Source organism: Ranitomeya variabilis, chromosome 1 (genome assembly GCF_051348905.1).
Source record: "Ranitomeya variabilis isolate aRanVar5 chromosome 1, aRanVar5.hap1, whole genome shotgun sequence".
Lineage (NCBI taxonomy): Eukaryota > Metazoa > Chordata > Amphibia > Anura > Dendrobatidae > Ranitomeya > Ranitomeya variabilis.
In genome coordinates, this window is record NC_135232.1 from 603,384,338 (window position 1) to 603,456,426 (window position 72,089).

The 72,089-nt window shown below is 48.6% G+C and overlaps 2 protein-coding genes across 3 annotated transcripts; one reads left to right on the forward strand and one right to left on the reverse strand.

Annotated features, from left to right (window-relative positions):
- Window positions 1–27,529: 27,529 nt before the first annotated feature.
- PEX19 (peroxisomal biogenesis factor 19) lies at window positions 27,530–34,396 on the reverse strand. Of its 2 annotated transcripts, none has more exons than XM_077259372.1 (8): window positions 34,254–34,396; window positions 33,846–33,940; window positions 31,344–31,509; window positions 30,729–30,814; window positions 30,485–30,646; window positions 30,215–30,379; window positions 28,721–28,765; window positions 27,530–28,027 (listed from the first exon to the last, which is right to left on the reverse strand). In XM_077259372.1, the coding sequence occupies exons 1-8, from the start codon at window positions 34,363–34,365 to the stop codon at window positions 27,953–27,955; spliced, it is 906 nt and encodes a 301-aa protein (XP_077115487.1). In that variant the 5' UTR covers window positions 34,366–34,396; the 3' UTR covers window positions 27,530–27,952. The 2 variants fall into 2 exon arrangements, with proteins under 2 accessions (XP_077115487.1, XP_077115478.1); XM_077259363.1 differs by having other exon boundaries at window positions 31,344–31,512.
- Window positions 34,397–46,553: 12,157 nt separating this feature from the next.
- VPS72 (vacuolar protein sorting 72 homolog) lies at window positions 46,554–49,439 on the forward strand. The gene is made up of 6 exons (XM_077259384.1): window positions 46,554–46,739; window positions 47,882–48,034; window positions 48,201–48,309; window positions 48,384–48,560; window positions 48,684–48,828; window positions 48,953–49,439. Exons 1-6 carry the CDS (start codon window positions 46,623–46,625, stop codon window positions 49,326–49,328), a joined length of 1,077 nt encoding a protein of 358 aa, XP_077115499.1. The 5' UTR covers window positions 46,554–46,622; the 3' UTR covers window positions 49,329–49,439.
- The last annotated feature ends 22,650 nt before the right edge of the window (window positions 49,440–72,089 follow it).

Genomic DNA, 72,089 nt, shown 5'->3' on the forward strand with positions numbered 1-72,089 from the left:
ATATAAAAACAAAGACAAGAGCAGTAAAACAAACAAACTAGGTAATCTCAGATTGTGAGGGACTCACAAGGTTACTATTCACTATACACACAAATTGCAGGCATGGTGTGCTTGTTAAGCAGTAAGGTCCATATATATCTCATATCTACCCATAAAGTATAAACCGTTGCACAAAGCCAAATAAGGGTGAAAGAAAAAATGGCTGCCGTAACGACCAGGGAACTATAGCTGCAATTACAGCGCCTAACATAAGTCTCTGAACAGATAACTATGAAGGCTAACTATCCCTCCACAGAAATAGAACCATGCTCACTATGGGGTGCTAATATAAGACAACACTATCATGCTTACATTTGACGAGTGAAGAGTCCCGGTCCCTCCAACCCCGACGCGCGTTTCGTGAACACTTCTTCAGGGGGCGTAGATGTTAATTTTAGTGTAGAATTTTCTGCTATAAATTAGCTGTAGATTGTCTGCTGCAACTACTTAGTGCATGTGAATGGACCTTAAAGGGAACCTGTCACCCAATTTTTCACCTATAAGCTGTGGCCACCGGCATCATGGGCTTATCAACAGCATTCTGTAATGCTGTAGATAAGCCCCCGATGTATCCTGAAAGATGAGAAAAAGAGGTTAGATTATACTCACCCAGGGGCGGTCCCGGTTCTGTTCTGGTCCGATGGGTGTCCGGTCCGGGGCCTCCCATCTTCTTACGATGACGTCCTTTTCTTGTCTTCACGCTGCGGCTCCGGCGCAGGCGTACTTTTCTTGCCCTGTTGAGGGCAGAGCAAAGTACTGCAGTGCGCAGGCGCTTGGAAAGGTCAGAGAGGCCCGGCGCCTGCGCACTGCAGTACAGTCTCCATCTACTGGCCCAAAGTAAAGAGTGGTTTGCTGATGGCATTTTTTCCACTACACTATCCCTGTTCAAGCAACTTTATACAAATCATGTAGTCCACAGCGGCCTTGTTGTTCCTGTAGTGTACGCCTTACTGACGGGCAAGAGCCGTTCAACGTACCAGAGATTGCTACAAGAGCTGAGGAACATGCAACCTGGACTGCAGCCACACAATCTGATGTTGGATTTTTAACTAGCTGCAATCCAGGCATTTGAGAATGATTTCCTCAACCTCAAGAAGACCGGTTGCTTCTTCCACCTATCACAGTCAGTTTGGCGTAAAGTTCAAAATGAAGGACTCAAGGTGCAATATCAAGGTGACCACGAATTTGCTCGTTGGATACGCATGATACCTGCCCTTGCCTTTCTACCAACACAGAATGTTGTGCCTTCATTTGAAGAGTTAGTGGAAAATCCTGAATTTCCACAAGAAACCATACCCATTGCCAACTATTTTGAAGATACCTATATTGGTCAAATGACTCGCAGAGGATGTCAGGCACCTTTGTTTCCAGTTGAACTTTGGAATATGCATGAACGAACATTAAATAATCAACAGCGAACAAATAATAATGTTGAAGGATAGCACCGTAGCTTTCAAGAAACATGTGGTACTCTATTCCCAAATATATACCGGTTCATTAACTGTCTGAAACATCAGCAAGAGCTCCAGAGTTTAGAAATTATTCAGATAATAGCAGGAAATCCCACCACTGCAAGAAACAAAAAATACGCTACAATTTCAGCAAGGGTTAAACGTTTTGTGCAAGTGTAGCGCCCCCACCGCCGCAGGGCCGAGGGGTACCCGGTACCGGGCCTCTGAGTCTCTGCTCTGGGGTTGTCACGGCGGCTAGGCCCCGGTCCGTGACCCTGCCGTGGGGTGCTCAGTGAATGGTAGATGTGGATGACGGTAGTGGGGGGGTGACACTGTAGTAGTCGTGATGTTGTAGTAGTGAGGCTGTGGTGGTGCGGTGCAGTAAATAACGAGAACACCAGGTTGCAGTCTCTTTACCTCTTTACTGAAGATCTCTGGGTCCTCAGTCCAGAATACGGTTCACCAGGCTGCGCAAGTCCGGCCGGTCCAATGGCACCTCCAGAGTTCTCTTCACAGGTGGAAATCGGTGCCTTCCTTCTAGCGCTATGTGTTGCGGTCCTTCCCTGCTGTGCTTACGGAAAGTCCCCACAACCGTTGTGTCTGTTTCTTAAGTTCCCTCACAACTCGAATAAATGATGTTCTTCTAATCCTCCGTCCCTCCCTGATATTCTGGTTGGAACGGCACCCGTTTGACGGGTAGGCTCGGAGCTCTTCCGGGACCCTAGAGTCGCCCCTCTCCACAGGTTGCCCCCCAAGACTTCATAGGTGATATGTGTTAGACAGCCCGCCTTAAACTGACTGTCCTGCCGCTGTTTAGAGTATTGCTTGAAGCTGATTGTTATAATACTCCCTCGGCGTTCCGGACACCGGTATTGCGCCTCAGTAGGGTGTTGCTCCGGTTTTACAGCATGACCCCTACTGGTATTCTCCTATTGCTTGTTCTCGTTTCTCACTCAGCACAATCTATCTCGCTTCTAGTCCTTTCTTGGGCCCCGCCGCTTCCCGGAGCTGGCGCGGACCCGTTACGTTCTTTCAAGTTGCCAAGCCTCTGTCAGGATCCCACCCCTGACAGAGACCCTACTGTCTCTTCCTCCACAACACCCTCTGCCACCAGGTGTTGCTTCGTCCAATCCAGTCAGCTTTCTGATCTAACTTCCTGCCTGACCCCCAGTTTACCCACTATGGTGGGGAGTGGCCTAATGAATAGAACCCTTAGCTCCCCCCGGAGGCCCAGCTGTGAAATGTATTGGTGTCTGTGATACCTGATCAGATGAACTCCTTCAGTGCCATCGGACGCACCGTAGCTCCCCATAGTAGCGGAGCCACAGTACTGCAACGACCAGGACTCTGGGGCGCTGCACTCCCCCCTGGTTAAACACAGTACTCCGGGACTGGGAAGAAAACAACAATACAAGTTAGCAAAAAGACATACAATTTTGTTGAGTGCAATAACAATAAGCATATTTGAACAGAGCTTCCCTTTATGGGAGGTGAGGACACTTGAACGTTACAAACATGGTAAAATATCATAGCAACATGCTATAATTAACTTTTCTTACCCAACCGGGTATTCTACTAAGTGCAAAAATTGTTGAACAATAATTTAACTTTGCCTTTAAGGACATACACTCTTAATCCACTAAAGACCTTCCTATAATCACATTATAAGGTATTTTAACTTTTTCGTTCTCCTTCTTTAAATCTGCAGGACCGCCTGTCCTATCGGCACCAGACCTACTGCCTCTCCTTTCTGTTACAGGACCGCCCCGTTCAGCCAGGGCCTACTGCCTTTTCAACTACTATACACAGTATAGAGCATAACATTACTTTCAGTTTAAGAGCACTAAGTCATCTCTACATGACTCCTATGAGGACTCAGGGTTTACCTTCTATCCTATCTATCAGCATTATCAAAAACATTTTCTATCGAACATTAAGCCTTCTCATTATCTTTCTTCCTTTCATGCATGCTGGACACCACGTCTATCTCTACGGGTCCACTGCATCCTTCTTCTTTCTTTCACCTTTTACTCCTCAGAGCACATCATCAGTATTTCTTCACATTTAACTAATTAAACACATATAACTTTCTCGTACAAACATTATCATCACTTTTCTCTCATCAACATTATTGCTACTTGTCTTAAGCAATATTACTATCGAAACGCGACAAATGAACATCCCCTTTAAGAGGGGACCAAGTCTCTGTGAGGTAGCGTGTCTTCTCAAGCTACCAGTCCATACTCAGCAAAGGTTCCAGTGCGGTATCTTCGCAAAGAGTCCTTCTTTAAGTAAAACCAGTAGGGAGCGCCTTTAATAAGGTGCAAACTATGTACAAGAAGTTCGGATCATGCACTGTTCATGATTTCAGCAGTTTTTAAATAACATAGAAAAATAGAAAGTAACCAAAAACAATAGGGATCCCGGGTCAACAAAGGGATCCCTTTAAGAGTTAACCCTGGTCGGGTTTAAAGCAGCAAAAAGCAGGGAAACAAACAGTTAACTATGTACAGTTTCAGGTTTCCGAGGTTTAGTTGGACGGCTTCCAGGGCTGCACCTGGCACTTAACCCTTCTTGGCCTGGGAAAAGTGAGGTCCAGGGTCACACCCAGTTCTGGACAAACGCCGTTAATCCGTCTTTCATGTACGGTTAGGTCATGCACAGCGATGGAGGTCTGCGCAGCTTGAGTAGGGGCATTTGCTGCAGCAGAGGTAGCGGCTGCTGCAAGATCAGTCACTGGAATGGAGTCAGCAGTTGTGGCACTAGCAGTCGCTGGGGTGGTGTCGGTCATCAGGGCAGGGTCGTCCTTCATACCTGCTTCAGATGCGGTCCCTCCGGTGCCGGTCTGCTCTGCCTCCGCTGGGGTCTGGAATGCTGGCTGCAGGGCCTCGTGCTGTGATGTTGTCATCTCTGCTCGCAGCATCTCGCTTTCCGGCAGGGCCTTGCTTTCTGGCTTCGGAGCGCTGGAACTTCTTTCTTGCTCCGGACCAGACGAGGCTGCCGACAGATGTCTGGTGAGGCTCCCGATGATGGTCTTCTTCCACCCGGCCTCAGTGCTCAGCTGCGTCTGCGGGAGTTGGTGGATCAACTCGTCCGCTCCGGTCTGCAGGAGGTCAGCGTCAACTATGGAGGTCTGGCTGCGGTGCCTCTCCGGGTAGCTGGGGGAGTCCTCGGCTCCGACCCCACGCTCCGGCTCCGGGCGGCTGGCCATGGCGTCCTCCATGTCGCTGAATTCTTCTTCCTGGTCCTTTTCCCGCTCCCTCCTTCGTGGGCGGTTTCGTTTTCTCTGTCTCTGCCCACCATTGAGGATCAGGAGGCGGATCTCGGCTGCTGACGGACACGTCCTCAAGGGGCTGAGATATTTAGACTGGGCGGCCATTGTCTTTCGTGCTCTTCAGCTTGTTCACGCCCACTTCCACGCCCTCCTTATTCTCCTGCGCTCTCCTCAGCGCTGTAATGGCGGCGGTTTTGGCGCGAACTTTTGGCGGTAAATGGCGCAGCACAGTCTTTGCAATAAATCACAGTCCAAGCACAATAAATCACAGTTCCAAGGCACACATGACCCGATTCCTCAGGCTTAAGTAGATCCTGTTCGTGACGCCAAGTTGTAGCGCCCCCACCGCCGCAGGGCCGAGGGGTACCCGGTACCGGGCCTCTGAGTCTCTGCTCTGGGGTTGTCACGGCGGCTAGGCCCCGGTCCGTGACCCTGCCGTGGGATGCTCAGTGAATGGTAGATGTGGATGACGGTAGTGGGGGGGTGACACTGTAGTAGTCGTGATGTTGTAGTAGTGAGGCTGTGGTGGTGCGGTGCAGTAAATAACGAGGACACCAGGTTGCAGTCTCTTTACCTCTTTAGTGAAGATCTCTGGGTCCTCAGTCCAGAATACGGTTCACCAGGCTGCGCAAGTCCGGCCGGTCCAATGGCACCTCCAGAGTTCTCTTCACAGGTGGAAATCGGTGCCTTCCTTCTAGCGCTATGTGTTGCGGTCCTTCCCTGCTGTGCTTACGGAAAGTCCCCACAACCGTTGTGTCTGTTTCTTAAGTTCCCTCACAACTCGATTAAATGATGTTCTTCTAATCCTCCGTCCCTCCCTGATATTCTGGTTGGAACGGCACCCGTTTGACGGGTAGGCTCGGAGCTCTTCCGGGACCCTAGAGTCGCCCCTCTCCACAGGGTGCCCCCCAAGACTTCATAGGTGATATGTGTTAGACAGCCCGCCTTAAACTGACTGTCCTGCCGCTGTTTAGAGTATTGCTTGAAGCTGATTGTTATAATACTCCCTCGGCGTTCCGGACACCGGTATTGCGCCTCAGTAGGGTGTTGCTCCGGTCTTACAGCATGACCCCTACTGGTATTCTCCTATTGCTTGATCTCGTTTCTCACTCAGCACAATCTATCTCGCTTCTAGTCCTTTCTTGGGCCCCGCCGCTTCCCGGAGCTGGCGCGGACCCGTTACGTTCTTTCAAGTTGCCAAGCCTCTGTCAGGATCCCACCCCTGACAGAGACCCTACTGTCTCTTCCTCCACAACACCCTCTGCCACCAGGTGTTGCTTCATCCAATCCAGTCAGCTTTCTGATCTAACTTCCTGCCTGACCCCCAGTTTACCCACTATGGTGGGGAGTGGCCTAATGAATAGAACCCTTAGCTCCCCCCGGAGGCCCAGCTGTGAAATGTATTGGTGTCTGTGATACCTGATCAGATGAACTCCTTCAGTGCCATCGGACGCACCGTAGCTCCCCATAGTAGCGGAGCCACAGTACTGCAACGACCAGGACTCTGGGGCGCTGCACAAGATTTCAGCAATAGAATCTTGATAGATTATCTGAGAGGCATCGCCTACAGCTTTGAATTTTAGTTGATGGTCATATATTTAGCTGTAAAATAATTCAAACATTAACACCTGCAATTTTTCTTTTCTTTCCTCTTTTTCTCTAACCCTTCCCCCTCTATACCATTTATGTTTCTTGTTTAACAGTTTTAAGTTATACAGTTAAAGCGTAACTCTTAAAAAAAAACAAGTTTTGCTATGTTATAGTACCTGTGGCACTAATCTTCTTTTCCAATGGAGAACCCCTTCCAGCAACTTAACTTCTGTGTGAAAAGTCCCATCCAAGTTTCAGCAGCAGCTCCATGTGTTGTGCAGGATTTCAGTGGCTAATAAGGAGGTCATTTCGCCTTAGTAGCAGAACTTGTGGATGGACTCTAGGGGGGAATGGCTACATGGGACGTGCAACTGTCAGGCCTCTTTCAGACTAGCGGTTTTGCTGGCGATTATCGCAGCAGTTTAAAACCGCGGCGGTAGTCGCCAGCAAAACCACTACATAGCACTCGATTTGCCCAATGCAAGTCAATGGGCTCAAATCGAGGGAAAACTGTGTAGCAAAAGCCGAATGGTTTTCCCATTTTAAAAAATGTTCTATCTTCCTGGCGATTACTGCCGTGGTTTTAAGCCGCCACGGTAATCGCCAGGAAAACAGCAAGTCTGAAAGAGGCATCAATGTGCTCCCTATGATGTATACAGGGCTGCTTGTTCACAGCCCCCTGCAAAGCTCCCCAACGCCCCATGTGCTCGGTCCTTTACTGGCTTTACACAGGGGGGAAGCCCTCCTCTTGTCCAGGACCTAGCACATGAGGGGAAGGGGAACTTTCCAGAGGGCTGTGATCGAACAGCCCTGAATGTATCACAGGAAGCCTGAATCCGCCCACAATTTCTGCTAGCAAGGGGGCCCGACTTCCTTAGTAACCACTGAAATCCTGCAGCACATACAGCCTGCTGCTGTAACTCGGATGCGACTTTTCACACAAAACTAAATAAAATTTACAAAATATTTTATTTAAAAAAATAAACTAAAGCTACTGGAAGGGGTTTTCCATTGGAAAAGATCAGTGACCCAGGTACTGTAACATATCAAAAGTTTTTGAGCTTTTTCTAGAGTTACGCTTTAAATATATTGTTCTGCAATGTTGGTTGGTTTGACCAATTGTTAATATTTTTCTGTCTGTTTGTAAAGTTACTTATCTAGAAAACGCAAAGTTTTGGGTTAAAAAAAAACCTGTAACTTGATCACATTTATACATCTTAGACCCAAAATATGATTAGTGAGAAATGAACCTGCCAGATTCAGCACCCCCAAACTATCATCTCCATTGAACTCAATGGGTATGGAGACTCAGAGGAGTGGAGGATCTGTCCACCACATCCTCATCACTAACCAGATAGTAAAAAGAAAATATATATATTGCTACTTACCCCTTTGCTGAGGTGCCGGCAGACACGGAGGGTCCTCTTCAGTCCTCTTCCATGCACTTCCACATTGTGAGAATAGGTCATCCTACCCGAGGGAATCCCTTTCAGGATTCCTAGCTAGGGATTCCCTTGGTCAAGAAGGCTCTCCACACAGGTCGGGACCTCAGCAAAAGGGAGAGAAGTAATTTTTATTTTCTGATGAGCAAACTCCGAATATTGCCTGTTTGGGGTTGGTGTGGTTGAACCCGAGGAGGCAATGTTCGATACAAACCCTGAACTTTCCAGATCGAGTTTGCTCATCACTAGATACAGTATGATATGTAATGGATGACAAAAAGAAGCCATTAAGTGTAACACCACTAGTACATGACAGTAAAATGATGGTCACTTGTCTTAGATCAGGGGTGTCAAACTCATATTCACCAAGGGCCACACCAATTTAATGGTTGTCCCCAAAGGGCCATTTGTTGCTGAAAGACCAAATGCACACAACAGAGTCCCGTCCAGAACATTCATTTCTCTGCACAGGCATATAAGGCATGGCACGGTGAATCAGCTCTTTGCCAGGCACTGTCACATCTTCCCTGGATCTCACTGAAATAATGGAGAGCTATAGCTGCAGCTTCCAGTCACTTGTCATTGTCGTTGGTGCTGAAAGTTGCTGATAAACAGCTGGTTCAATGCAGAATACAACTGGACCCCATTCTTGGCCTAATCTGAGGAATGGGTATCTATAGAAAAACGGATCCTGAAGTGAGAATACTATGCTGCTCCATTCTTTTGTATACTAGCAGAGTGTTCTGTGAGTGCTAATCCCAAAACCCCCCATCTGAAGACCTGATAAAGAGGTTCTGTAGAAGCTGGTTAACCACCACTTTAGTTCAGCAAAGCCAATATCTCAGTTCTGCAGAGATGGTTGGTGGAATTAACCCTGTAGTCAGTCAACAATCCCCCTGCTTCCATACATAGCCTGCATTAAAGGGGTATTCTCATGCCGAACATCAAAATCAAAATAAGGCAGCATGCTTCAGCAATCATGTTGCAGTAAGCATGCTGCCGATCTTCCCCTCCTGGTACTTACCTAAAGGTCTTCTGCTCATCTTTGCCTAATCTTCTCCTGGCTGTGTGGTCTGGCGATGGCCATGCTGGATCCGGAGGCCACCATGAGTCTTGGTGACGGGAGATAGAAGAAAAAGCCGGTCCTTGGAGCGCAGAATAAAGGACTCTGACACCAGGTTGAGTTGAGCCACAACGCGTTTCAACGGAATACACCGTCTTCTTCAGGTAGACCACCTGAAGAAGGTGTATGCCGTTGAAACGCGTTGTGGCTCTACTCTACCTGGTGTCAGAGTCCTTTTTTTCTGCGCTCCTAGGACCGGCGTTTTCTTCTATAACCTGTTATTATATCCTCTATTGGGGGTGCCCGGCTGGAGCTGCGGGGACTCGGCTGTCTACCTTCCCCTTCCTGGGACTACTGCCAGCGCTCTACTTACAAACCGCCAACTATTGATCTATATATGCAATTCCTTGGTGACAGGAGAGGCATTGACTGATGAATGGGGCAGGAGAGACTTCATGTCAGTGAGTGGCCTGGAGACATTCGGCCTCACTGATGCGGCATTCATCATGCTTCATGGATCAGTGATCCAGGGAAGATGAAAAGACTGCCAGAAGCAGGAGAAGACATCATGGGGAACTGCTAGACTGCACTCTGTGACCCAAGGAGCTGCAGCTGTGACAGGTAAGTATGTCCATTTTTTTTTGTTCTAGGGTGATACTACTCCTTTAAGGCCAGCCAGAAGAGGCACTGAGTGAGCTGCTGAAAAGGCAGCCACAGGAATCCCCAGCAATTGGGGTCCTGTATATTTTACCTCCAAGTATGTTCAGCCCTAGATGTTCTGATCCCTGCATGTTGACCCCAAAAGTTGAGGGTGAAACATCTGGGGTCAAAATCTTAGGTGCGAAACATCAGATGGCGACACATCCAGGGACAAAATGCTGTAGGAGAAACATTTGGGGGTTAAACATCCGGGGGCAAACTGCTGGGAGCAAACTAATGGGGGCGAAACATTATTGACGGACGGGAATTCATGAATCACAAGGATACAAACATCCGGGGCAAACTGCCGGGGGCAAACTGCTGGGGGGCGAAACTGATGACGGACAGGAATTCATGAACCACAAGGGTACAAACATCCTGGGGCGAACTGCCGGGGGCGAACTGCTGGGGGCGAAAAAGTGATGACGGATGGGAATTCATGAACCACAAGGGTACAAACATCCGGGGGTGAACTGCCGGGGGCAAATTTCTGGGGGCGAAGCATTGATGATGGAAAGGAATTCATGAACCACAAGGGTACAAACATCCGGGGGCGAACGGCTGGGGCGAAATATTGATGATGGACGGGAATTCATGAACCACATGGGTACAAACATCTGGGGGCGAACTGCTGGGGGCGAAACATCTGGGGGCCAAATGCTGGGGAAACATTAATGACTGACAGGAATTCATGAGCAACAAGGGTGCAAACATCTGGGGCGAACTGCCAGGGGCGAAACATCCAGGGGTGAACCGCCGGGTGCAAAACATCCAGGGGCCAAATGCTGGGGACGAAATGTGCGGGGGCAAAATGTACCCAGTGGCGAACTGCTGGGGGCGAAATGTGCGGGGGAGAAACATCCTGGGGGCCAAATGCTGGGGACAAAATGTGCGGGGGCGAAATGTACCCAGGGACAAACTGCTGGGGGCGAACTGCTGGGGGCGAACTGCTGGGGGTGAACTGCTGGGGGCAAAATGTGCGGGGGTGATATGTGCGGGGGCAAAACATCCTGGGGGCTAAAGGCTGGGGACGAAATGTGCGGGGGCGAAATGTACCCAGGGGCGAACTGCTGGGGGCGAACTGCTGGGGGCGAACTGCTGGGGGCAAACTGCTGGGGGCAAACTGCTGGGGGCAAACTGCTGGGGGCAAACTGCTGGGGGCGAAACATCCTAGAACCATATAAATACAATCCCCTATAGGTATTATGTGGGTTATATAGATACAATAATGATCGCTAACCTGAATATAGATTAAACATCCGTCCCTATGACAACTCCGAGAAAAAACATTTTTTTATTTGATATTCCTTTCTCCTGGCCTAAAACATGATAAGCATGATATGCCTCACATAGCGGGAGGCTGTGTATACTGCTACACACCTCATCTGGCGGGGGGGCTACTGTGTGTATACCACCATATAACACCCCTAGTGAGGGGCTACTGTGTGTATACTTCCACATAACACACCTGGTGGGGGGCTACTCTGTGTATACCACCATATACCACTCCTGACTGGTGGACTGGTGGCCACTATACACCTCATCTGGCGGGGGGGCTACTGTGTGCACACTGCAGGGTCGGACTGGGACTAAAATTCAGCCCTGGCATTTGAAGTTACACAGGCCCACTTGTCACATGGTGACTGTATCATATCTTTGTACACTTGTAGGCAGGGCCGGTTTTAGGCAAAGTGGGGCCCTAGGCAAAGTTTAAAATGGGGCCCCAAATGCTAACATATTGCACATCACACAAAAGCATTTCGGTTGTATTTACATGCGCTGAGTTCAGGCTGCTAAATGAGTTTGATCGACAATACTGAAGTTGTTCAACGCTTGTTTCCCGGTCTCTTTCCACCGTCTGAGAAAGATTGATGGGACAGAACCATCACTAATAGATCACTAACAGATCACCATACAGTATCATGTTATCAGCAGCACATCTACAGTTTACACCGGCGATGTGCTGCTGAGAACAAGGATTTTTGTTCAGGCAAAAACAATCTGAATATGCAGCATTTACTTGTTTAGTAAAATACACCCCATAGTCCTCCATATATTATAATGTGCACCACAGTCCTCCATATAGTATAATACACTCCCTATAGTCCTCCATGTGTTCGAATACACTGCTCAGTCCTCCACATAGTATAATACACTCCTCATAGTCCTCCATATAGCATAATACACTCCTCATAGTGCTCCATATAGTATAATGCACCGCCATAGTCATCCATGTAGTACAATTCACTTTACATAGTATAATGCACCCCATGGTTCTTCATATAGTATAACGTATTCTCCATAGTCCTCGATACAGTATAATGCAGCCCACATACAGTATAATGCAGCCACCACCCTACAGAGTATAATGCAGCCACCCCAGAGTATAATGTATCCCCCCATAGAATATAATGCAGCCCCCCTCATAGTTTAATGCAGCCCCCCTCATAGAGTATGATGCAATAACCCCTCATAGAATATAAATATAATACAGCCCCCCATAGAATATAATGTAGCCCCCAATAGAATAGAACACAGCCCACCTCCCCATAGAATATAATGCAGCCCCATCAAAGAGTATGATGCAATCATCCCTCATAAAATCTAATACAGCCCCCCATAGAATATAATACAGCCCACCTCCCCATAATATATAATGTAGCCCCCCATAGAATATAATGCAGCCCCCCATAGTATATAAGACAGCCTGCCCCATAGAATATAATATAATATACCCCCCACAGTATTTAACACAGCCTCCCCCATAGAATATAATATACCCCGCAATCCTCCTACTATATGACCGCGACGTCATCACAGGTCCTGCGCGAGAAGGACCTGCCATGACGTCACGGTCACGTGACCAGACCGCAACGTCATCACAGGTCCTGCGTGCCTACGCGAGAAGGACCTGCCATGACGTCACGGTCACGTGACCAGACCGCGACGTCATCACAGGTCCTTCGTGCCTACGCGAGAAGGACCTGCCATGACGTCATGGTCACGTGACCTCGACGTCATCACAGGTCCTGCGCTCATACCAACCCTGGGACCGGAAGCTGGACTACAAGGGGCCCTCAGAAGGTGAGTATATGTTTTTTATTTTTTAACCTGTGACATACGTGGCTGGGCAATATACTACGTAGCTGGGCAATATACTACGTGACTGGACAATATACTACATGGCTCTGTGCTGCATACTACATCACTGTGCAATATACTACGTGGCTCTGTGCTGTATACTACGTAACTGGGCAGTATACTACGTCACTGGGCAATATACTACGTCACTGGGCAATATACTACGTCACTGGGCAGTATACTATGTCACTGGGCAATATACTACATGGCTGGTCAATATACTACGTCACTGCATATTCTAGAATGCCCGATGCGTTAGAATCGGGCCACCATCTAGTACTATATAATTGTCTAAGGGGTACTTCCGTCTGTCTGTCCCAGATATTCATTGGTCGCGGCCTCTGTCTGTCATGGAATCCAAGTCGCTGATTGGTCTCGCCAGCTGCCTGTCATGGCTGCCGCGACCAATCAGCGACGGCCACAGTCCAATTAGTCCCGCCCTACTCCCCTGCAGTCAGTGCCCGGCGCCCGCTCCATACTCCCCGCAGTCACCGCTCACACAGGGTTAATGCCAGCGGTAACGGACCGTGTTATGCCGCGGGTAACTCACTCTGTTACCGCCGCTATTAACCCTGTGTGACCAAGTTTTTACTATTGATGCTGCCTATGCAGTGTCAATAGTAAAAACATCTAATGTTAAAAATAATAATAAAAAAAAAAAAAAAAATCATTATATACTCACCTTCTGTCGCCTTTCCCGCTCCTCGCGACGCTCCGGTGACCGCTCCATGCAAGCGGCAGGTTCCGGTGGCAAGGATGGTATGCGACAAGGATCTGCCATGACGTCACGGTCATGTGACCGCGACGTCATCACAGGTCCTGCGCGCCTGCGCGAGACGGACCTGCCATGACGTCATGGTCACGTGACCTCGACGTCATCACAGGTCCTGCGCTCATACCAACCCTGGGACCGGAAGCTGGACTACAAGGGGCCCTCGGAAGGTGAGTATATGTTTTTTATTTTTTAACCTGTGACATACGTGGCTGGGCAATATATTACGTAGCTGGGCAATATACTACGTGACTGGGCAATATACTACATGGCTCTGTGCTGTATACTACGTCACTGTGCAATACACTACGTGGCTCTGTGCTGTATACTACGTAACTGGGCAGTATACTACGTCACTGGGCAATATACTACATCACTGGGCAATATACTACGTAACTGGGCAATATACTACGTCACTGGGCAGTATACTACGTCACTGGGCAATATACTACGTGGCTGGGCAATATACTACGTCACTGGGCAATATACTACGTAACTGGGCAATATACTACGTAACTGGGCAATATACTCTGTGACTGGGCAATATACTACGTGACTGGGCAATATACTACGTGACTGGGCAATATACTGCGTAACTGGGAAATATACTACGTGGCTGGGCAATATACTACGTGGACATGCATATTCTAGAATACCCGATGCGTTAGAATCGGGCCACCATCTAGTAGTATATAACACAGCCACATAGTATATAACATGGCCTCCCCCATAGAATATAATATACCCCCATAGTATATATCAAAGCCCGCATAGTATACAGCACAGCCCGGGTAGTAGTATACCGCACAGCCCGGGTAGTAGTATACCGCACAGCCCACACAGTAGTATACAGCACAGCCCACACAGTAGTATACAGCACAGCCCACACAGTAGTATACACAGCACAGCCCACACAGTATATACAGCACAGTCCACACTGTATAGTGTCCAGTCCACACTGTCTACTACTGTATATACAGCACAGCCCACACAGTAATATATACAGCACAGCCCACACAGTAGTATATACTGCACAGCCCACTCAGTAGTATACAGCACAGCCCAAACAGTAGTATATACAGCACAGCCCACATAGTAGTATATACAGCACAGCCCACACAGTAGTATATACAGCACAGCCCACACAGTAGTATACAGCACAGCCCACATAGTAGTATATACAGCACAGCCCACACAGTAGTATACAGCATAGCCCACACTGTAGTATATACAGCACAGCCCACACTGTAGTATATACAGCACAGCCCACACAGCAGTATATACAGCACAGCCCACACAGTAGTATATACAGCACAGCCCACACAGTAGTATATACAGCACAGCCCACACAGTAGTATATACAGCACATCCCACACAGTAGTATATACAGCACAGCCCACACAACTGTAACTGAGGCAATGACAGACTAGCACAGCCCACATCTCATCTCTCCTCCCCCACAGTCCAGTAAAAAAAAAAAAACAATAAAAACCACTCCTCACCTCTCCTCTTGCCCGCGCTGCTCCCTGCTCCTGTCTCGGCGGCTGCAGTCTGCCCAGGACACAGCAGATGCGCGATGATATGACGTCATCACGCACGCGCAGTGTCAGAGGCAGAGTGGGGAATGATGGGAGAGGGAGCGTCAGCTGACGCTCTCTCCTCCATCATTGCATTGAACTGTCATAGAGGTACAGTTGAATGCGGCGGCAGCGGCACTAGCGGGGGGGAGGGGGGAAAAGTGCAGCGGCCCACTATTGGCACCGGCCCTTCTGGCATTTGCCAGAAGTGCCCGATGGCCAGTCCGACCCTGATGGAGCATCATGTGTGGAGCATCTTATGGGGCATAATGTATGGAGCATCTTATAGGGCATAATCTATGGAGCATCTTATGGGGCATAATGTGTGGAGCATCTTATGGGGCATAATGTGGGGAGCATCTAATGGGGCATAATGTGGGGAGCATCTTATGGGGCATAATGTATGGCGGATCTTATGGGGCATAATCTATGGAACATCTTATGGGGCATAATGTATGGAGCATCTTATGGGGCCCATCATGAACTGTATGGAGCATTATATGGGGCTCCTGAGATTCAATATGGATATTCAAAAACACAACCTACTGATGTCTCAATTAATTTTACTTTTATTGGTATCTATTTTTATTTTTGAAATTTACCAGTAGCTGCTACATTTCCCACCCTGGGCTTATACTCAAGTCATTAAGTTTTCCCAGGTATTTGTGGCAAAATTAGGGAGGTCGGCTTATACTCAGGTCGGCTTATACTCGAGTATATAAGGTATTTGGATGTCGCCTTGCTACAATCATCAGGAGAGCTTTAACCCCTTCCCGACCTTTGACGCCACGTAGGCGTCATGAAAGTCGGTGCCAATCCGACCTGTGACGCCTATGTGGCGTCATGGAAAGATCGCGTCCCTGCAGATCGGGTGAAAGGGTTAACTCCATTTTCACCCGATCTGCAGAGACAGGGGGAGTGGTACTTCAGCCCAGGGGGGGTGGCTTCACCCCCCCGTGGCTACGATCGCTCTGATTGGCTGTTGAAAGTGAAACAGCCAATCAGAGCGATTTGTAATATTTCACCTATAAAAATGGTGAAATATTACAATCCAGCCATGGCCGATGCTGCAATAGCATCTGCCATGGCTGGAGACCCCGATCTGCCCCCCCCCCACCGCCACCGATCGCCCCCCCAGTCGTCCTTTCTGCCCCGATCTCCTGTCCGCTCCCCTCCTCCCTCCCGTCCGCTCCCCCGGTCCTCTTGTCCGCTCCCCGGGTCCTCCGATGCCCTCCCCCCGTGTTCCGATCCCACCCCCCCATACTTACCTAGCTTCGATGTCCCTCCCGGTGTCCGGCCGTCTTCTCCATTTGTGCCGCCATCTTGGAAAATGGCGGGTGCATGCGCAGTGCGCCCGCCGAATCTGCCAGCTGGCAGATTCATTACAAGTACTGTACATTTTGATCGCTGTGGTAGGTTCTCTCGCAGCGATCAAAATAAAAAAATAATAAATAAACCCCCCCCTTTATCACCCCCATAGGTAGGGACAATAATAAAATAAAGAAAATATTTTTTTTTCTTTTTCTACTAGGGTTAGGGTTAGAACTAGGGTTAGAACTAGGGGTAGGGTTAGGGGTAGGGGTAGGGTTAGGGTTACGGGTAGGGTTAGGGTTATGGCATGTGCACACAGTGCGGATTTGGCTGCGGATCCGCAGCGGATTGGCCGCGGATCCGCAGCGGATTGGCCGCGGATCCGCAGCGGATTGGCCGCGGATCCGCAGCGGATCCGCAGCGGATTGGCCGCGGATCCGCAGCGGATTGGCAGCGGATCCGCAGCGGATTGGCCGCGGATCCGCAGGGGATTGGCCGCGGATCCGCAGCGGATTGGTCGCGGATCCGCAGCGGATTGGCCGCGGATCCGCAGCGGATTGGCCGCGGATCCGCAGCGGATTGGCCGCGGATCCGCAGCGGATTGGCCGCTGTGAATTCGAAGCAGTTTTCCATCAGGTTTACAGTACCATGTACACCTATGGAAAACCAAATCCGCTGTGCCCATGGTGCGGAAAATTCCGTGCAGAAACGCTGCGTTGTATTTTCCGCAGCATGTCAATTCTTTGTGCTGATTCCGCAGCGTTTTACACCTGTTCCTCAATAGGAATCTGCAGGTGAAATCCGCACAAAAAAACACTGGAAATCTGCTGTAAATCCGCAGGTAAAACGCAGTGCCTTTAACCTGCAGATTTTTCAAAAATCGTGCGGAAAAATCTCACACGAATCCGCAACGTGGGCACATAGCCTTAGGGTTAGGGTTGGAATTAGAGTTAGGGTTGGAATTAGGGCTAGGGTTTGAAATAGGGTTAAGATTAGGCTTGTGGTTAGGGTTACGGATAGGGTTAGGGGTGTGTTGGGGTTACAGTTGTGGTTAGGGTTGGGATTAGGGTTACGGTTGGGATTAGGGTTAGGATTAGGGTTAGGGTTGGAATTAGGGTTACGGGTGTGTTGCGGTTAGGGTTGTGGTTAGGGGTGTGTTGGGGTTAGGGTTGTGATTAGGGTTATGGCTACAGTTGGGATTAGGATTAGGGGTGTGTTGGGGTTAGTGTTGAAGTTAGAATTGAGGGGTTTCCACTGTTTAGGCACATCAGGGGTCTCCAAACGCAACATGGCGCCACCATTGATTCCAGCCAATCTTGCGTTCAAAAAGTCAAATGGTGCTCCCTCCCTTCCAAGCCCCGACGTGCGCCCAAACAGTGGTTTACCCCCACATTTGGGGTACCAGCGTACTCAGGACAAACTGGGCAACAACTGTTGGGGTCCAATTTCTCCTGTTACCCTTGCAAAAATAAAAAATTACTTGCTAAAACATAATTTTTGAGGAAAGAACAATTATTTTTTATTTTCACGGCTCTGCGTTATAAACTTCTGTGAAGCACTTGGGGGTTGAAAGTGCTCACCACACATCTAGATAAGTTCCTTCGGGGGTCTAGTTTCCAAAATGGGGTCACTTGTGGGGTGTTTCTACTGTTTAGGCACATCAGGGGCTCTGCAAATGCAATGTGACGCCCGCAGACCATTCCATCAAAGTCTGCATTTCAAATGTCACTACTTCCCTTCTGAGCCCTGACGTGTGCCCAAACAGTGGTTTACCCCCACATATGGGGTATCAGCGTACTCACAACAAACTGGGCAACAAATATTGGGGTCCAAATTCTCCTGTTACCCTTGTGAAAATAAAAAATTGCTTGCTAAAACATCTTTTTTGAGGAAAGAAAAATGATTTTTTATTTTCACGGCTCTGCGTTGTAAACTTCTGTGTAGCACTTGGGGGTTGAACGTGCTCACCACACATCTAGATAAGCTCCTTGGGGGGTCTAGTTTCCAAAATGGGGTCACTTGTGGGGGGTTTCTACTGTTTAGGCATATCAGGGGCTCTGCAAACGTAACATGATGCCCGCAGACCATTCCATCAAAGTCTGCATTCCAAAACGTCACTACTTCCCTTCCGAGCCCCGGCATGTGCCCAAACAGTGGTTTACCCCCACATATGGGGTATCAGCGTACTCAGGAGAAACTGGACAACAACTTTTGGGGTCCAATTTCTCCTGTTACTCTTGCAAAAATAAAAAATTCTGGGCTAAAAAAATATTTTTGAGGAAAGGAAACACATTTATTATTTTCACGGCTCTGCGTTATAAACTTCTGTGAAGCACTTGGGGTTTCAAAGTGCTCACCACACATCTAGATAAGTTCCCTTGGGGGTCTAGTTTCCAAAATGGAGTCACTTGTGGGGAGTTCCTACTGTTTAGGCACATCAGGGGCCCTGCAAACGCAACCTGATGCCCGCAGAGCATTCCATCAAAGTCTGCATTTCAAAACGTCACTACTTCCCTTCCGAACCCCGACGTGTGCCAAAACAGTGGTTAACCCCCACATATGGGGTATCAGCGTACTCAGGAGAAACTGGACAACAACTTTTGGGGTCCAATTTCTCCTGTTACTCTTGCAAAAATAAAAAATTCTGGGCTAAAAAAATATTTTTGAGGAAAGGAAACACATTTATTATTTTCACGGCTCTGCGTTATAAACTTCTGTGAAGCACTTGGGGGTTCAAAGTGCTCACCAGACATCTAGATAAGTTCCCTTGGGGGTCTAGTTTCCAAAATGGAGTCACTTGTGGGGAGTTCCTACTGTTTAGGCACATCAAGGGCTCTGCAAACGCAACCTGACGCCCGCAGAGCATTCCATCAAAGTCTGCATTTCAAAACGTCACTACTTCCCTTCCGAACCCCGACGTGTGCCAAAACAGTGGTTTACCCCCACATATGGGGTATCAGCGTACTCAGGAGAAACTGGACAACAACTTTTGGGGTCCAATTTCTCCTGTTACCCTTGGGAAAATAAAAAATTGTGGGCTAAAAAATCATTTTTGAGAAAAGAAAAATTATTTTTTTATTTTCATGGCTCTGCGTTATAAACTTCTGTGAAGCACTTGGGGGTTCAAAGTGCTCACCACACATCTAGATTAGTTCCTTGGGAGGTCTAGTTTCCAAAATGGGGTCACTTGTGTGGGAGCTCCAATGTTTAGGCACACAGGGGCTCTCCAAACGCGACATGGTGTCCGCTAATGATTGGAGCTAATTTTCCATTCAAAAAGCCAAATGGCGTGCCTTCCCTTCCGAGCCCTGCCGTGCGCCCATACAGTGGTTTACCCCCACATATGGGGTATCATCGTACTCAGGACAAACTGGACAACAACATTTGGGGTCCAATTTCTCCTATTACCCTTGGGAAAATAAAAAATTCTGGGCTAAAAATCATTTTTGAGGAAAGAAAAATTATTATTATGAGGTATCGGCGTACTCAGGAGAAATTGCCCAACAAATTTTAGGATCCATTTTATCCTGTTGCCCATGTGAAAATGAAAGAATTGAGGCTAAAAGGAATTTTGTGTGAAAAAAAAGTACTTTTTCATTTTTGTGGATCAATTTGTGAAGCACCTGGGGGTTTAAAGTGCTCACTATGCCTCTAGATGAGTTCCTTGGGGGGTCTAGTTTCCAAAATGGGGTCACTTGTGGAGGAGCTCCAATGTTTAGGCACACAGGGGCTTTCCAAACGCGACATGGTGTCCGCTAACGATGGAGATAATTTTTCATTCAAAAAGTCAAATGGCGCTCCTTCCCTTCCGAGCCTTACCATGTGCCCAAACAGTGGTTTACCCCCACATGTGAGGTATTGGTGTACTCAGGAGAAATTGCCCAACAAAGTTTAGGATCCATTTTATCCTGTTGCCCATGTGAAAATGAAAAAATTGAGGCTAAAATAATTTTTTTGTGAAAAAAAAGTACTTTTTCATTTTTACGGATCAATTTGTGAAGCACCTGGGGGTTTAAAGTGCTCACTATGCTTCTAGATAAGTTCCTTGGGGGGTCTAGTTTCCAAAATGGGGTCACTTGTGGGGGAGCTCCAATGTTTAGGCACATGGGGGCTCTCCAAACGCGACATGGTGTCCGCTAAAGATTGGAGCCAATTTTTCATTCAAAAAGTCAAATGGCGCTCCTTTCCTTCCGAGCCCTGCCTTGCGCCCAAACAGTGGTTTACCCCCACATATGAGGTATCAGCGTACTCAGGCCAAATTGGACAACAACGTCCGTGGTCCAGTTTCTCCTTTTACCCTTGGGAAAATAAAAAAATTGTTGCTAAAAATCATTTTTGTGACTAAAAAGTTAAATGTTCATTTTTTACTTCCATGTTGCTTCTGCTGCTGTGAAACACCTGAAGGGTTAATAAACTTCTTGAATGTGGTTTTGAGCACCTTGAGGGGTGCAGTTTTTAGAATGGTGTCACTTTTGGGTATTTTCAGCCATATAGACCCCTCAAAATGACTTCAAATGTGAAGTGGTCCCTAAAAAAAATGGTTTTGCAAATTTTGTTGTAAAAATGAGAAATCACTGGTCAAATTTTAACCCTTATAACTTCCTAGCAAAAAAAAAAATTGTTTCCAAAATTGTGCTGATGTAAAGTAGACATGTGGGAAACGTTATTTATTAACTATTTTGTGTCACATAACTCTCTGGTTTAACAGAATAAAATTTCAAAATGTGAAAATTTGCTAAATTTTCAAAATTTTCGCCAAATTTCCGTTTTTTTTTCACAAATAAACTCAGAAATTATCGACCTAAATTTACCACTAACATGAAGCCCAATATGTCACGAAAAAACAATCTCAGAATCGCTAGGATCCGTTGAAGCGTTCCTGAGTTATTACCTCATAAAGGGACACTGGTCAGAATTGCAAAAAACGGCAAGGTCATTAAGGCCAAAATAGGCTGGGTCATGAAGGGGTTAAACTAGAACAATGTGGGAAGGGAAGCAAAAGGCCAGAAAAAGTCATACACCTGACAAATACTATTGAGAATTCTGCTATTAGAAGTGGAAGGGAAGAACAAAGACAAAAAATCCAAATAATACAAATATTAGAGAAAGAGAAACCAATCACAAACTAAAATGTTTCTATACGAATGCACAAAGCACAGGCAACAAACAGGCAACAAACAAGGAGAATTGGAACTACTAGCACTGGAGAAGAAATATGATGTCATTGGAATCACTGAAACTTGGTGGGACGATACACATGATTGGAATACAAGGCTAGAAGGATACAACTTATTTGCAAGAAACAGACTTAATAAATGAGGAGGAGGTGTCGCATTGTATGTTAGAAAAGCGTATATCTGCACAGAGATTGAAGCTTCAGAGACTGGGAGTTCTGTGGAAACTGTGCGGGTAAGAATACAAGGACAGAACAATGGAAAGGACAGGCTTGTAGGCATTTACTAGCATTAACAAAGCATACAGTCTAGATCACGTGAAGTCATTATTGACCTCTACTCCTCTTTGGTCAGACCTCATCTGGAATACTGTGTTCAGTTTTGGAGACCATATTTTAAAAAAGACATCAACAAATTGGAGCAAGTTCAGAGAAGAGCGACCAGAATGGTGACCGGTGTGCAAACCAAGTCCTATGAGGAACGTTTACAGGATTTGGGAATGTTTAGCTTGCAAAAAAGAAGACTGAGAGGAGACGTAATAGCTGTCTACAAATATCTCAAGAGCTGTCATATTGTAGAAGGATCATCTTTATTCTCATTTGCAAAAGGAAAGACTAGAAGCAATGGGATGAAACTGAATGGGAGGAGAAACAGATTAGATATTAGAAAACATTTTTCAACAGTTAGGGTGATCAGTGAGTGGAACAGGCTGCCATGAGAGGCGGCGAGTTCTCCTTCCATGGAAGTTTTCAAACAGAGGCTTGACAGACATCTGTCTGGGATGATTTTGTGAATCCTGCTTTGAGCAGGGGGTTGGACCAGGTGACCCAGGAGGTCCCTTCCAATTCTACCATTCTATGAAATTAAAATCTGAACCCGGTGTCTGCTCCCTGCTCTTGGGCAACCACCTTTATCACAGTCACGTTTTCAAAAGCCCCTTTTAGCTTAAGATCCCGCATTTGAGCATTCACAGAAACCCCCAGTTCAGGAATTTCGGCCTCACTGGTCACCACCATCTTGTCCTCGTCACCAGCCAGGACACACAAGGGGAACTCATCCACCTATGACTGTGCTGGGGTTTCATCAGGGTTGAGCTGGCTCCTGTCTGCAACACTTGGTATCCCTACCTTTCTCCACTAGTCCCAGAGCAGGCTGAAGTCCTGCCTGATTATCGCAGGGTGTAGCAACTCTTTGACTACCCTCACCTCATGGGACTCAGTTCCCCGGCTCGTTCTTATCGACACTCTGGAGACAGTCCTTGGCATCACCGTGGATGCAGCGTACACTCACGTGTTTTCCTGGAATCAACTGGTGGGGGAGTGTGGCCCTTACCAGTCATGCCATGACTAAGACTTCGGTCGAAATACATCAGAATAACGCTGCTATAGTTTGCAATTTTGCGTGATATGCTGTGAAATACCAATATGTTTCATATTTTGAGTGGTGTACCATAACCAAGAATATTTTTCAATTAAGAAATAAATGGAGATTGGTTTTAACTTCATTACTGCCCGATTCATCAAGTTTTTTTTTCTGTGTACCCTTTGCTCTACCTTTCCGTGCAGGAAAAGATGAGGATTAGCCGATATCCAGGTGAGCTGACTACATATGTTTTTTGGAGTTCTGGCAAGCCCTCCAGATTACCCAACTCAGGACATCTGTGTACCACCCACAGATGGACAGCCTCATGGAAAGGTTCATCAAGACCTTGAAGTGTATGCTGATGGTCGTGGAGAAGAATGGCCGGGACTGGGATTGCCTGTTACCGGACTGTCATGTCGGACGCTATTCACACTAGGGCGTCCGACAGACAGCAGTAATTCCACATTCGTCCACTATACATTCTGTGGCGCCGGCTAGACTTTATCCAGGTTGTCCGGGGTTAATCTAGCTGGTAATCGGGTTGGAGGCTGGGTCACGCCCATGGCCTTTAAATAGTCATTCTGGACTTTGGGCGTCGACGATTATAGCTTGTGTCTTGTGCCTGGTGATCTCGGTCTGGAGTGGTGGTCTAGGAGAAGAAATATCGTATCTGGTGGTGTATTATCCTTTGTCATATTTCTCCTTCCTATATTTGTATTAGTTTTGCCCTGTGCACATTTTAGTGTTTTCCTGTGTGTCTGCGGCGTGGTGCGTTTTTAGTTTTCCCTGTCTGTCTGTGCTTTCTGTAGGGGTTGGTGTGTGGTCTAATCACTGGGTGGCGGGTGGAAGTTTCAGCATAGGACTGAAACAGGATTCAGGGTCAGGCCTGGCGGCCCAGACAAGCACACCATCAGTGTAAATTCTGGGAGAGGGACAGACAGGGTTTTCCGTAGTCTGAGGGATATCGCAGGGGCCCGGGTAATCAGCTGTAGTCTACCCAGTACCCGCATGACACGTACCTATCATTCTCCATTAGAGAAGTCCCACAGACCTCTACAGGGTTCTCACCGTTCAAACTGTTATACAGACGGCACCCTCAGGGACTTCTGGACATTGTAAAGGACCTGGAAATCAGAGGTAACACCCCACCGAAGCGTTATCGAATATGTGGCCCAGATGCAGAACAAGATCGCAAGTGTGATGCCGATTGTGAGGAAGAACCTCCTTCAAGAACAAGAAGCCCAGGCAAGGATCTACAATCGGTCGGCAAGACAGAATTTAATTTTGGAGACTGGTTGTTGGTGTTGATCCTCACGGATGAAAGTAAGTTCCTGGACAAGTGGCAAGGGCCATACGAGGTGGTCGAATAATTGAGTGACATCAACTACAAGGTCCATCAACCAGGGAGAAGAAAGCCATACCAGGTGTACATTAACCTGCTGAAACCATGGTGAGACAGGGATCCGGTGGAAGCAACGTGCCTAGGGGCCACTCCTGATGCCAGGGTTGAGGATGTCACAGTGGCAGAGACACTGTCGCCGGCCCAGAAACAACAGTGCCGTGAGCTGTTTTAGCAGAACCTGTTTTCAGAGTTGCCAGGTTGTGGAGTATGAAATGCTGACAGAACAGCATGTGAGGGTGAACCAAAAGCCGTATTAGATTCCCAAAGCCTGCCGTAAAGCGATCTCCAAAGAGGTGAGGATGTTAAGCTTGGGCATCATTGAGGACTCAAAGAGTGACTGGTCCAGCCCTACTTTCCTTGTGCCAAAGCCAGACGGAGTGGTGGTTCTGTAATGACTACTGGAGGCTGATCGAGGCGTCCAAGTTCTACGTGTATCCAAAGGGTCGATGAGCTCATTGAGAGGCTAGGGTCAGCCAGATATATCACCACCCTGGACAGAATGAAAGAGTACTGGCAAATTCTCCTGTCTCCAAGTGGCAAGGAGATGATGGCCTTCTCTACACCTGATGGATGCTTCCAGTACACCAGGATGTCGTTCAGTCTGCAGGGATCCCCAGCTACCTTCCATAGAGCCATGGACCAGATTTTAGCCGCTCACAAAAAGTACGCCGCAGCATATATGGATGATATTCTGATATTCAGCCCGCACTGAGGAAGTACCTCCAGAAGGTCCAGGTGGTCCTGGATGCACTGAGGAAGGCAGGGTTTACCATAAACACTAAAAAGTGCACCACGGGGAAAGAACAGGCAAAATACTTAGGCTACATCGTTGGGAGGGGCAAAATAAAGCCACAAGTAGTCAAGCTGGAGGCAATCCAAAAGTGTCCACAACCGGTATTAAGAAAAGCAGGTTAAAGTGTTTCCAAGAATTGTGGGATACTTTTGGCGATTTATCCTGAATTTCACCATGATAGCCGCCCCCTGACTGGTCTTCTCAAGGGCATAAAGTCATTGATGTATACCACTATACACCACACGTGGCGGGGGACTGTGTATATACCACAAAGCACTCCATGGCTCAGCACCACCTTACATCTCCTCTCTGGTCTCAGTCTACCACCCTACCCGTGCCCTCAGTTCTGCTAATGACCTCAGGTTAGCATCCTCAATAATCAGAATCCCATTCCCGTCTCCAAGACTTTACACGTGCTGTGCCAATTCTTTGGAATGCCCTACCCAGGTTAATACGATTAATCCCCAATCCCCACAGTTTTAAGCGTGCCCTAAAAACTCATTTGTTCAGATTGGCCTACCGCCTCAATGCATTAACCTAACGATCCCTGTGTGGCCCATTAAAAAAAAAACAAACAAAAAAACACATAATCAGGTTCCTCGCATCGTGTTCTCATACACTTTATGCAGTTAATAGCCTCTGTGTCTGTACTGCTACATACTTAGGCTGTTAACTGGTTCATGCAGCTTTACATGAACACCCGAGCCTTACACTATGGCTGGTCCAAATAACTAAAGCAATTGTTACCATCCACCTCTCGTGTCTCCCCTTTTCCTCATAGTTTGTAAGCTTGCGAGCAGGGCCCTCATTCCTCCTGGTATCTGTTTTGAACTGTGATTTCTGTTATGCTGTAATGTCTATTGTCTGTACAAGTCCCCTCTATAATTTGTAAAGTGCTGCGCTATATAAATAAAATTATTATTATTATATACCGCTATATATGTCACCTGGCTGGGGGCTTCTCTTTGTATACTGCTATATACCTAACCTAGCGGAGGCTATTCTATGTATACCACTATATACCTCACCTGATGAGGGTCTACTGTGTGTATACTGCTATCTACCTCACCTGGCAGGGGGGTACTGTGTGTATACCTCTATATACCTCACCTGGCAGAGGGCTACCATGTGTATACCCCTATATAGCAGACCTGGCAGAACTCCCCTTGAAAAAGCAGTGCATTGGACACGCGAAACGCGCGTTGGGGTCATCTTACACCGCGCCCAGGGTCCTCCAACTTCTGCCCTTGGTAAGTGCTTGTCCCTCTACGTGTTCCGATTTGGATCAAGTTTCTTGATATTTAACCTGAGAGGTTCTTGCCTGCCACTGATATATCTTATTGCACGGGCACTGTACATAATACATACAGTATTTCTATGCACAATCGGGCAGTTGCAATTGTTGGTCCCCGGTCCTTCTGCTTTCCTCCTGCATATGTATCATTTTATATATTCTTTGGTGGTGATCTGTGTTTACATTTGGGCTATTTGAACTTTCAATAAAATATGCTTTTTACCTATTATACCAATGCTCCCGTTTCTCCTTTTCTATATATATTTTGGAGTGGGTACCTATTTTGTCTTCTTTGGATGGGTTACTGATAGCACTTTTTGATGACATTAATATGTCACTGAGGTTTTTGTGTTTACTTAGAATCTACTATGTGTACACCACTATATACCTAACCTGGTGGGGGGCTATTCTATGTATACCGCTATATATCTCACCTGGCGGGGGGGCTACTGTGTGTACATCACTATATACCTAACCTAGTGGGAGGCTACCCTGTGTATTTCACTATACATACCACACTTGGCGTGTGCTACTATGTGTATAACGCTATATACCACACCTGGTGGGGGGCTACTCTGTGTATACCGCTATATACTTCACCTGGTGGGGGGCTATTCCGTATATACCGCTATATATACCACACCTGGTGGGGGGGAACTATTCTGTGTATACCGCTATATACCACATCTGGTGGAGGACTTTTCCGTGTCAGACGCTATATACCACACCTGGCGGGGTGCTACTCTGTGTATACCGCTATATACCACACCTGGTGGAGGGCTATTCCATGTATACCGCTATATACCTCACCTGGTGGGGGGGGAAACTATTCTGTGTATACCGCTATATACCACACCTGGTGGAGGGCTATTCCTTGTAAGCCGCTATATACCACACCTGGCGGGGTGCTACTCTGTTTATGCCGCTATATAACTCACATAGCGGGGGGCTACCCTTTGTATACTGCTATATACCTCACCTGGTGGGGGGGTTAGTTTGTGTATACCGCTATACACCTAACTAGGGAGAGCAGTAAAACATCAGACCAGCACTAGGGGCAGCACTGGCTATGACTTAGAGGAGTTCCCCTTTAATAGATGCTGGTTGAGAGGGGGCGGGGGCTTTGGCAGTAGGCGTAGCCGCAGACCGTTTCATATTTTTATTTCACAGTCCAGGTCATCTATCTTCCTTTAAAGGGACAGTGCTTTCAAAACTGTAGCCAATCAGGGCCGGTCCTGATGCCCCGTCTGAGGGTCACTGCCCCAGGGGTCCAGAAGAGGCGCACTATTTCAGTGTGGGTGACGGGGTCGTGCCATAGACAGGGGTGCCACATGTTAGTGTGCAGAGTAGTCACAGGATTTAAAGTGGCAGCACCCTCGTTATTGCATGAAGCTCAGTCCTTCTGTGGGGGCACGCGCTCATCCTCCGCTCTGGGGGGCATTAGTAATTACAGTAAGGCAACGTCAGATTGTATCCAGTCTGTAGGGGACCTCGCTGGTGCACAATGGAGGGCGCCCTGTACACAGCCAGAAGGCGGCCTCCCGCTGCATGCTACGCCGTCCCCACCGTCACATGATCCCGCACTGCTCTCCACTGCCAGGATTCAGGTTCATTGGGTCCAGATCCATATTCAAACCAGGTGGCTGCAAGAAATAAGAAACGTTGTCATGGCTGCTACTCCACTCACAGCCAAAGCAACACACAGGTGTCTGCATAAAATTGCCAGGGAGCAATTTGGGAGTTTAGCAATTAGTTCCTGAGTGGCGGTAGCTTCCAGAACGGACTGCACCTTTGGATGTTACTGGAGTATATGAATAGGGAATGCTGATCTGGAGTATAAGATTGGGACTGCAGCTTTGGCTGTGACTAGAGCGCAGGTTAGTATCGGTAGCAGAAGTACTGTCCGGCAGCTGTAATGGTATGCAGCTCCCCTGCGGGGTCACACCTGTGCACTGGTGGGTGATGGGCACGCTGGGGTCCCACCCCCTCTCTCCCCGGGGATGGAAGTGTGAGCAGAGTCAGTAAACAAGCTGCAAGACCAAGCCAAAAGGCCAAAGCTGGTCACAGCAGAGCAGATGTCTCATCACAGCGTGCCAGGACCCCAAATAGAAAGTGGAACAACTCCCATCATCTATTTATACCCTGATGTACAGGGGCGGCCAGGAGAGGGAAAGAACCCAAAATGTCCTCAAAACTGCACTGTGGAGGATGGGGGAGGGGACAACTGCACCCAGAATGCACTGCGGCTGAGATGTAATGCTTCATACAACTTTGAGCGCATGTCTACAAAAATCCTGAATGCAGCTTTAGATGTGTTTGGAGAAGCGCTCACTCACCGAGTCTCCGGCCAGCTCCTTAGGTGGGTGTCCGAGCTCCTGCAACTAAACAATGGGAAGGGAGTGGTTAGTGCTGCCCCCAGATGAGAGCGAAGCCCCCAACTGTCCTTGGACTAGAGTGGCACCCCTGGCTGCCCATAGAGAAGAGCGGCGCCCTCCCATCGGCTATCACCAGTCAAGACCGGTGTCCCCCCACCGGCTGCCACCAGTCAAGAGCTGCGCCCCCCCCTGCAACCAGTCAAGAGCTGCGCCCCCCCCCGCTGCAACCAGTCAAGAGCGGTGCCCCCCCTGGCTGCGACCAGTCAAGAGCGCCGCCCCCCCCCCCCCTGCTATCACCAGTCAAGACCGGTGTCCCCCCACCGGCTGCCACCAGTCAAGAGCTGCGCCCCCCCCCTGCAACCAGTCAAGAGCGGCACTTCCCCCCGGATGCAACCAGTCAAGAGAGGTGCCTTTCCCCCGACTGCAGCCAGTCAAGAGCAGCGGCCCCCTCCCAGCTACTCCTGCACTAAAGACCCTGATACTCCCCTGACAAGAGCTGCGCCCTGGAACCAAAGCGGCGTCCCCTGATAAGAGCAGTGCCCACAGAAACTTCTGTGCTGCCGCCTGCAAGTGCAGTACCCCCTGCTGCTCCAGACAAGAGAGACACTTTCAACTGCTCCCAACAAGAGAGGCGCCCCCTAGTGCTCCTTCACTGCCCCCCCCCCAGAGCAGCGCCCCCTAGTGCTCCTTCACTGCCCCCCAGAGCAGCGCCCCCTAGTGCTCCTTCACTGCCCCCCAGAGAAGCGCCCCCTAGTGCTCCTTCACTGACCCCCCCAGAGCAGCGCCCCCTAGTGCTCCTTCACTGACCCCCCCAGAGCAGCGCCCCCTAGTGCTCCTTCACTGACCCCCCCAGAGCAGCGCCCCCTAGTGCTCCTTCACTGACCCCCCCAGAGCAGCGCCCCCTAGTGCTCTTTCACTGACCCCCCCCAGGAGCAGCGCCCCCTAGTGCTCCTTCACTGACCCCCCCAGAGCAGCGCCCCCTAGTGCTCCTTCACTGACCCCCCAGAGCAGCGCCCCCTAGTGCTCCTTCACTGCCCCCCCAGAGCAGCGCCCCCTAGTGCTCCTTCACTGCCCCCCCAGAGCAGCGCCCCCTAGTGCTCCTTCACTGCCCCCCAGAGCAGCGCCCCCTAGTGCTCCTTCACTGCCCCCCAGAGCACCCCCTAGTGCTCCTTCACTGCCCCCCCAGAGCAGCGCCCCCTAGTGCTCCTTCACTGCCCCCCCAGAGCAGCGCCCCCTAGTGCTCCTTCACTGGCCCCAACAAAAGTGGCAGCACGTACTGAACTAGACTAGCAACACTCCCTAATGCCTTAACACAACCTTTGCCAAGAAGAGCGTCCCCTGCTGGTTCCTCACTGCTAACGACAAGGGTGACCCCGCAGCTTTCTTGCCGACACAGAGACAAGTGTCGCCCTCCTCGCCTCATGGCACACAGGGGTATAACAACACACCAGTCACCTGTTGCATCAGATCCATGATGGCTTCAAATCTGGCGGCCTCGTCCCCCGACTGCTCAGTCTCAAAGTGCCGGCAGATCCTGGCCATCAGGCTGTGCTGCTCCTGGTACTTGCGGTACTCCTCGGCAGGCAGGGTGTCCCGATGCGTCTGCAGCCATTCTGGAAACTGAGTGACGGGAAGAGGAAAAAAAAGAAGGAAAACTAAAAGCATCCGCTCCTGGGAAAGCTGGGTGACCACAGACATGGCCTCCGCCACAGGGGGCGCCCTCACCTTGTCTGTGATCTCCTTCAGGGACGGGTACAGGACCTCTTTGGACAGCAGGTTCTGCATGATGTTCTGCATGAACGGGAGGATGTTGCCCTCACCCTCCACCTCGTCCATGCCCAGGCCCTCCATGGCGCGGGACAGCTCCTCCTCCGACAGGCTGGAATTCTGCAAGGCACAAGGGTACAGGGGCAATTACATGGTGGGGTCACAGACTCCCGAGACCCCCGGGGGGCTGCTGATTGCTCACCTGTAGCTCGTCAGCGTTCTTGGCGAGTCCCGTGAGCGTCTCCTTCAGGCACGACGTGAATTCCTGCTGCGACGTTTCATCACTTCCTGTCCAGAGAAGCAAAGTGACCATGGAAGCTCAGTGGCGCCCACCCATCCCTGGACTGGGGGTCATACAGCGGGGTCTCCATCAGGATCCCCCTCTATTAACCACTGATGCCGTCTGATCAGCACCAGACACCCCAAGTGTATCATTTCAGGAGGGGCAATATGATGGCCGCAGCACCTGCACTAACATCTTACAGCAATACCCATTTATTCTGATAATCCGGCATGAAAAGACTGTCCTATGGCTGAAGACCTGATGGGTTGTCACTGCTGGACCACCAGGTTGTGGATGACAGATTGATAATCTGGGGATTACATACAGAGATTCACTATCTCCGATAATCCAGGATAATCTCCAGCTGTAGAATACTGGATTATTGGAAATGTGCAGCGATACTGGGGAGGGATGTCAGAAGAACAGGGGGCCGAATCTGCCGCCATCTCAGGCTGTGTACACTCCTCACCGTACCCACAGGTGGACTCTGCCCTTTGCCCCCTGGCTGAGCACTGTCTGACCTTTGTCCCTTACCAACTTTCCCAGCGGCCTCTGACAACTTCTGGAACTGCTCCACAAGGTGCGGCTCCTCCTCGGCCAGCTCCTTCATGGCCTTCTCGAACTCCTGTGTGGCCTGGGCGGCGAGCTCACTGCTGAACAGCTCCTGGAAGAACTTCTCCTGGGACGTAAAGAGAGCGTCCTGCTGGGAGAGAGAGGCAGCGCCCCCCGGGGTCAGGCCAGAAGGAAGCGGCATCCCCACCCCCAGGGTCAGGCTAGGAGGGGACAGCACCCCACACCACGGTCAGGAGGAGGCAGCACCCCACACAGCACTGAGGTCAGGCCAGGAGTAGGCCAGGAGGGGGCAGCACCCCACACAGCAGCGGGGTCAGGCCAGGAGGACGAAGCACCCCACACCACGGTCAGGAGGAGGCAGCACCCCACACAGCACTGGGGTCAGGCCAGGAGTAGGCCAGGAGGGGGCAGCACCCCACACAGCAGCGGGGTCAGGCCAGGAGGACGAAGCACCCCACACCACGGTCAGGAGGAGGCAGCACCCCACACAGCACTGGGGTCAGGCCAGGAGTAGGCAGCACCCCCTGGGGTCAGGCCAGGAGGGGGCAGGACCCCACACAGCACCGGGGTCAGGCCAGGAGTAGGCAGCACCCCCCGGGATCAGGCAAGGAGGGGGCAGCACCCCCCGGGGTCAGGCAAGGAGGGGGCAGCACCCCCACACAGCACCGGGGTCAGGCCAGGAGGACAAAGCACCCCACAAAGCACCGGGGTCAGGCCAGGAGGGGACAGCACCCCACACCACGGTCAGGAGGAGGCAGCACCCCACACAGCACTGGGGTCAGGCCAGGAGTAGGCAGCACCCCCTGGGGTCAGGCCAGGAGGGGGCAGCACCCCACACAGCACCGGGGTCAGGCAAGGAGTAAGCAGCACCCCCCGGGGTCAGGCCAGGAGGGGGCAGCATCCCACATTGCACCGGGTTCAGGCCAATATGAAGCGGCACCCCACACAGCCCCGGGGTCAGGCCGGGAGGGGGAAGCATCACACATTGCACCGGGTTCAGGCCAAGAGGAAGAAGCATCCCACATAGCACCGGGGTCAGGCCAGGATGGGACAGCACCCTACACAGCACTGGGGTCAGGCCAGGAGTAGGCAGCACCCCCCGGGGTCAGGCCAGGAGGAAGCGGCATCCCCACCCCCAGGGTCAGTCCAGGAGGAGGCAGCACCCCACACAGCACTGGGGTCAGGCCAGGAGTAGGCAGCACCCCCCGGAGTCAGGCCAGGAGGGGACAGCACCCCACACCACGGTCAGGAGGAGGCAGCACCCCACACAGCAACGGGGTCAGGCCAGGATGGGACAGCACCCTACATAACACCGGGTCAGGCCAAGATGAAGCGGCACCCACCCTCTGGGTTCAGGCCAGGAGGGGGCAGTGATATTTAGTAGAAAACATACCCGTCAAATATAACCAATAATCACAAATATTAACACTGTAAAGATAATAATAGGACTGGATCGGACTGTAATGGACAAACTGCAATTATATAGCCAGAAAACCAAGAAAGAAGAAGCAGTCTAAAGTCCAATTATATGCAAATAACAAACCAATCTTTATTAAGAGTAACAGGTGAACGAACAGCAGGGAGAGGATCCCCCATGGTATCCTCAACACGCAAAAACAGGGCACAGGTGGGTCCACATACACATATCCATTATTACTAAGGGTAATGTAACATGCATATAGATAATGCAGACTTAGCTGCTATACAATGGCACCCCTTGAGAAAGGCATCAGCCGAAACACGCGTCGGGGTGGGCACGCAGAGATTTATACTCTCATTTACGGGTATGTACCTTCCTTGCATCTATGAATACCTTTGACACCTTAGGTTTACATTGTATGGCAGCTAAGTCTGCATTATCTATATGCATGTTACATTACCCTTAGTAATAATGGATATGTGTATGTGGACCCACCTGTGCCCTGTTTTTGCGTGTTGAGGATACCATGGGGGATCCTCTCCCTGCTGTTCGTTCACCTGTTAGGGTATGTGTGCACGTTCAGGAAACGCTGAGTTTTTGACGCAGCATTGAGCAGCATGCATAAAACACGCAGCGTCCAGATGTTACAGCATAGTGGAGGGGATTTCATTAAATCCTGTCTCCACTATGCAGTAAAAGATGCATGTGGCAGACCCGAGAAAACGCACACGTGGCACGTCTTTTAAGAACGCAGCATGTCCTTACATAGCAGAAAAAACTCAAGGACAACGCAGGTGACCTGCCAGTGACCTCAGGTGCAGATTTGGTCAGGATTTTACCTGCATAAAACCCTGACCAAATCCTGAGGCAATCCTGAACGTGGACACATACCCTTACTCTTAATAAAGATGGGTTTGTTATTTGCATATAATTGGACTTTAGACTGCTTCTTCTTTCTTGGTTTTCAGGAGGGGGCAGTGGAGGATAAAGGAGACCCCCATGTACCAGGCTGCAGGACAGGCACATATCAGGTCAGCACTCACCTTGGCGGCATCGGCCGGTGGTCTCTCTGCGGATTGGTCAGCAGCTGCAGGAGGAGGAGGGGGGCGGCTCGTCTTCTCAAAATCGTCCAGCGCGCCTGTCGTACACAGAACATGCGACTCATCAGACTAGCTGACACCAGAGAGCCCCCAATACAAAGTGCAGAAAACCTGACACCAGAGAGCAATAGCTGCACACTCACAAGTCAATCACTAGCAGACTACAACTCCCAGCATTTTCAGACTGCAAGATCTGCAGCAGTACAGTAAGATTGCACCTGATACCAGAGAGCAATAGCAGATCCTGTGCACACAACATGTCAATCATCCCAGATCCCAATAAACAGCTGCTGGCTGACACCAGAGAGAAGCAGCATGCGCACCGCCCCCATCCCTCCCTCCAGCGCTCACTGTCCAGCAGCTCGTCCAGTTCCTTGTCTTCTTCACCCCCAGCTCCGGCCATCTTTCCTGCTTCCTTCCTTTCCTGAAGGGGGCGTGTCCGAGTGACGTCACCACCGCGCATCCAATAGAACCATACATACAAGAAAGGGCAGTGAGGCTGCGCAGGCTGGCGCCATTTTTAAAAGACATCAGAAGGTGACCGGAAGGAGCAATGTGCCGGGGCTGCCAGTAGGCGGCGACCTCACACGGTGCTCCCATATCTCCGCTTGCTGTCAGTGAATGTAAACAACTAAAAGCCTCTGTCATGTATCTGTATTGTTTCCTCTTACTGACAGCAAACATAGATCTTGAAGATGGTGAGGAATGTAAAGTGACTTTGTGTAAAGAGAGTTGCAGATAAATGTAAAATGCCCTAATATCAGACAGTCCGAGAGCATCCCATAAAGTGTGAAGTCAGCACAGCCATTAAGGAACCCTCTGCCGTGATGGGGTTAATGGGTCTCTACAATGTTAGGTGGAGGCCACAAAAACATCACTGGTCAAAATGCGGGTGCACCAAACATGGCCTGCCGTATACAGGAACACCACCCACAGCCTGCCGTATACAGGAACACCACCCACAGCCTGCCGTATACAGGAACACCACCCACAGCCTGCCGTATACCTGGAACACCCCACACAGCCTGCCGTATACCGGAACACCACCCACAGCCTGCCGTATACCTGGAACACCCCACACAGCCTGCCATATACAGGAACACCCCACACAGCCTGCCATATACAGGAACACCACCCACAGCCTGCCGTATACCGGGAACACCCCACACAGCCTGCCGTATACAGGAACACCACCCACAGCCTGCCGTATACCTGGAACACCCCACACAGCCTGCCGTATACCGGAACACCACCCACAGCCTGCCGTATACCTGGAACACCCCACACAGCCTGCCGTATACAGGAACACCACCCACAGCCTGCCGTATACCTGGAACACCCCACACAGCCTGCCATATACAGGAACACCCCACACAGCCTGCTGTATACCTGGAACACCCCACACAGCCTGCCATATACAGGAACACCACCCACAGCCTGCCGTATACCTGTAACACCCCACACAGCCTGCCGTATACAGGAACACCACCCACAGCCTGCCGTATACCTGGAACACCCCACACAGCCTGCCGTATACAGGAACACCACCCACAGCCTGCCGTATACCTGGAACACCCCACACAGCCTGCCGTATACAGGAACACCACCCACAGCCTGCCGTATACCTGGAACACCCCACACAGCCTGCCATATACAGGAACACCACCCACAGCCTGCCGTATACCTGGAACACCCCACACAGCCTGCCGTATACAGGAACACCACCCACAGCCTGCCGTATACCTGGAACACCCCACACAGCCTGCCGTATACAGGAACACCACCCACAGCCTGCCGTATACCTGGAACACCCCACACAGCCTGCCATATACAGGAACACCACCCACAGCCTGCCGTATACCTGGAACACCCCACACAGCCTGCCGTATACAGGAACACCACACACAGCCTGTCGTATACCGGGAACACCCCACACGGCCTGCCGTATACCGGAACACCACACAGCCTGCCGTATACAGGAACACCACACACAGCCTGTCGTATACCGGGAACACCCCACACAGCCTGCCGTATACAGGAACACCACCCACAGCCTGCCGTATACCTGGAACACCCCACACAGCCTGCCATATACAGGAACACCCCACACAGCCTGCTGTATACCAGGAACACCCCACACAGCCTGCCATATACAGGAACACCACCCACAGCCTGCCGTATACCGGGAACACCCCACACAGCCTGCCGTATACAGGAACACCACCCACAGCCTGCCGTATACCTGGAACACCCCACACAGCCTGCCGTATACCTGGAACACCCCACACAGCCTGCCATATACAGGAACACCACCCACAGCCTGCCGTATACTGGGAACACCCCACACAGCCTGCCATATACAGGAACACCACCCACAGCCTGCCGTATACCGGGAACACCCCACACAGCCTGCCGTATACAGGAACACCACCCACAGCCTGCCGTATACCGGGAACACCCCACACGGCCTGCCGTATACAGGAACACCACCCACAGCCTGCCGTATACCGGGAACACCCCACACAGCCTGCCATATACAGGAACACCACTCACAGCCTGCCGTATACCGGGAACACCCCACACGGCCTGCCGTATACCGGGAACACCACACACAGCCTGCCGTATACAGAAACACCCCACACGGCCTGTCGTATACTGGGAACACCCCACACAGCCTGCCGTATACAGGAACACCACCCACAGCCTGCCGTATACCGGGAACACCCCACACGGCCTGCCGTATACCGGGAACACCACACACAGCCTGCCGTATACAGAAACACCCCACACGGCCTGCTGTATACAGAAACGACCCACACGGCCTGCCGTATACTGGGAACACCCCACACAGCCTGCCGTATACCGGGAACACCACACACAGCCTGCCGTATACCAGGAACACCACACACAGCCTGCCGTATACAGAAACACCCCACACGGCCTGCCGTATACTGGGAACACCCCACACAGCCTGCCGTATACCGGGAACACCACACACAGCCTGCCGTATACCTGGAACACCCCACTCGGCCTGCCGTATACCGGGAACACCACACACAGCCTGCCGTATACCGGGAACACCACACACAGCCTGCCATATACAGAAACACCCACACGGCCTGCCGTATACCGGGAACACCACACACAGCCTGCCGTATACAGAAACACCCCACACGGCCTGCCGTATACTGGGAACACCTCACACAGCCTGCCGTATACCGGGAAAACCACACACAGCCTGCCGTATACCGGGAACACCACACACAGCCTGCCGTATACAGAAACACCCCACACGGCCTGCCGTATACTGGGAACACCCCACACAGCCTGCCATATACCGGGAACACCACACACAGCCTGCCGTATACAGAAACACCCCACACGGCCTGCCGTATACTGGGAACACCTCACACAGCCTGCCGTATACCGGGAACACCACACACAGCCTGCCGTACACCTGGAACACCCCACACAGCCTGCCGTATACAAAAACACCCCACTCGGCATGCCGTATACCGGGAACACCACACACAGCCTGCCGTATACCGGGAACACCACACACAGCCTGCCATATACAGAAACACCCACACGGCCTGCCGTATACCGGGAACACCACACACAGCCTGCCGTATACAGAAACACCCCACACGGCTTGCCGTATACTGGGAACACCTCACACAGCCTGCCGTATACCGGGAACACCACACACAGCCTGCCGTACACCTGGAACACCCCACACGGCCTGCCATATACAGAAACACCCCACACGGCCTGTCGTATACTGGGAACACCCGACACAGCCTGCCGTATACAGGAACACCACCCACAGCCTGCCGTATACCGGGAACACCCCACACGGCCTGCCGTATACCGGGAACACCACACACAGCCTGCCGTATACAGAAACACCCCACACGGCCTGCTGTATACAGAAACACCCCACACGGCCTGCCGTATACTGGGAACACCCCACACAGCCTGCCGTATACCGGGAACACCACACACAGCCTGCCGTATACCAGGAACACCACACACAGCCTGCCGTATACAGAAACACCCCACACGGCCTGCCGTATACTGGGAACACCCCACACAGCCTGCCGTATACCGGGAACACCACACACAGCCTGCCGCATACCTGGAACACCCCACTCGGCCTGCCGTATACCGGGAACACCACACACAGCCTGCCGTATACCGGAAACACCACACACGGCCTGCCATATACAGAAACACCCACACGGCCTGCCGTATACCGGGAACACCACACACAGCCTGCCGTATACAGAAACACCCCACACGGCCTGCCGTATACAGAAACACCCCACACGGCCTGCCGTATACTGGGAACACCTCACACAGCCTGCCGTATACCGGGAACACCACACACAGCCTGCCGTATACAGAAACACCCCACACGGCCTGCCGTATACTGGGAACACCCCACACAGCCTGCCGTATACCGGGAACACCACACACAGCCTGCCGTATACCTGGAACACCCCACACGGCCTGCCATATACAGAAACACCCCACACGGCCTGCTGTATACAGAAACACCCCACACAGCCTGCCGTATACCGGGAACACCACACACAGCCTGCCGTATACCAGGAACACCACACACAGCCTGCCGTATACAGAAACACCCCACACGGCCTGCCGTATACTGGGAACACCCCACACAGCCTGCCGTATACCGGGAACACCACACACAGCCTGCCGTATACCTGGAACACCCCACTCGGCCTGCCGTATACTGGGAACACCACACACAGCCTGCCGTATACCGGGAACACCACACACAGCCTGCTGCATACAGAAACACCCCATACGGCTTGCCGTATACTGGGAACACCCCACACAGCCTGCCGTATACAGGAACACCACCCACAGCCTGCCGTATACCTGGAACACCCCACACGGCCTGCCGTTTCCCGGGAACCCCACACACAGCCTGCCGTATACAGAAACACCCCACACGTCCTGCCGTATACTGGGAACACCCCACACAGCCTGCCGTATACCGGGAACACCACACACAGCCTGCCGTATACAGAAACACCCACACGGCCTGCCGTATACTGGGAACACCCCACACAGCCTGCCGTATACCGGGAACACCACACACAGCCTGCCGTATACCTGGAACACCCCACACGGCCTGCCGTATACCGGGAACACCACACACAGCCTGCCGTATACTGGGAACACCACACACAGCCTGCCGTATACAAAAACACCACCCACAGCTGCCGTATACGGGAACACCACACACAGCCTGCCGTATACAGAAACACCCCACACAGCCTGCCGTATACAGGAACACCCCACACAGCCTGCCGTATACAGGAACACCCCACACAGCCTGCCGTATACAGGAACACCCCACACAGCCTGCCGTATACCGGGAACACCCCACACAGCCTGCCGTATACCGGGAACACCACACACAGCCTGCCGTATACAGGAACACCCCACACGGCCTGCCGTATACAGGAACACCCCACACAGCCTGCCGTATACAGGAACACCCCACACAGCCTGCCGTATACAGGAACACCCTACACAGCCTGCTGTATACAGGAACACCCCACACAGCCTGCCGTATACAGGAACACCCCACACAGCCTGCCGTATACAGGAGCACCACCCACAGCCTGCCGTATACTGGGAACACCCCACACAGCCTGCCATATACCGGGAACACCCCACACAGCCTGCCGTATACAGGAACACCACCCACAGCCTGCCGTATACCGGGAACACCCCACACGGCCTGCCGTATACCGGGAACACCACACAGCCTGCCGTATAAAGGGAACACCCCACACGGCCTGCCGTTTCCCGGGAACCCCACACACAGCCTGCCGTATACAGAAACACCCCACACGTCCTGCCGTATACTGGGAACACCCCACACAGCCTGCCGTATACCGGGAACACCACACACAGCCTGCCGTATACAGAAACACCCACACGGCCTGCCGTATACTGGGAACACCCCACACAGCCTGCCGTATACCGGGAACACCACACACAGCCTGCCGTATACCTGGAACACCCCACACGGCCTGCCGTATACCGGGAACACCACACACAGCCTGCCGTATACTGGGAACACCCCCACACCGCCTGCCGTATACCTGGAACACCCCACACGGCCTGCCATATACCAGGAACACCACACACAGCCTGCTGTATCCTGGGAACACCCCCACACCGCCTGCCGTATACAGGAACACCACATAGACCTGCCGTATACCGGGAACACCCCACAAGGCCTGCCGTATACAGGAACAGCCCACACGGCCTGCCGTATACAGTAACACCCCACAAGACCTGCAGTATACAGGAACACCCCACAAGACCTGCCGTATACAGGAACACCCCACACGGCCTTCCGTATACAGGAACACCCCACACAACCTGCCGTATACAGGAACACCCCACAGGACCTGCCGTATTCAGGAACACCTTATACGGCCTGCCGTATACAGGAACACCCCACAAGACCTGCTGTATACTGGGAACACCCCACAAGACCTGCCGTATACAAGAACACCCCACACAACCTGCCGTATACAGGAACACCCCACAAGACCCACAGTATACCACAAGCACCCCACAAGATCTGCTGTATACTGGGAACACACCAGAAGACCTGCCGTATACAGGAACACCCCACAAGACACACCGTATACAGGAATGCCCAGCAAAACCCGCTGTATACCAGGAACACCCCACAAGACCCGCTGTATACAGGAACACCCTACAAGACCCACTGTATACCAGGAACACCCCACAAGACCCGCTGTATAACAGGAACACCCCACAAGACACAAGACCCACCATATACAGGAATGCCCCGCAAGACCCGCTGTATACCAGGAACACCCCACAAGACCCGCTGTATACCGGGAACACCCTACAAGACCTGACGTATACAGGAACACCCCACAAGAACCACTGTATACCAGGAACACCCCACAAGACCCGCTGTATACCAGGAACACCCCACAAGACCTGCCATATACAGGAACACCCCACACGGCCTGCCGTATACATGAACACCCCACAAGACCCACCGTATACCAGGAACACCTCACAAGACCCGCTGTATACCAGGAACACCCCACAAGACCTGCCATATACAGGAACATCCCACAAGATCTGCCGTATACCAGGAACACCTCAAAAGACCCAGCGTATACTAGGTATACTAGGAAAACCCCACAAGACCTGCCCTATACAGGGAACATCTTACAAGACCTGCCGTATGCTGGGAACACCCCACAGGACCTGCCATATAATGGGAACACCCCACAAGACCTGCCGTATACTGGGAACACCCCACACAGCCTGCCGTATACCGGGAACACCACACACAGCCTGCCGTATACCTGGAACACCCCACACGGCCTGCCATATACAGAAACACCCCACACGGCCTGCTGTATACAGAAACACCCCACACAGCCTGCCGTATACCGGGAACACCACACACAGCCTGCCGTATACCAGGAACACCACACACAGCCTGCCGTATACAGAAACACCCCACACGGCCTGCCGTATACTGGGAACACCCCACACAGCCTGCCGTATACCGGGAACACCACCCACAGCCTGCCGTATACCTGGAACACCCCACACGGCCTGCCGTTTCCCGGGAACCCCACACACAGCCTGCCGTATACAGAAACACCCCACACGTCCTGCCGTATACTGGGAACACCCCACACAGCCTGCCGTATACCGGGAACACCACACACAGCCTGCCGTATACAGAAACACCCACACGGCCTGCCGTATACTGGGAACACCCCACACAGCCTGCCGTATACCGGGAACACCACACACAGCCTGCCGTATACCTGGAACACCCCACACGGCCTGCCATATACCGGGAACACCACACACAGCCTGCCGTATACTGGGAACACCACACACAGCCTGCCGTATACAAAAACACCACCCACAGCTGCCGTATACGGGAACACCACACACAGCCTGCCGTATACAGAAACACCCCACACAGCCTGCCGTATACAGGAACACCCCACACAGCCTGCCGTATACAGGAACACCCCACAAGACACACCGTATACAGGAATGCCCAGCAAAACCCGCTGTATACCAGGAACACCCCACAAGACCCGCTGTATACAGGAACACCCTACAAGACCCACTGTATACCAGGAACACCCCACAAGACCCGCTGTATAACAGGAACACCCCACAAGACACAAGACCCACCATATACAGGAATGCCCCGCAAGACCCGCTGTATACCAGGAACACCCCACAAGACCCGCTGTATACCGGGAACACCCTACAAGACCTGACGTATACAGGAACACCCCACAAGAACCACTGTATACCAGGAACACCCCACAAGACCCGCTGTATACCAGGAACACCCCACAAGACCTGCCATATACAGGAACACCCCACACGGCCTGCCGTATACATGAACACCCCACAAGACCCACCGTATACCAGGAACACCTCACAAGACCCGCTGTATACCAGGAACACCCCACAAGACCTGCCATATACAGGAACATCCCACAAGATCTGCCGTATACCAGGAACACCTCAAAAGACCCAGCGTATACTAGGTATACTAGGAAAACCCCACAAGACCTGCCCTATACAGGGAACATCTTACAAGACCTGCCGTATGCTGGGAACACCCCACAGGACCTGCCATATAATGGGAACACCCCACAAGACCTGCAGTATACAGGGAACACCCCACAAGACCTGCCGAATACAAGGAACACCCCACAAGAGCTGCCGTATACTGGGAACACCCCACAAGACCTGCCGTATACCGGGAACACCCAACAAGACCCGCTGTATACCTGGAACACCCCACGAGACCCACCATATACCGGGAGCATCTCAGAAGACCTGCCGTATACTGGAAACATCCCACAAGACCCACCACGAACACCTCACAAGACCTGCCGTATCCAGGGAACACCCCACAAGACACACAGTATACCGGGAACACCCCACAAGACATGCTGTATACCAGAACACCCCACAAGACCTGCCGTATACAGGGAACACACTACCAGATGTGCCGTATACCGGGAACACCCCACACGGCCTGCCGTATACCGGGAACACCCCACACAGCCTGCGGTATACCGGGAACACCCCACAATACCTGCCGTATTCCGGTACATCCCACAAGACGTGTCATATACCGGAACACCCCGCAAGACCTGCCGTATACCGGAGCATCCCAGAAGACCTGCCTTTTACCGGGAACACCCCACAAGAGCCACAGTATAGCGGGAACACCCCACAAGACCTGCCGTATACTGGGAACACCCAAGACCTGCTGTATACCGGGAACACCCAAGACCTGCCGTATACCGGGAACACCCAACAAGACCTGCTGTATACCTGGAACACCCCACAAGACCCACCATATACCGGGGGGCATCCCAGACGACCTGCCGTATACTGGAAACACCCCACAAGACCCACCGTATACTGGGAACACCCCACAAGACCTGCCGTATACCGGGAACACCCCACAAGACCTGCCGTATACTGGGAACACCCAACAAGACCCGCTGTATACCTGGAACACCCCACAAGACCCACCATATACCGGGAGCATCCCAGAAGACCTGCCGTTTACCGGGAACACCCCACAAGAGACACAGTATAGCGGGAGCACCCCACAAGACCTGCCGTATACTGGAAACACCCCACAAGATCCACAGTATACCGGGAACACCCCAGACGGCCTGCCATATACCGGGAACACCCCACACAGCCTGCCGTATATTGGGAACACCCCACAATACCTGCCGTATACTGTTACATCCCACAAGACGTGTCATATACCGGAACATCCCACAAGACCTGCTGTATATCTGGAACACCCCACAAGACCTGCCGTATACCGGTACATCCCACAAGATGTGTCATACACCGGAACATCCCACAAGATCTGCCGTATACCAGAACACCCCACAAGACCTGCCGTTTACCGGAACATCTCACAAGACCTGCTGTATAGCGGGAACAGCCTACAAGACTTGCCGTATACCGGGAACACCCCACAAGACCCACTGTATATCGGGAACACCCCACAAGACCCACCGTATACTGGGAGCATCCCACAAGACCCATCGTATGCCGGGAACACCCCACAAGACCCACCATATACTGGGAACACCCCACAAGACCTGCCGTATACCGGGAATGCTCCACAAGACCCTCTGTATACCGAGAACACTCCACAAGACCTGCATTATACCGGGAACACCCCATAAGATCCACCGTATACTGGGAGCATCCCACAAGACCTGCCGTAAACCCGGAACACCCCACAAGACGTGCCGTATATCCGGAACACCCCATAAGATCCACCGTATACTGGGAGCATCCCACAAGACCTGCCGTATACCAAGAACACCCCACATGAACCTGCCATATATCGGGAACTCCCCACAAGACCTGCCGTATTCCAGGAACACCCCTCAAGACCTGCCATACACCAGGAACACCCCACAAGACCTGCCGTATACAGGGAACACCCCACAAGACCTGACGCATACTGGGAACATCCAAGACCTGCGGTATACTGGGAACACCCCACAAGACCTGCTGTATACCTGGAACACCCTACAAGCTCCGCCGTATACACAGAACACCCCACAAGACCTGCCATATACCAGGAATACTCCACAAGACCTGCCGTATACTGGAAACACCCCACAAGACCTGCCGTATACCAGGAACACCCCACATGACCTGCCATATACCGGGAACACCCCACAAGACCTGCCGTATTCCAGACTGCGGAGACCCGCGTGTCGTAAATAGTGCCTTCCCCTCTACCACCAATCCCGAAAAGACAACACGAACATGCTTAGATGGGTTGAACTAGTCGGTCACAGTTTATTAATTTGATAAGCAGGGAGGGGCAAATTACATTTTGCAACGGGCTCACAGCTGTGGGCCCAGTCTGCAACCGATGGGCAGCCAGCAAATGAGTGGCTACGAAGCTTCGCCCCTCCCTCCACTTCCGCTGTGACTTAAAAATAACAGTATTATTATCGTCAGCTTTAAGGTTCAAGTATTGAAAACATTTTTAAACGGCACAAAAACATTAGTAAATATGTAGGGGAGAGAGGGTGGGACAATTGCTTCCAGAGGGTCAGCCGGGGAGAAAGAGGAAGGTGCTGACCCCGGCACCTGGATTTAACCCTTGTGGGTGTGGCCGGACGTCCCTTCCTCTCTCTTCCCGTTGGTCAGCTGGGCGTCCCAATTAGTGCATCACCTGGGGGAGTAGTGTGAGGGGGCAATAGGCACTGCACAGTGTTTCCTATTAGCTTTTTCCTAAGGGGGCTCTGCAGTCCGAGGCACATTCCCTATGCGGTACCGTGCCTGTTAGGAACACCCCTCAAGACCTGCCGTTTACTGGGAACACCCCACAAGACCCGCCATATACCGGGAACACCCCACAAGACCTGACATATACCCGGAACACCCCACAAGACCTGCCTTATACTGGAAACACCCCACAGACCTGACGTATACCAGGAACACCCCAAAAGACCTGCCGTATTCCGGGAGCAGCCAACAAGACCCGCCGTATATCCGGAACAACCCACAAGACCTGACGTATACTGGAAATACCCCACAAGACCCGCCGTATACCGGGAACACCCCACAAGAACTGCCGTATACAGGAACACGCCACAAGACTTGCCGTATACCCGGAACACCGCACATGATCTGCCGTATACCGGGAGCACCCCAGACTTGCCGTATACTAGGAGCACCCCCACAAGACCTGCTGTATACCGGGAACACCCTACAAGCTCTGCCGTATACAGGGAACACCCCACAATACCTGCCATATACTGAGAACACCGCACAAGACCCCCATATACAAGGAAACACCCCAAAAGACCTGCTGTATACCTGGAACACCCTACAAGCTCTGCCATATACCAGGAACACCCTACAAGCTCTGCCGTATACCGGGAACACCCCACAATACCTGCCATATACTGAGAACACCGCACAAGACCCCCATATACAAGGAAACACCCCAAAAGACCTGCTGTATACCTGGAACACCCTACAAGCTCTGCCATATACCAGGAACACCCTACAAGCTCTGCCGTATACCGGGAACACCCCACAATACCTGCCATATACTGAGAACACCGCACAAGACCCCCATATACAAGGAAACACCCCAAAAGACCTGCTGTATACCTGGAACACCCTACAAGCTCCACCGGATACCAGGGTGCTGTGATCCTACCAAGACAATCCCATCACCAGGACGCATATACCAGTTTGCTTTGGCGTCACATTGTAATCTATTTATCACCTTCCTACTATCGCAGGGAGAACAAGAATAAAGATGGGCACAAATGTAAATAATATCAACTTTATTCCTTTCACTTCTGTCTTCTATGAAGTAGAAATCACTTGGTGCGATCAGCCATGTTGCGGTTGGATTTTGGTTGTCAGTGTCTCCACATTGTCGCAGACCTGATGACGTATTGGCGTTTCTTTGAATGCTGGATTATGACGACTTTTCTGATTGGCTAAGACGATGTTCGCTTCTGTGCTGCATTCTGATTGGCTGCATCGCTCGGCGCTCGCCCGCGTTTCCTTGTTCCCCACTGTATGCTCGTTCTGTCGCTGACCGATTTCTAGAACCGCAAGATGAGTTTGGCGGAGAGCAGAGCCCCCCGAAAGACGGCGGGAAACCGCATGTCCGGTCTGCTGACCCGGGAGGAGGAGGATGAGTTTTACAAGACGACATATGGAGGCTTCAACGAGGTCAGTGTTTGCAGAGGAACTATCTCTAGGTCTGTATAACAGCAGAGCCTGCAGGCTATCATAAAGGCATGCTGGAACTTCTAGTCCTCGTTCATATTCACTTGTTCTTCCCAGTCCTCTGCACCTCTTGTAGCGCCAGCCCTATTCTCATGCACCAGGACCCCAGGCTATAAAGGGCGAAGTGATTCGGCCATCTTACACCCCAATATGAGGGGTCTCCATGCTGCCCACAGTGATTCTGGGCAGAAGAGCAGCAGGCGGGCACTTGGCGATGATTTTATCCCCTTCCTGACATGTGACGTCTCTGACAGTGACCCTTAGATGGCACCATTGCCTGGCACAATCATTCTGGGGTCTCCGACCCGCCACCGATTACTATGAGCTGATGCATAGCTCCCGACAGTTCCGCATCCAGCTGTCCCTGAAAGACTGGGGCGTGTGTCCTCAGGACATCATAGTGGCGATGCCGACAGCAGATCCCGGCTCCATTGTTACTTTGGGGTAGAGACTGAAGGACCTGCAAGTCATGTGACTGCCAGCAGAGACCCGTTCCGTCACTGAGGATAGTGAGGGGGTGTGAGGACATCATACAGATTGGGGCGGCATATTGTGTAGTGCGGACTCTGGAGGCTCCCCGGGCTGTGTGTGGGACGGGGGGCTATCATACTGTGTGTGTGGAGGAGCTGTGAGTACATCATATTGTGTGTGGGGACATTATACATTGTGATGGGTGGCGGAGGCGTCATACTGTGTGTGGGGGAGTGGTGAGTCCATCACACTGTGGGGGTATCTTACTGTGTGGAGTGTCTTACAATTGCCATTATTTTGGCCACCTCTCCTCCCCCTATTAAGTGCAATAAAAAGAGTTTCATATGTGCCCTAAAATGGTAGCAATAGCAATGACACACAAATACGAAGACTCCTAGACATCAATTTTAGCTTTATCCAACCCGGTCCAAATGTTTCCAAAGGTGTGGACATTTAAAAATGCACTTCACAGCAAATTCCCCCCAGTTGTAAAGAACACTAGAAAAGATGCTTGTACGTTTTTGGCGGTGGACGGTTCATCTAACCAGTGACTGATGGTACGGCATCCCCTTTAAAAATCCTTACTGGCTCTGACTTTCACTTTCTTTCCTTAGGAATCTGGCGATGAGGAATACAACCAGGTCCGATCGGAGAGCGAGGATGAGGTGGACTCTGACTTCGACATTGATGAGGGCGATGAGCCCACCAGTGACCACGAGGAGGATGAACCCAAGCGGAAGCGCAGGGTGGTGACCAAGGCTTACAAGGTGAGGGCAGAAGTAGTCTTCCAGCGGGGAAGAGTGAGAGAGATGCTGTAAATGACCTTACGGTTAGTTTGAATTTGTGTAGTGGGTGGGTAAAGCATGGTGGATATCCTCTCGGTCACTTCTATTCCCCCTTATTTATGCTACAGCTCCCTTGTCTCCTCCACAGGAGCCGATTCAGCTCCTGAAGCCCAAGCCGAAGCCAAAACCTGATGCTGCGCCCAAAAGCCGTGCAGAGAGACCACCCCCGCAGGAGGTCACAGAAGACAGCGTGGACAGTGAGTGTGTGGTGACTGTTTACTTGATGTTGCTCCCTGTTTTCATCTCCCCTGAACTTTGTTTTGTTCGACAGGTCGTAAGCAGATGCGCCAGTCTACCACTGAGCACACGCGCCAGACCTTCCTGCGCGTGCAAGAGAGGCAGGTGCAGTCCCGCAAGAAAAAAGGGCCTCACCCTGACAGACCCCTGACCCAGGAGGAGCTTCTGGAGGAGGCCAAGATTACTGAGGAGATCAACATCCGCTCGCTGGGTAAGTACAAGGTGGTGAAAAAAAGTTATGACTCGAGGAAGAAGAGTAAGAAATTGTCGCCAATCGGGAAGGAGTTAATAGTTTTGCTAATTGCCCCGTATACTGTTTTTCTTCTGCTCGCAGAAAATTACGAACGCCTGGAGGCAGACAAGAAGAAGCAGGTGCAGAAGAAGCAGAGATACGTGGGGCCGACCATTCGCTACCACTCCGTGGTCATGCCTCTTATCGCGGATGCCGGCGTGAAGGAGGAAAACGTAGACGTGGAAGGGTGAGTGCAATCAATTTGGCGGCCATGGCAGATTCACTGAGTCGCACAGAAACTCCCCCTCCTCTTAAGGCTTTGTACTGGTATTGGTTCCAAACTAACATTGAACCCCATTCTTCTTTTCCAGGTTGGAGCAGGAGCTGTCCGGTGACTCAGTTGTACCTCCTGTCAGCAAATGTTCCCGAACCTTCATCACCTTCTCCGAAGACGAGACTTTCGAACATATTTTTCCGAGGAACAAAACCCGCCTCCCCATCCGCGAGCTGTGCCCCGTCACCCACAAACCCGCACAGTACCGAGACCCCATCACTGACATCCCCTATTACAACGCCCGCGCCTTTAAGATCATCCGAGAGGCTTACAAGAAATACATCACTGCTCACGGCCTGCCCAACGCCGCCATGGCTGCCGCTTCCATGGCTCCTGCCACCACCACACAGGACACCAGCCAGCGCAACACGCGGCAGAAGATAGTCATCAAGCAGAGCGTGCCGACATCCTGATCACCCGGACAGTGCGGGAGACTGAGGAAGTCAGGCGCACAACAACTCTCATCAGTCATGGTTTTTTTTTAAATGTTTTTCTATATAATAAATTATTTTCTGGTCCCAGTCCCTTCTGTGCAGTGTAATCTCCGTAGACCATGGTGGGACACAGAGGGAATCTGAACAGAATTCTTTGAGTTAAAATAAATATTAACCCCCTTCACCACCTTGGGATTTTCCAATTTTTGTGTTTTTATTTTGTGCTCACCTTCTTCCCAGAGACATAACTTTTTTTATTTTTCCATCATTATGGCCATGTGAGGCCTTGCTTTTTGCGGGACGAGTCGTACTTTTAAACAACACTATTGGTTTTACCATATTGTGTAGTGGAAATGGGAAAAAAATTCCAAGTGCGTTGAAATTGCAACAAAAAGTCAAATTCTAGAATTGTTTTTTGTTTTTTACCATGTTTACCAAATGCTAAAACTGACCTGCCATTATGATTCTCCAGGTCATTACGAGTTCATAGACACCAAACAAACGTGTCTAGGTTCTTTTTTGATTTAAGTGGTGAAAACAAAATCCCAAATTTGTTTTTTTTAAAATGGCGCTATTTTCTGAGACCTGTAGAGTCTCCATTTTTCGTCATCTGGGTGGTGATGGCTTATTCTTTCGTGCGCCGAGCTGATGTTTTTATTCATACCATTTTGTAGATACAGTGTATTGGTCGCCCGCTATTGCAACATTGTGGTGACCAAGAAATCATAATTTTGGCTTTTTTTTTTTTTTTTTTCGTGTTACATCATTTACCTATCGGATTAATACTTTTTATATTATGATCGGGCGTTTGAACGTGGTGATACCAAATATGTGTATTTTTTTAATTTATTTTGAATTGGGCAAATGGGGGGTGATTTGAACTTTTATATTGGTTTTTTTAAAAAAAACTTTTTTTTTTTTTTTTTTAACCCCTTTACCCACATTTGCATGTTAATGACCAGGCCAATTTTTACAATTCTGACCACTGTCCCTTTATGAGGTTATAACTCTGGAATGCTTCCATGGATCACGGTGATTCTGAGCTTGTTTTCTCGTGACATATTGTACTTCATGATAGTGTTAAAATTTCTTTGATGTGACTTGTTTATTTGTGAAAAACGGAAATTTGGCGAAAGTTTTGCAATTTTCCATCTTTGAACTTTTATGCCCTTAACCCCTTCATGACCCAGCCTATTTTGACCTTAATGACCTGGCCGTTTTTTGCAATTCTGACCAGTGTCCCTTTATGAGGTAATAACTCAAGAACGCTTCAACGGATCCTAGCGATTCTGAGATTGTTTTTTCGTGACATATTGGGCTTCATGTTAGTGGTAAATTTAGGTCGATAATTTCTGAGTATTTGTGAAAAAAACGGAAATTTGGCGAAAATTTTGAACATTTCGCAATTTTCACATTTTGAATTTTTATTCTGTTAAACCAGAGAGTTATGTGACACAAAATAGTTAATAAATAACATTTCCCACATGTCTACTTTACATCAGCACAATTTTGGAAACACATTTTTTTTTTGCTAGGAAGTTATAAGGGTTAAAATTTGACCAGTGATTTCTCATTTTTACAACAAAATTTACAAAACCATTTTTTTTAGGGACCACCTCACATTTGAAGTCAGTTTGAGGGTTCTATATGGCTGAAAATACCCAAAAGTGACACCATTCTAAAAACTCCACCCCTCAAGGTGCTCAAAACCACATTCAAGAAGTTTATTAACCCTTCAGGTGTTTCACAGCAGCAGAAGCAACATGGAAGTAAAAAATGAACATTTAACTTTTTAGTCACAAAAATTATCTTTTAGCAACAATTTTTTTTACTTTCCCAAGGGTAAAAGGAGAAACTGGACCAGGAACGTTGTTGTCCAATTTGTCCTGAGTACGCTGATACCTCACATGTGGGGGTAAACTGTTATGATCCGGTGGTAGGATCACCAAACTGACCTGATAGGTAAACCTGAATAGTAGGACTAGCTCCGGGAATGTGGGAACTATACCGACCGCAATCCTGAACCTATCCACACACACTAAAGGCAGCCGTGGAGCGTTACCTAAAAACCTAGACGCCTCTTCACAGCCTAAGAAACAGGCTACCCCTAGAGAGAAAGCAAAGCCTCCCTTGCCTCAGAGAAATAACCCCAAAGTTTAGACAGCCCCCCACAAATAATAACGGTGAGTTAAGGGGAAAATACAAACGTAGGAATGAAAAACAGGTTTAAGCAAATGAGGCCCGCTAACACTAAATAGACAGAAGAAAGCAAGGGATCTGGGCGGTCGGTACAAAAACTATCAAAAACTATCCACGCAGAAAGTACAAGAACCCCCACACCGACTCACGATGTGAGGGGCGCACTCTGCACCCCAGAGCTTACCAGCAAGCGAAAAATCACATATAAGCAAGCTGGACTGAACACATCATATACTGAGAAACATATTCAAGGAAACAATGAGCAAAAAGAACTAGCAAGACTTAGCTTCTCAGAAAGAGACAGGTCACCAGGGAGATCCAGGAGAGGTCAGAACCAGTACTGAATACAACGACAGCAGGCAACAAGTAAAGGTCCAGGTGGAGTTAAATAGGAACCAGCATAGCAGGAAATGAGGCAGCTGAGCCCAGCTCCAGACCCGCAGTATCGCTAAAGGCCACCAGAGGGAGCCCAGACGGAATTCACAACAGTAAACCACTGGGTGCACGGCAGGGCTCGGAAGGGAAGGAGCGCCATTTGACTTTTTGAATGAAAAATTGGCTCCAATCTTTAGCGGACACCATGTCGCGTTTGGAGAGCCCCCGTGTGCCTAAACATTGGAGCTCCCCCACAAGTGACCCCATTTTGGAAACTAGACCCCCCAAGGAACTTATCTAGAAGCATAGTGAGCACTTTAAACCCCCAGGTGCTTCACAAATTGATCCGTAAAGATGAAAAAGTACTTTTTTTTCACAAAAAAATTATTTTAGCCTCAATTTTTTCATTTTCACAAGGGGAACAGGATAAAATGGATCCTAAAATTTGTTGGGCAATTTCTCCTGAGTACACCGATACCTCACATGTGGGGGTAAACCACTGTTTGGGCACATGGTAAGGCTCAGAAGGGAAGGAGCGCCATTTGACTTTTTGAATGAAAAATTATCTCCATCGTTAGCGGACACCATGTCGCATTTGGAAAGCCCCTGTGTGCCTAAACATTGGAGCTCCCCCACAAGTGACCCCATTTTGGAAACTAGACCCCCAAGGAACTTATGTAGAAGCATAGTGAGCACTGTAAACCCTCAGGTGCTTCACAAATTGATCGTTAAAAATGAAAAAGTACTTTTTTTTTCACACAAAATTTCTTTAGCCTCAATTTTTTCATTTTCACATGGGCAACAGAATAAAATGGATCCTAAAATTTGTTGGGCAATTTCTCCTGAGTACGCCGATACCTCATATGTGGGGGTAAACCACTGTTTGGGTGCACGGCAAGGCTCGGAAGGGAAGGCGCGCCATTTGACTTTTTGAATGAAAAATTAGCTCCAATCGTTAGCGGACACCATGTCGCGTTTGGAGAGCCCCTGTGTGCCTAAACATTGGAGCTCCCCTACAAGTGACCCCATTTTGGAAACTAGACCCCTCAAGGAACTTATCTAGATGCATAGTGAGCACTTTAAACCCCCAGGTGCTTCACAGAAGTTTATAACGCAGAGCCGTGAAAATAAAAAATAATTTTTCTTTCCTCAAAAATGATTTTTAGCCCAAATTTTTTATTTTCCCAAGGGTAACAGGAGAAATTGGACCCCAAATGTTGTTGTCCAGTTTGTCCTGAGTACGATGATACCCCATATGTGGGGGTAAACCACTGTTTGGGAGCACGGCAGGGCTCGGAAGGGAAGGCACGCTTTTTGAATGGAAAATTAGCTCCAATCATTAGCGGACACCATGTCGCGTTTGGAGAGGCCCTGTGTGCCTAAACATTGGAGCTCCCCCACAAGTGACCCCATTTTGGAAACTAGACCTCCCAAGGAACTAATCTAGATGTGTGGTTAGCACTTTGAACCCCCAAGTGCTTCACAGAAGTTTATAACGCAGAGCCATGAAAATAAAAAATAATTTTTCTTTTCTCAAAAATGATTTTTTAGCCCACAATTTTTTATTTTCCCAAGGGTAACTGGAGAAATTGGACCCCAAAAGTTGTTGTCCAGTTTCTCCTGAGTACGCTGATACCCCACATGTGGGGGTAAACCACTGTTTGGGCACATTCTGGGGCTCGGAAGTGAAGTAGTCACATTTTGGAATGCAGACTTTGATGGAATGGTCTGCGGGCATCATGGTACGTTTGCAGAGCCCCTGATGTGCCTAAACAGTGGAAACCCCCCACAAGTGACCCCATTTTGGAAACTAGACCCCCCAAGGAACTTATCTAGGTGTGATGAGCACTTTGAACCCCTAAGTGCTTCACAGAAGTTTATAACGCAGAGCTGTGAAAATAAATAATTTTTCATTCCTCTACAATTATGTTTTAGCAAGCAATTTTTTATTTTCGCAAGGGTAACAGGAGAAATTGGACCCCAATAATTGTTGCCCAGTTTGTCCTGAGTATGCTGGTACCCCATATGTGGGGGTAAACCACTGTTTGGGCGCACATTGGGGCTCGGAAGGGAGGGAGCACCATTTGACTTTTTGAACGCAAGATTGGCTGGAATCAATGGTGGCGCCATGTTGCGTTTGGAGACCCCTGATGTGCCTAAACAGTGGAAACCCCTCAATTCTAACTCCAACACACCCCTAACCCTAATCCCAACTCTAACCATGACCCTAATCACAACCCTAACCCTAATCCCAACCCTAACTCTAATCCCAACCCTAACTCTAACCCCAACCCTAACCACAACTTTAACCCCAACACACCCATAACCCTAACCACAAGCCTATTCTTAACCCTATTTCCAACCCTAGCCCTAATTCCAACCCTAACTCTAATTCCAACCCTAAGGCTATATGCCCACGTTACGGATTCGTGTGAGATTTTTCCGCACCATTTTTGAAAAATCCGCAGGTAAAAGGCACTGCGTTTTACCTGCGGATTTACCGCGGATTTCCAGTGTTTTTTGTGTGGATTTCACCTGCGGATTCCTATTATGGAGCAGGTGTAAAACGCTGCGGAATCCGCACAAAGAATTGACATGCTGCGGAAAATACAATGCAGCGTTTCCGCGCTGTATTTTCCGCACCATGGGCACAGCGGATTTGGTTTTCCATAGGTTTACATGGTACTGTAAACCTGATGGAACACTGCTACGAATCCGCAGCAGCCAATCCGCCACGGATCCGCAGCCAAATCGGCACCGTGTGCACATATCCTAATTCTAACGCTAACCCTAGTTCTAACCCTAACCCTGACCCTAGTTCTAACCCTAGTGGAAAAAATATATATTTTCTTTATTTAATTATTGTCCCTACCTATGGGGGTGATAAAGGGGGGGTTCATTTACTATTTTTTTTATTTTGATCACTGTGATAGGTTTTATCACAGTGATCAAAATGTAGCTGGAACGAATCTGCCGGCCGGCAGATTCGGCGGGCGCACTGCGCATGCGCCCTCCATTTTAGAAGATGGCGGCGCCCGTGGGGAAGACGGCCGGACACCGGGAGGCTCGGTAAGTATGAGGGGGGGGTGATTGGAGCACGGGGGGGTGATCAGAGCACGGGGGGGGTGGGATCGGAGCACGGGGGGAGCGGGCAGGAGGACGGTGGAGTGGACAGGAGGACGGAGGGGAGCACGGGACAGAACCGAGGACTGGGGAGGCGATCGGTGGGTGTGGGGGGGAGGACAGATTAGGTTTTCCAGCCATGGCCGATGATATTACAGCATCAGCCATGGCTGGATTGTAATATTTCACCAGTTTTCATAGTGAAATATTACAAATCGCTCTGATTGGCTGTTTCACTTTCAACAGCCAATCAGCGATCGTAGCCCCCCTGGGCTGAAGCACCACTCCCCCTGTCCCTGCAGATCGGGTGAAATTGGAGTTAACCCTTTCACCCGATCTGCAGGGACGCGATCATTCCATGACACCACATAGGCGTCATGGGTCGGATTGGCACAGGTTTTCATGACGCCTACGTGGCGTCATGGGTCGGGAAGGGGTTAAATCACAGAGATATGTCACACAAAATCCTTAATAAGTAACATTTCCCACATGTCTGCTTTACATCAGCACAATTTTGGAACCAACATTTTTATTTTTTTTTGTTAGGAAGTTATAAAGGTTAAATGTTGACTAGCGATTTCTCATTTTTACACCACCATTTTTTTTAGGGATCACATCACATTTGAAGTCACTTTGAGGGGTCTATACGATAGAAAATTCCCGAAAGTGACACCATTCTAAAAACTCCACCCCTCACGGTGCTCAAAACCACATTCAAGAAGTTTATTAAAAGAGGTCTGGATACACATGTTTAGAGCATTATACTGCCTCTGTACAAATCTATGTTTAGACCGCACATGGAGTACTGTGTACAGTTTTGAGCACTGGTGCTCAGGAAGGATATAATGGAACTAGAGCGAGTACAAAGGAGGGCAACGAAATTAATAAAGGGTGGGGGAGCTACAATACCCAGAGAGATTAGAAAAATTAGGATTATTTAGTCTAGAAAAAAAGACGACTGAGGGGCGATCTAATAATGATGTATAAGTATATAAGGGGACAATACAAATATTTCTCCGAGGATCTGTTTATAACAAGGAAGTTGACGGTCACAAGGGGGCATTCTCTTCGTCTGGAGGAGAGAAGGTTTTTCCACCAACATAGAAGAGAATTCTTTACTGTTAGGGCAGTGAGAATCTGGAATTCCTTGCCTGAGGAGGTGGTGATGGCGAACTCAGTCGAGAGGGGCCTGGATGTCTTCCTGGAGCGTAACAATATTGTATCTTACAGTTATTAGGTTCTTCAGAAGGACATAGATCTGGGGATTTATTCTGACGGAATATAGGCTGAACTGAATGGACAAATGTTTTTTTTTAGGCCTTGCTAACTATGTTACTATTAACCCTTCAGGTGCTTGACAGGAATTTTTGGAATGGTTTTTTTTTAAAAAAAAAATGAACATTTAACTTTTTTCCACAAAATTTACTTATGATCCAATTTGTTTTATTTTACCAAGGGTAACAGAAGAAATTGGACCCCAAAAGTTGTCCAATTTGTCCTGAGTACGCTGATACCCCATATGTGGGGGTAAACCACTGTTTGGGCGCATGGCAGAGCTCGGAAGGTAAGGAGCGCCATTTGACTTTTCAATGCAAAATTGACTGGAATTGAGATGGGATGCCATTTTGCGTTTGGAGAGACCCTGATGTGCCTAAACATTGAAACCTCCATTTTGGAAAGTAGACCCCCTAAGGAACTTATCTAGATGTGCGGTGAGCACTTTGACCCACCAAGTGCTTTACAGAAGTTTATAATGTAGAGCCGTGGAAATAATTAAAAAAAAAATTCTCCCACAAAAATTATTTTGTAGCCCCCAGTTTTGCATTTTCCCAAGGGTAACAGGAGAAATTGGACCCCAAAAGTTGTCCAATTTGTCCTGAGTACACTGATACCCCATATGAGGGGGGGAACCACCGTTTGGGCGCATGGCAGAGCTTGGAAGGGAAGGAGCGCCATTTGGAATGCAAACTTAGATGGATTGGTCTGCAGGCGTCACGTTGCATTTGCAGAGCCCCTGATGTACCTAAACAGTAGAATCCCCCCACAAGTGACCCCATATTGGAAACTATACCCCCCAAGGAACTTATCTAGATGAGTGGTAAGCACTTTGAACCTCCAAGGGCTTCACAGAAGTTTATAACGTAAAGCCGTGAATTTTTTTCCACAAAAATGATCTTTTTGCCCCCAATTTTTTATTCTCCCAAGGGTAACAGGAGAAATTAGAACCCAAAAGTTGTTGTGCAATTTGTCCTGAGTACGCTGATACCCCATTTGGGGGGGGGGGTAAACCACTGTTTGGACACATGGCAGAGCTCTGAAGAGAAGGAGCACTGTTTGACTTTTTCAACGCAGAATTGAGATCAGACGCAATGTCGCATTTGGAGAGCCCCTGATGTGCCTAAACAGTGGAAACCCCCCAATCCTAACCCCAACACACCCCTAAGCCTAATCCCAACCATAACCCTAACCACAAACCTAACCCTAACACACCCCTAATCCCAACCATAATTCCATTCTTAACCCTAATACCAACCCTAATCCTAACCCTAACTTTAGCCCCAACCCTAACTTTAGCCCCAACCCTAACTTTAGCCCTAACCCTAATGGGAAAATTGAAATAAATATATATTTTTTTCTTTTATTATTTTTCCCTAACTAAAGGAGGTTATAAGGGGGGGTTTGATTTACTATTTATAGCAGGTTTTTATGTTTGGCAGCTGTCACACACTAAAAGATGCTTTTTATTGCAAAAAATAGTTTTTGCATCACCATATTTTGAGAGCTATAATTTTTCCATATTTTGACCCACAGAGTCATGTGAGGTCTTGTTTTTTGCTGGACGAGTTGACGTTTTTATTGGTACCATTTTCAAAAACATGACTTTTTTTATCTCTTTTTATTCCGATTTTTGGTAGACAGAATGAGCAAAAACCAGCTATTCATGAATTTCTTTTGGGGGGGACGTTTATACTGTTCCGCATGTGGTAAAATTGATAAAGCAGTTTTATTCTTCGGGTCAGTACGATTACAGCGATACCTCATTTATATCATTTTTTTCATGTTTTGGTGCTTTTATATAATACAAACTTTAATTAAAAAAAAATGTTTTTGCATTGCTTTATTCTGAGGGCTACAATTTTTTTACTGTTTCAGTGATGATGCTGTATGGCAGCTCGTTTTTTGCGGGAGAAGGTGATGTTTTCAGCGGTACCATGGTTATTTATATCTGTCTTTTTGATCGCGTGTTATTCCACTTTCTGTTTGGCGGTATGATGATGATAAAGCATTTTTTTTTGCTTTTTTTTAAGGGGTTCACTAAAGGGGTTAACTAGTGGGACAGTTTTATAGGTCGTTACTGCTGCGGCGATACCAAATTTGTGTACTTTTATTTTTTAGATTTTTTTTCTTCATTCAAATATTTATTTAGTGATCAAATAAATATTGATTTTTATATATATATACGTATATATATATATATATATATATATATATATATATATATATATATATATATATACACACTGTGTTCCAAATTATTATGCAAATAATATTTCCTCATATTTTCTCTAAATTACCTATCTGAATTGCAGTCATTGTTATTTTCCAGTCATCTACTATTCTAGTATAATTGCAATGTTTTGGAACATACTGCCTATGAAAACAGTACTCTCTGCCCCAACACGTCCGACTATCAACCACAGTCGGATCCTTCAGACGGAACCTGAAAACTCATCTCTTCAGGAAAGCCTACAGCCTGCACTGACACCGCTGCCGCCTCATAACTATCGAAGCTACCGCCTCACCAACACCGGAGCTCCTGCAACCCCCAACCTACTGTCTCCTTCCCCATAATCCTGTAGAATGTAAGCCCGCAAGGGCAGGGTCCTCGCCCCTCTGTATCAGTCCGTCATTGTTTGTTTACTGTAAGTGATATCTGTAACTTGTATGTAACCCCTTCTCATGTACAGCACCATGGAATCAATGGTGCTATATAAATAAATAATAATAATAATTTTAAAAAAATAAACGCTCAAAATGCATGTTCCAAATTATTATGCACAGCAGAGTTTTTCAACCTTTTTTTTATTTTGAACAAAAAAAATGGCCAATTGTGAAGTTATAAGCATTATCAGCTTATTACAAAATGAAATCAAACAGTTTTCAAGTGAAAACTTTATTCTATGTTACATTTGCACATAGGACCCCTTGTTCGAAAGAAGCTTCTGAACTCTCTCGTCCATTGAATTTGTCAGTTTTTGGAGGGTTTCTGCTTCAATTGTTTTGCATGTGGACAGAATACCCTCCCAGAGCTGTTGCTTAGATGTGAACTGCCTCCCGCCATCATAGACACTCCTTTTGATGATGCTCCAGAGGTTCTCAATGGGGTTGAGATCAGGGGAAGATGGTGGCCACACCATAAGTTTGTCCTCTTTTATGCCCAGAGCAGCCAGAGATGCAGATGTGTTTATTGCAGCATGAGACGGTGCATTATCATGCATGAAAATGATCTTGCTGCGGAAAGCACGGTTCTTCCTCTTGGACCATGGCAGGAAGTGTTGTTTTAGAAACTCCACATAGATTATGGAGTTCATCTTTACCCCTTCAGGGATCATAAAGGGGCCGACAATCTCTCTCCCCATGATTCCAGCCCAAAACATTACTCCACCTCCTCCTTGTTGGCGCCTTAGCTGTGTTTTCATGGGGTGTCCATCAACCAGCCATCCTCCACTCCATCCATCTGGACCATCGAGTGTTGCACGGCACTCATCGGTGAACAAAACAGTTTGGAAGTCAGTCTTCATGTATCGTTTGGCCCACTGGAGCTGTTTCTGCTTCTGTGCAGTGGATAGAGGTGGTCGACAGGATGGCTTACACACAGCTGCAAACCTCTGAAGGACCCTGCATCTTGTTGTTCTGGGGACGCTGGAGGCACCAGCAGCTTCAAAAACTTGTCTGCTGCTATGACAAGGCATTTTTGCAGCTGCTCTTTTAACCTTACGCAATTGCCTGTTGGAAAGAGTCCTCAATTTTTCCTTATCAGCACGCACACGTGTGTGCTGGGAATCAGCTACATACTTCTTGATTGTGCGATGATCACGATGAAGTGTCTTGGCAATGTTGATTGCAGTCATGCCTTGACCTAAATACTCCACAATTTGTTGCTTCTCAGCAGCCGACACATCCTTTTTCTTTCCCATTTTGGCAAAAAATGTAGGCTGCTTAATAATGTGGAACAGGCTTCTTAAGTAGTCTTGCCTTTATTTGGACACACCTGCCAAACTAATTTGCACAGGTATCTGCAATTGCTTTCAGTGATATAAAGAGCCCTGACACACATCACCATCAATGAGTTTAAATGACAAACAAAAAAATTCTAACGAGACATGCCTACTCACTAGAGAGGCATTTTGGATTTACAATCTCAATACTCGCTTCCCCGCGGGTTTGAATAAAAGAAACAAAATTTTGTACCACTACTGTTAGTATTTTAATGTCTTTTTATGTGTTGTTTTATAATTGCATTTTGATGTTTTGATATATGGGACTTCAGGACCTTCTTAGTGAATCATGTGACAAATGAGGGTCTGGTGATAGGCTTAGGAGTGCTATATATGTAGCACTCAGTAATGAAATCCCATAGGCAAGAGTAATATCTATAGTGATCGAAACGCGTTTTACAATCACATGTACTGTCCACCTATCTGTAAGGATTTTCCTGTTATGACTACTTTGGATTAATAAAGAAATTTACCATTTTATTGGAGCTGGAGTATCCACGTCTTTCAAGATTTGCTGCTGCTTGGCATCCGAGTCAGGACGAACTCTCGTGCTCCGTGCCTGATGGTTTGGTTGGTGAGCTGGCTACGGCTTTTTTAGCCGATTTTTTTTCTTGTTTGAAAAAAATTCTAACTTTATCACTCCTAAACTCTTTGTGCATAATAATTTGGAACACAGTGTAAAGGCTGCTATCAAAGCAACCTGGGCTTCCATAACACCTCAGCAGTGCCACAGGCTGACTGCCTCCATGTCGAGTTCACACAATCGTATTTTACTGTGTTTTTATGGATCACAGTGCACGGACCGGCCCTTGTACTCACTACTTATGTGTCGAAGTCTATAAATTGGGGTCCGGTGACCCGGGAATTGAGATCCATCTATGGACTATGAAATAGGTCCTGCTCCCTCAAACTTTGTTCCTTATTTTATGACCAAAGGACAAGTTGTCCCCTGTATAAATATAAGGAGGAGAAGTACTTAGAAAATGTTTTTTTTTTAATTCTTTCTTTTTTGCATGCAGTATTCTCCAAAATATTCAAAACATGATAAAAAAAAAAAAAACAGTAAAAACAACCAGCAGATAATGAGTCAGGCATCTCTGGCATCATAAAATCCACTTCTATAATTGCTCCACTACTTTCTAAATGGCTGAAGCAATCGACATAAGGAGATTATTTTGTATTTAATTTTTTTTTATTTTTAAATACAATTGTATTTTTGAAAATCTTTCCAAACCTTTATTATAATTACAATTTAAGATCATTTTATTTATGTTAAAAATAGACTTCTTTTTTTTTTTTTACTTTTTGCATTGTAATTTATTTACATTTTTATTAATACAATTTCAATCTTCAAAAAAAAAAAAAATGATGTTACCTTGTGTAAATATAAAGAGGTAAAATCAACGCAGGATTTATTTTACTTTTTATTTAATACAATTTATTTTTGAAAAAAAAAATAAACCCAAACTTTTTAATCTGTTTAGGAGATTTCTTTTTCTGGACTGGCTACAGCAGCATATAATCATGTCATTGTAGAGAGGTTTGACCGGACCGCATGTTGGGTCTGTAACCAGAAGGGCTGCATCCTATGTTCTGGGGGGACAGCTTTGAGGAAACGAACCTTCCCCTGGAGCCGGAGGGAAACCTGAGTGGGAGGGACCTTCCTGCAGACCCTCAGAGGCGGGGTGAGACAGGCAGAAAGCGTGAGCAGCAACCGGGATATAAAAAGGAAAAGCGTGTGAAGAATGGGAGTTTGGGGTGAACGCAGAGCAGCGCGCAGAGCAGTGAGTGGTGTGCTTTGCTGGCCCTTCCCCCACAGACTACAGGCACTGCGTCAGGGTCCAACCATCCACAGAGGGACCACTGCCAGGAGAGAAGCCGGGTGCAGGACAGCGCAGAGCTGTGCACACAGGTCAGAGCAGAGTCGGTTGTGCAGCAACCACAGAGAGAAGTGTTCCGTCCTGGGAGCACCAGCATTGTGCAGGTCAGTGACCGCTGTTCCGCGTCGCCAGCAGCGGGGACCAAAGGGGGATAGGAACGGGCAGGGTGTGCCGGTGACTTCCAGAAAGCGAGATGCAGAACAGACCGTGTCCGTGAGAACAACACGTGCCCCATAAGAGTGACCGGGGACAAGACAGACACTTGCACCCTGACTGTGCCAGTAAACACCTGCCCGATTGACCGAGACTGTCAGGAGAGTAGTACAGGAGATATGTCGGGCTTAGACAGTACCATGGCCCGTAACCTTGGAGGCATCTACAGTATATGGACTAGGGGCAGTGGAAGGTACCAGAGACCCACCACTGTTACCAGAAGAAGGGATATTGTTTGCTTGTTGGACCCCATTAAAAAGGACACCGCGCCAGCCATAGTCGGCGCTATTGAGTTCGCAGCAGGAGCTGCAGTTTCAGGACTTCCTGACATCTGTGCTATTGGACCGCCGTTATTTTGAACCATTGTTCTTCACCTTAAGAATATCCTTTGATTTAAAGTACTGTTTGTCTCCCCTGTTTAACCCTTTACCTCCCTTGCTTGGAGTATTCCCCTGTAAATAAACCTGTTAACCCTTGCTCTGCCTGTGTCCTGTCAATGCATCCCGCGACACTGCTAGCATCTTACATCATAATGGGTTAATACTTTACCTCTAGCTAGAAACAGAAGACACGTTAATAAGCAATTAAAACAAATTAACCACAAGTGATCACATGCTCCCTATCCTACACAATAAAGCCCTCACACAGGAACAGAAGAGCTCTTCATCTTATGGCAGATTTGCTATACTTTTGCTGTAGGCCCTCGGCTCCTCCAGTGTTTATTCCTCCCAGTATACTAGAGAGGTTCCTCTGTCCCTCGGAGTAGAAGACTAGGCTGACTGTATATAATTTTATGTTGTTTCTCAGTCAAAAAATATGGGTGCTGTATCCTTCATTATGTAGCTCCTTGTCCTGTTTTGCTATCGCTACTGACTAGTGATGAGCGAATAGCATTGTTGCTCGGGTCTCCCCGAGCTGCTCAGTTGATCTGAGTATTATGGCATGCTCGGACATTTAGTTTACGTCACCTCAGCTGCATGATTTACGGCTGCTAGCCAGGCTGAATACATGTGAGGAATGCCTGTTTGTTATGGAATTCCCATATGTATTCAGGCTGTCCAGCAGCCGTAAATCATACAGCTGAGGCTACAAAAACTAAATGTCCAAGCATGCCAAAATACAGTACTTGGAGACCACCCGAGCATGTTTTTCTTGACCTGCCACTTCTGGCCTTAACAAGAACTGTACCTGTGTTCTTCCATTTCCTTACTATGTTCCTCACAGTGGAAATTGACAGGTTAAATCTCTTAGACAGCTTTTTGTATCCTTCCCCTGAACAACTATGTTGAATAATCTTTGTTTTCAGATCATTTGACAGTTGTTTTGAGGAGCCCATGATGCCACTCTTCAGAGGAGATTCAAACAGGAGAACAACTTGCAAGTGGCCACTTTAAGTAGCTTTTCTCATGATTGCATACACCTGGCTATGAAGTTCAAAGCTCAATGAGGTAACAAAACCAAAAAAAGTGCTTTAGTAAGTCAGTAAAAAGTAGGTAGGAGTATTTAAAACAAGAAAATGATAAGTGTGCCCATACTTATGCACCTGTCAAATTTTGTTTGAATGCAGATTGCACATTTTCTGTTAGTACAATAAACCTCATTTCAAGGCAGAAACATTACTGTGTCCAACAGTTATTAGATATATGAAACTGAAATAGCTGTTGAAAAAAAAACAATTTTTATAAAACATTAAGCTTAAGATTAATAGAGGTGCCCAAACTTTTTCATATAACTGTACATGCAACATACTACATACATGCAACATACATGCAACATACTACATACATGCAACAGACATGCAACATACTACATACATGCAACATACTACATAAATGCAAGATACATACAGTACAGACCAAAAGTTTGGACACACCTCATTTAAAGATTTTTCTGTATTTTCATGACTATGAAAATTGTACATTCACAGTGAAGGCATCAAAAATATGAATGAACACATGTGGAATTATATACTTCCCAAAAAAGTGTGAAACAAATGAAATTATGTCTTATATTCTAGGTTCTTCAAAGTAGCCACCATTTGCTTTGATGACTGCTTTGCACACTCTTGGTATTCTCTTGATGAGCTTCAAGAGGTAGTCACCGGGAATGTTCTTCCAACAATCTTGAAGGAGTTCCCAGAGATGCTTAGCAATTGGCCTTTTTGCCTTCACTCTGCGGTCCAGCTCACCCCAAACCATCTCGATTGGGTTCAGGTCTGGTGACTGTGGAGGCCAGGTCATCTGGTGTAGCACCCCATCACTCTCCTTCTTGGTCAAATAGCCCTTATACAGCCTGGAGGCATCACACCTCCTCCTCCATGCTTCACGGTGGGAACCAGGCATGTAGAGTCCATCCATTCACCTTTCCTGCGTTGCACAAAGACACGGTGGTTGGAACTAAAGATCTCAAATTTGGACTCATCAGACCAAAGCACAGATTTCCACTGGTCTAATGTCCATTCCTTGTGTTCTTTAGCCCAAACAAGTCTCTTCTGCTTGTTGCCTGTTCTTTGCAGTGGTTTCCTAGCAGCTATTTTACCATGAAGGCCTGCTGCACAATGTCTCCTTTTAACAGTTGTTGTAGAGATGTGTCTGCGGCTAGATCTCTGTGTGGCATTGACCTAGTCTCTAATCTGAGCTGCTGTTAAATTGCGATTTCTGAGGCTGGTGACAAGGATAAACTTATCCTCAGAAGCAGAGGTGACTCTTGGTCTTCCTTTCCTGGGGCGGTCCTCATGTGAGCCAGTTTCTTTGTAGCGTTTGATGGTTTTTGCCACTGCACTTGGGGACACTTTCAAAGTTTTCCCAGTTTTTCGGACTGACTGACCTTCATTTCATAAAGTAATGATGGCCACTCGTTTTTCTTAGCTGCTTTTTTCTTGCCATAATACAAATTCTAACAGTCTATTCAGTAGGACTATCAGCTGTGTATCCACCAGACTTCTGCACAACACAACTGATGGTCCCAACACCATTTATAAGGCAAGTAATCCCACTTATTAAACCTGACAGGGCACACCTGTGAAGTTAAAGCCATTCCCGGTGACTACCTCTTGAAGCTCATCAAGAGAATGCCAAGAGTGTGTGTTGGAGACAACATGGACAATGCACGTATCATAGAAATCACTGAGATATATTGAATTTAAGAGTGCTGAATATTTCCTGGACTCTGTTAATGAGATAAACCAGATACAAGACTGTGTAAAACTATTAGGCGGTCAGGGCCTGTGTTCTTTTGTGTGATGTCCTTTGTTTCAGTGATAAGGCAAAGATGCATCTACATACTAAATGAATATTGGCCCTCCAACCTAATGGAGGATATAGGTGTACACCGTGGAAATCTTGAATGAATAGCCTCTATCCTCTTTGAGACCTATCATTATCTACATATGTACACAATTCCTGTGGGTTTCCATTAGAAGCCAGTATTCTGACTCATGGATATGTAGAACGCAGTGGTGCCTGGATAGGCCTCTCTTTTGGGCGCTTCCGTATTGACCTGTACTCACGTTCATACCGATTTATCAGATAGCTTAACTCAGCCACGATCTCATGTAAGAAGACTCCAGGAAAAGAGGATTGCTTTAACCGAAATTCTTGTATTATGATGAAAGTAGCAGGTAAAAAGGAATATTCAACAGAGGACATGTAGAAGATGCATACAGATATGGTGATGATGACAAAATGGAGAATAAGGGCGTGAACAAACATACATCACAGGACTACAGTGAGAGAGTTGGGACAAAATAAAGGGAAAGGCAAACTTCTGCCTAGAAAGAAAGGATGGAACACAAACAATGCAAACATTAAATGATTTCTCAAGTCGTGGGACATGACACTCCCCGTCTGAAATCCTTGGATTTCACGATGTCCGTAATTTTTCGAAGTCGTTCGAACCTGAAAAAACAAGAGGAAGAAAACATGCATGCAATAATAAACATAAAAGATTTTTAAGTCCAACTTGTTGTTGTTGACCCGTAGATCACACCGAAAGATAAGTTCAAGTATATAAAACCCATCTTCAGATTGGGGAAGCCGCAAACATGCAAACTCTTCCACCAACCCAGAATCCAATGGGAATGTTAAGGGTTCAATCCAATGGAAAATGTCAACATTCAATAAACTGGGGAATGAGGAGGAATGCTCCCCGCCGTGAACAACGTCCAGGAGCATGTTCAGTTCATGTGATGTCCTCCTTTCGTAGAAGCAGCACGAGTTCAGTGACCGGGCGGAAGAAGGTTCGGGTAGAGCCCCCTTTTGTCACCTTAACTTCTACCTTACGAGTCTTTCCGTCCTCACCGGGTAGGACCTTGGTGATAAGTCCCATTGGCCAGTCATTACGATGAGCCTCTGTATCCTTTAAGAGAACAAGGTCTCCTTCTTGGAGATTGGGACTGGGCATCTGCCATTTGTGACGGTTTTGAAGCAAGTGTAAATATTCGGTCTTCCAGCGATGCCAAAACACATTAGCCAGGTGTTGAACTTGTCTCCACTGACGTTTGTAAATGTCCTTATTATCGAAGTTCGCAGGCGGAACTGTAGCAGCTCCAATCTTCTGTGTGAGAAGTGTGGCTGGAGAAACATCAGAACCCAAGTTGAGGTCCTTTAGGTTTGTGGCGTGGTCCTCAGATGGAAACGCGTTCATTACGTCTTGTACAACTTCAGCAATTTCTACTGCCAATACCGCAGCGCAAAGCTCAAGTCTGGGTACAGAGTGTGCAGGCTTTGGAGTTAATTTGGCTTTACCCAGGATGAAACCACAGTGTACCTTGTTAGCTCCTAAGGTCATCAGATAAGCTACTGCGGCTATGGCTTCTGTAGATGCGTCAGAGAAAATATGGACTTCTCTTCTGATTGCAGTCGAAGGTGATCTTGGAGAATAACAACGTGGGACTTGGAGTTGCTCTAAGAACTTCAGAGACTTCTTCCACGCCTCCCACCTTTGCTGTTTCTGAGTTGGGAGCGGGGTGTCCCAATCCGTGTTCTCGGCCGTAAGCTGTCTTAACAGTATCTTGCCTTGAATAGTGATGGGTGCTACAAACCCGAGAGGATCATAGATGCTATTTATGACAGATAGGACTCCTCGTTTGGTAAAGGGTTTGTCATAGGGTGACACTTGGAAAGTGAAGGTGTCCCGTTTGATATCCCACAGTAGACCAAGGCTGCGCTGTGTTGGAGGAACATCGGAACCCAAGTTGAGGTCCTTTAGGTTTGAGGCACGGTCCTCAGATGGAAACGCGTTCATTACCTCTTGACTGTTAGAGATAATCTTGTGGAGTCTGAGGTTTGATGTGGATAGCATTTCCTGTGTCCTGGAGAGTAGGTCAATTGCATCTTCGCTTGTGGGCAAGGACTTGAGCCCATCGTCCACGTAGAAGTTCTTCTCTACAAATTGCCGAGCATCGGAACCGTACTCTCTCTCACCTTCCTGGGCTGTCCGTCTCAGTCCATAGATCGCCACAGCAGGTGAGGGACTGTTGCCGAAGACATGGACCTTCATCCGGTAGTCTATGACCTGATTGTTGACGTTGTTGTCCTTGAGCCATAGGAACCTAAGATAGTTTCTGTTGTCTTCTTTCACAATGAAGCAATGAAACATCTGCTGAATGTCGGCCATTATGGCAACAGGTTCTTGTCTGAAGCGGATCAATACTCCAAGGAGGCTGTTGTTCAGGTTGGGCCCAGTTAGGAGCAGGTTATTGAGAGAGAGGCCTTCAAACTGAGCACTGGAGTCAAACACCACTCTGATCTGATTAGGCTTGCGAGGGTGATAGACACCAAAGGATGGAAGATACCAACATTCTTCTCCCTCCCTCAGTGGTGGCGCAGGTTCAGCATGATTTCTGTCAAAGATGTTCTGCATAAAGTCAATGAAATGCTTCTCCATCTCTGGTTTCCTCTTTAGGGTACGCTTTAAGGATGAGAACCTTGCAGTTGCTTGCTGCAGGTTGTTCGGCAACCTCACTCTTGGGAAACGAAAGGGTAAAGGAGCTACCCAACTGTTGGAGTCGTCTTGAACAAATTCTTTATCCATAACCTTTATAAATTCTTTATCTTCCCTTGTGGGTGCCAACTTGTTGTCATTACTTGTGGAATCGAACACTGATGACCCGAGGTTTTCTTCCCAGGACTGGAGTGTGTTCATGTTGCTGAAGGATTCCTGTTGCCACTTGGTGTTGCTCACTTTCTCTTTCACCCAGTAGTGATGTGGGCATGGTTGGAAATGGGTGCTGCGACCATTTGACAAAATGTGTGTCTTGTAAGAGGAGATGTTGTTAGGTCTCTTCATCTTGTGTATGCAAACATTGCCTATGATTACCCAGCCTAGATCTAAGCGTTGGGCAAATGGTGCATCGTGTGGTCCATTAATTTGCTGACGCACCTTGTGCAGCCGGAGGATGTCTCTGCCTAGCAGAATCAGGATATCTGCACTGTTGTTGAGGGCTGGTATCTTGTTTGCTATCCCCTTGAGATGTTGGTGATGAAGAGCAGCCTCTGGCGTTGGGATCTCTTCTCGATTGGATGGAATCTGGTTGCACTCGACCAGTGTAGGTAACGGTATCTCGACGGTGTTCTCGAGAGATGTCGCTGTAAGACCACTGGCCCTTCTCCCATAAACCTCTGTAACACCACTGCAGGTACCTAAGGTGTAAGGGTAGGCATTTCCCTTTAAGTTAAACATATCAAAGAGTTCTGACCTTGCAAGTGATCGGTTGCTCTGATCATCCAGAAGGACGTACACCTTCACGGCTTTCTCTGGGTGACCGTTGGGATATACGTTCACCAGGCAAATCTTCGCACAGGACTTGTCCCAGAGGTCTTCTCCGCAGACTTCTGTGCATGAAGAAGATATTGTGGTATGGCTTGCAGTTTGAGCTGCGTCCTCCCCGCCATGGCTCGTGGTGGGGGAAGGAGTAAGTGTAGAGTCAGGACGGAATGGGTGGAGTGCTTGTACGTGGTCCTCACTGTCACACTCCATGCACTTAATTGTAGTTTTACAGTCTTTAGCAAGGTGTTCAGTAGAAGCACAACATCTGTAGCATACCCCGAACCTCTTTAGAAGCTCCTTGCGTTCCTGGAGCGGTTTCTTCCTGAAGCCGATGCACTTTTTTAAGGGATGTGGCTTCTTGTGGATGGGACATTCACGATTTGGGTTCTCTATCTTTTCACCTTTGTTACTCTTGTCTGGGGCTGGTGTTGGTAAGGGAAGAATATCCGTCTTCTTCACTGACACTGGACCTCTGCGGTTTCTGTCGTTCGAGCGTGCGCTGACGTATTTAGAAGGAGGTGAAGCTGGGCCACTGGATTCTTCGTAGGAAAAGCTTGGGTCGTTCTTGCGCTCTGCCACATCTTTTATAAACTCACAGAAGTAGGAGAACGGAGGAAATGACACTTGATGGTCTTTCTTGTATTTTGACCCTAGTGTAGTCCACCTTTCTTGCACGTTGTACGGTAGCTTGGAGATAATGGGATTTACTCCACGAGCAGTGTCCAGGTAGCTGAGGCCAGGTAGGTGGGTGTCTGCCTTGGCCAGCTGGAGCTCTAACAGCAAGTCACTGAGCTCTAGGAACTTTGAACTGTCCTTGCTTGATATCTTTGGAAAACTCTGTAGACGCTTGAACAGTGCATCCTCTATGGCTTCTGGACTGCCAAAGTTTTTCTCTAGTCTTTCCCATGCAGCCATGAGACCAGCCATTGGATTACTGATATGTACAGACCTGAGTCTCTTGACACGCTCTGTGGATTGTGGTCCTAGCCATCTGATTAGCAGGTCCAGCTCTTCGGCAGCAGTGATGCCGAGGTCACTAGTTACGGTTCTAAAGGCATTTTTCCAACCTCTGTAATTTTCAGGTTGGTCGTCAAACCTTGTGAGACCGGTTTTAGTAAGTTCGCGGCGAATCATGTACCTTGCGAAGTCGGACATGTCTGTTCTTTCTGACTTAGGATGCACGAATGTGGGCTGAGCGGTGTTGTACATAGGAGTGGAGACGTCTTGGACTTGAAACGTGGGTAAGTATGGAGTGGCATATGCATTTAGTCCAGCAACCGGTTTGGTGGGTATAGTCTCTGCTACATGCGGAGCTGGCACTGTGCGGTTGTCGAGAGTATAATGACCTGCCGGTATATTGGGTTGCGTGTAGATAATAGCCTGTGGAGTTTGATGAGATGCAGGGTCTTGGCGCATACTGGAATACGAAGGAAGTTCAAGTTTGGGAGCATTGTACTGACCTTGAGTGTAGGGTTCTGTAAGTGGATCGGCATCCTGGTGTCCTGGAGAAGCATGAACGCCATCAGAAGTGTTAGTGATGATCTGCGGTTCGCCATTTTGGCTTAGCACGTAGTCTCTTGTGCGTTCAATAGGGTCCTCCGCTTCCACTTCACACAAACTGATGCTGTCTCTTTGACTCCCACTGATAGCTCGCTCCAGGATCCATAACTCCGCCATGGCTGTTGCGTGCTCACATTCCTTCTCCAGAGCTTCCTTGCGTGCTGCATCCGCATCCATTTCTGCTCTGGCTGCTTCTATTTCTGCTCTCTTTTGTGCTGTGGCTGCATCCATATCTGCTCTCCTTTGCGCAAAGGTTGCTTGTATCTTAGACGTTTCTGCCTTAGCACGTGCCCTTATAAGCTGCTGGCTGAGAGTGGAATATTTTGATGAACTTGACCTAGATGAGCGTTTTGAGTGCTTAGACGATTTGGATGAGCGAGATGATGCATCTGGTGTCCGTGCAATTTTAGCCTCTATCTTTGTCTTAATGTCGCGTACGGTGTAGTCTCTTTCAGAATTAAGCTGCTGGAAACTTTGCAATTCTTTTAAAGTCTCTGGCAAATTCAGTTTCTTCAGGAGAATAATGTATTGGTCAGTCTTCTCCATATACCTTTGGTATGCTGTGCATAATTGTTCTAGGACTCCCTCTAGTGGTAACTCGTGAGAAGCAGGCCTTGATACAGTGTCTATGTGACTCAGCACTTTCTCCCACAGTGAAGACACATCACTATATACAACACATTTTTCAGTCTCTAAATTCTCCATGACTTTCCATGTAGGTTTAACTGTACGTTTTCCCCTTTCACTAGCTGGTGGATGGGGATCTAGGTCTCTGTCCTGTGTTTGTAAGTCTGGTAGGGACATTGTATACCTCGCTTCAGACATGATTTGTTTGCAGGCAGGAAGAGTGGATGATGAGGGTTATACTTCTCACTGTTTATCTGCAGTGTGTGCTTCTATGCACGCTGGGGTCTGGCTGGGAACTGGGTTACTGTGTATCTGGGAAATGTTCTTTTCCACTGAGGTTCAGCACAGACCTTGAGTTACTGTCTCTGAAGGCAGGCTATTCCTTTTTACTATTCTGACTCATGGATATGTAGAACGCAGTGGTGCCTGGATAGGCCTCTCTTTTGGGCGCTTCCGTATTGACCTGTACTCACGTTCATACCGATTTATCAGATAGCTTAACTCAGCCACGATCTCATGTAAGAAGACTCCAGGAAAAGAGGATTGCTTTAACCGAAATTCTTGTATTATGATGAAAGTAGCAGGTAAAAAGGAATATTCAACAGAGGACATGTAGAAGATGCATACAGATATGGTGATGATGACAAAATGGAGAATAAGGGCGTGAACAAACATACATCACAGGACTACAGTGAGAGAGTTGGGACAAAATAAAG

What these genes read in the sequence shown, in the direction of transcription:
- PEX19 (XM_077259363.1), bottom strand. Translation starts at nt 34,365, where the DNA reads ATGCGCGGTGGTGACGTCACTCGGACACGCCCCCTTCAGGAAAGGAAG. An exon ending in ACTGGACGAGCTGCTGGACA is followed by an intron (nt 33,941 to 34,253) that starts GTGAGCGCTGGA and finishes TGTGTACGACAG; the next exon opens with GCGCGCTGGACGATTTTGAG. An exon ending in AGAGGCCGCTGGGAAAGTTG is followed by an intron (nt 30,815 to 31,343) that starts GTAAGGGACAAA and finishes TTCTCTGGACAG; the next exon opens with GAAGTGATGAAACGTCGCAG.
- VPS72 (XM_077259384.1), top strand. Translation starts at nt 46,623, where the DNA reads ATGAGTTTGGCGGAGAGCAGAGCCCCCCGAAAGACGGCGGGAAACCGC. An exon ending in GATCAACATCCGCTCGCTGG is followed by an intron (nt 48,561 to 48,683) that starts GTAAGTACAAGG and finishes TTCTGCTCGCAG; the next exon opens with AAAATTACGAACGCCTGGAG. An exon ending in GAAAACGTAGACGTGGAAGG is followed by an intron (nt 48,829 to 48,952) that starts GTGAGTGCAATC and finishes CTTCTTTTCCAG; the next exon opens with GTTGGAGCAGGAGCTGTCCG.